Genomic DNA, 71,543 nt, shown 5'->3' with positions numbered 1-71,543 from the left:
GAAAGAACCAACAACTGGGAGAAGGGGTGAGATCAGGGAAAGGGCGCGTAGCCATTTGGGAAACTCTGGAGAGCCAACTTGGGACATGAGTTGGGTTAGGTTTGGACTGAGATGCTGCACCTGCTGACATGAGGACACAATGTACTTGAGCATGGGCAGAGTGATTTTTCTATTGTGAACATAACCGTCTTCTGTTTTGCATTTGACATCACTGTAAAAAATATGTATTTTTATAATCAGACCATTTTATTAGATTTGAATTCAGTTTTAATTAGGATTATTTGGGGCATGATACTTTGTGGCTTCCTATAACCTTCTGAATTTGGAAGATTATGGGTATCCAGTCAAGCAGGGGAGGAGCAACTCCTCCACATTCCTTGCTCTCTAGCATCTCCTCTCTGTTTCCTCCTCCTTCCAAAGGTCCGAGGCACTTGCTTGAATTTGGCAGAAGCCAGCCGTTCCTCCCGCACACCCAAAAGGGTGGCTAAATTAGTCTGGAGCAGCACAATGAACAAAAGAGCTGTAGCTTTTTATTCCATGAGATTTGTGATCAAGAGATTCTCTTTAAAGACACACGTGCCCACAATGAAAGTGGTGGGTAAAGTGTTAGATTGGGGACCTGGGATATCTGGGTTCTAGTGCCCATCCAGCCATGAAGCTGACTGGGTGTCAGTGTCCAGGGCGAGGGCGGCTGACTAACAGGGTAAGGCACCAGGATTCTAGACAGACGGCGTTCCAGACCGGGAAGGGCTTCACCAACAACAGGAGGCCTTTCTTGCCGAGGCAGCTCCTGAGGGAAGAGCTGGCTCTTGTATGGCTCTTCCCCAGGGCTCCCCAGGCGGGACTCCTGAGCGCCCTGGCAGCTGCAGTGGGCTGGGGTCAGAATCCTGCAGCCTCCAGAGCTGCTCCGCCGGCCCTTGGCCAGCAGAGCGAGCCTGGAAGCTGCCTTGGGTCTTGTCACTGGGTGACTTTGGACCAGTCACTCTCAGCCCAACCTACCTCACAGGGTTGTTGTGGGGATAAATGAGAGTAACTAAAACTTGAAAGCTGCCTTGGGTTCCGTCCACCTTTCTCATGATGTGCTCTGCATATAAGTTAAGTAGGCAGGGTGGCAGTATACAGCCTTGCCGAACTCCTTTCTCAATTTTGAACCAATCAGTGGTTCCATGTCCAGTTCTCACTGTTGCTTCTTGATCGGCATATAGGCTTCTCAAGAGACAAATAAGATGGTCTGGTACTCCCATCTCTTTAAGAACTTGCCACAATATGTTGTGATCCACACAGTCAAAGGCTTTAGCATAGTCAATGAAACAGAAGTAGATGTTTTTCTGGAACTCCCTAGCTTTCTCCATGATCTAGCGTATGTTGGCAATTTGATCTCTAGTTCCTCTCCCTCTTCGAAATCCTGCCTGTACTTCTGGTAGTTCTCGGTCCACATACTGCTGCAGCCTAGCTTGTAGGATTTTGAGCATCACTTTGCTAGAATGTGAAATGAGGGCAATGGTGCGGTAGTTTGAACATTCTTTGGCACTGCCCTTCTTTGGGATCGGAATGTAAACTGACCTTTTCCAATCCTAATTTGAATCCTAAATGAACCTAATTTGACTTATCCCCACCCTGCCTGGAAGACATGGATCTGACAACAACTTGATCAAATGTCCAGGGAAACGGTGGGAGGCTGGATCTCCCGGATCGATGGTGTGACTCGGAAAGCATCCAGACACCTGCTGCCCTGGGGAAACGGCTTTCATGGAATGTAGGTGGCTGGACACATGTAACTTCTTTCGGCACTTCCGGATGCCCTGGTCCTGTTAGGTGGTGACCTGAATGCCCACCCAAATGGGCCCACATGATGCCCATGTCAGAAGACATCAGGTATACTGACAGGGAATCCGGAATTCCTTCAACAGGGAAGGATGGCTAAAGATCATTCCAGAAACGGTGCTGGGCCTGCCAGTTCTTAATGGTTTGTGGACGTGGCATCCCAGGTGAACTCGCACTGATGGCCGGAGCTCACGTTAGTTCAAGCAAGTATATTCTGGTCTGCAGAGCCGTTTTCCATGGTTGGGAACCTGCGAGTGCTTCCATGCAAAGGGAGACCACTTTCCTATTCCTATGCTTGCAGCTGGATTCTGGAAATTTTGGCCTGGAATCCAGATACCACGCACCAGTATCAGAAAGATCAGTATTCAGGAAGATGTGGCTGCTGAGCAAGATGGTCACCAAATTTGCCATGAAAATTAAAAGGGATCCTAATCCCAGAAAAATTGCTAGATTCTCAGTAATTGTCGGGATACCTCAGAACTGTTCTAGATCCTCTATTTATGACGACCTTATACAAAAGCTCCACCCCCACCTTGTTCACTTGTGTAAGGCTGAGTTTCAGAAGTCCTTCCATGGCTCCAAACCATGGTTTAATCATGGCTGTGTGCTTGCAAACAAAGCATTACACTGGAAATATCAGCACTATTGGAGAGGACCAGATCAGGCTGAGAGTGAAGCCCTGACAGAACTACTCTTACGGAAAAGAAAAAAAAAAGAGCATACATTACGGATTCAGGGTAGTAAAAAAGACTAGACAAGAGACTTATGGGAGAAACTGATTGAAGCTGCAAAGGCGAAAAATTCAGCCCTGTTCTAGAAATGAATCAAAGGCAGAACCTCAGGATCTACATCTTCCTCCGTCCTGCCAGACATATGGGTCTCCTCCTGCACGGATCCGCGGGAGAAGGCGACTCAACCTCCCCTGGAAAAGCAATAGCAAGCGCTGGCAAACGGCCTCCTAAAACTGATCCGGCTCTTCCCGAAATCCCAAACTTGAGGGCCTTCTCTCGCACACAGAGGCTAAGATCACAGATCAAGCAGCCAGTTTCTGCAGGCCCCGCTCAGCTTAAGGAAATCTCGTGCGATTCAGTGAAAAATCTATACCTCTCACACAATTAAACAGTAGTACCTCTCACACAATTAAACAGTAGTACCTCTCACACAATTAAACAGTAGTGAATTTAAAGAAAGATTTTATTGGTATTACCACTATCCACATCTCTGTGAGGTACACGGTTTTGTGGCCTAGGTTATTTCCATTTTTTTAGTGTCCATTACAAAACATTTTGTTTTAAGGTTCATTTTAAACCGATATTGTAGTTGGAACAGCGTTGTTTAATCTGTAGTGCTGGGCGACCTTTATTCATGCTGGTACATGTATGTCATAAATAAATAGATACGTAAAACTCGGTTACAACACAGGGGAGAGGGTGGGCTTCGGGGGGGGCCTGGCTGGGGGACCCCAAGGCGAGCGGGTTCCCGTGGTGTCCCGGTTGCACCACAGCTGCATGGATATGTTTTCGTTCCTTCGTGATGTGCCCCAAAATGTCCTAAGGTTGCTGCTCTTAGCAGCAGCTGCACATTGGTTCGGAGCACTGAGGTTTGTAGACCCTCTCTCTGGAAATTACAGATTCCCCCCCCCCCATTTCCTCCTTCCCATTTGGGAAGGGTGCCTTCGACTCCTGCTGACCCTGCTATGCTACCTGGCAAGGCGGGTGGCCCTGCTGGAGACGGACTGCCCCAAGGAAACGGAGGGCGGCAGGGTGGGGCTGCCTGGGCCTTCACTGACGCTCGCGTGCCTCTTCCCCCGGGGCTGATGCAGACCTTCGTGAACATCCCATCGAGAGGAAGGTGGTCCAGCCCACGCGGGGCTTCCCAGCCCTCGTCCAGAGACCCCGCAGAAGCTCCACGCCTGCCCAAGTGCTCCAGGCCTCCCGTGTGCCCAGCCGTGCCCGAGGTGCCGGCAGTGGGAGCATCCCCATGCGCCCCCCGAGATGCCGAGCGGCCAGGGCGAAGGAGCGGGAGCTGCGCAGCCACCACAGGCCTCGGTGGACGCGGTGGTGCCCCCCACCCTCCCCTTCCTGAGTGCGGACGCCCAGCATCGCCTGGAGTCCCACGTGAGGGGCTGGGCTGCGGCGTACAAGTGGGGATGCAGTGAGATAGAAGGCAGCACAGATGGGGATTCAGCAGAGGCAGTCTGGGTGAAACTTCCGGATTTTGACAGGGAAAGGGATCCGACAGTGGGAGTATGTTATCGCCCTCCAGGCCAACTTGAGACCCTGGATGATGTCCTGACAGACCAGATTCTAAGGCTATCTCAGGGGAGAGATATAGTAATTATGGGGGATTTCAACCTCCCGGATATTAGTTGGGAGACTCACTCGGCAGGGACAGCCAGGTCACATTGCTTCCTATGTGCATGTCCAGCCTATCGTTGAACACCCTCACTGATGGGTCCTCAAGGACCTCCCGTGGAAGTCGATTCCACACCCTCGGGGTCCTGACTGTCAGGAAGTGCTTCCTGGCAGCCAAATGGAACCTTGGCTTCCTGAGCTTTGCTCCGTTGGAGCGTGTCCTGCCTTCCTCTGCAGGGGAGAACAGGTCTCTACCCACCTCCGTGTGACACCCCTTCACATACCTGCATGTCGCCAACAGATCCCCTCTGAGTCTCCGCCTCTCCAGGCTGAAGAAACCCAGTTCCCTCAGTCTCGCCTCATACGGCATCCCCTGCAAACTGGCCACCAACCCTGTGGCCATTCGCTGTACTGACGCCAACCTGACTATAGCCTTCCTGTATTGGGGGTCCAGAACTGAACACAATACAATGGTACCTTGGCTCACAAAAGCCTCAGTTCACGACCAAATCGGGTCGCAAACAAATATTTCATAAAAATTTTGACTCAGGTCATGATCTCCGCGTTGGGGGTGACCGCGATCGTGGCCACCTTCCCCCCTCCCCCGAGTGGGGACACGGCTGCAATCGTGTTTGGGGCGGGGGGGAGATGGCCGAGATCGCGCCCATCTTTCCTGCATGAGCGCAATTGTGAACCCGGCCCTCCCCCCCCCCCCCACGACTGCCCCCATCTCCCCCCCACAAGCGCACCCGCATTCGCGCCTGCCTCCTCCCCCCAGCGTGCCCATGGTCATGACCATGCCCATCTACACCTCCCCCCCCAGCACGCCAGTATGACGGGCGGGTGCAGGGATAACGGATGCAAGCACAGTTGTGCAGGGGCAGGGGGAAGATGGCCGCGGCCTTTGTTGTTCTTTGTCATTTTGCTTCACATTTTTCTGATTAAAAGAATAGTTACAGAATGGATTAACCTTATTTACATTGAACCTTATGGGGAAATTTGACTTGGCTCACGACCAACTTGGGTCACGACCAGAGTCCTGGAACGGATTAAGTTTGTGAGTCAAGGCACCACTGTACTCCAGCTGCGGGCGCACCAGAGTCACATAGAATGGCATTAATATCTCTCTCAATCTCGAAGCCACACTTCTGGCCATGCAACCAAGGGTGGCGTTCGCCCTCTTGGCCACCGCATCACACTGCTGACTCATGTCCAGTCTGCAGTCGACCAACACCCCGAGGTCCCTTTCACAAGTGCTGCTCTCCAGCCACTTGTCCCCTAACCTGTACTTATGGCACCCATTCCTATGCCCCAACTGCAAGACCTTGCACTTATCCACACTGAACGACATCCTGTTGTCCCTTCCCCTATAATCTGTGCAGATCCTTCTGGATCTGGAATACCTGCTCCTCAATTCTATTTCTTTATAAAATTTTTATGCCATCCATTACTTGTGTCTCTGGATGGTTTGCAACATAAAGTAAAATAGGTAAATTGACACTTCCACTCTGTCTGCAATTAATAAACAAACAAACAATAAAATCCAATACCCATTAAAACATATTAAAATACTGCTGGAATAAAAAGGTCTTAACCTGGTGCCGAAAAACAAATAACGACGGCGCCAGGTGGACCTCTCTGGGGAGCGCATTCCATAGTTGGGGCGCCACTGCAGAGAAGGCCCTCCTCCGGGTACTCTGCCTCCTAACATCTTTCACAGAGGGCTTTATAGGTAATAACCAGCACCTTGAATTGAGCCTGGACTTTGATGAGAAGCCAATGGAGCTGATAGATGACTGGGGTTATATGAGAATGATGCCCAGGCCCCGACAGCATCCTGGCAACTCTATTTTGCACCATCTGAAGTATCCGGACTGTCTTCAAGGGCAGCCCCACCTAAACCGCGTTACAGAAACCCAACCGGGAAGTAACCAATGCGTGTGTTACTGTTGCTGGGCAATTCTCCTCCATAGGGACGCAGCTGATAGATTAGCCAGAGCTAGAGGAAAGCGCTCCTCGCCACCGCTGTCACTTGGGCTTCCAAGGACAGTTCTGGGTCGAGGAGTACTCCCAACCTGTGGACCCTGTCCTTTAGAGGGAATGCAACCCCATCCAGGGCAGGGCCCAAGTCACCTACCCAGCAGCTCGATCACCCACCAACAGAACCTCCGTCTTATCTGGATTGAGCTTCAGTTTATTGGCCCTCATCCAGCCCATTACCTCGGCCAGGCACCGGTTCAGCACAGCCACTGCCTCACCTGGGTTAGTTGAAAAAGAGAGGTAGAGCTGGGTATCATCAGCGTACTGATGATTCCGCAGCCCACACCTCCTGATGACCTCTCCCAGCGGTTTCATGTAGATGTTAAATAGCAAGGGGGACAAAATGGATCCCTGCAGTACTCCATGGCATAGCTGCCATGGCGCAGAGCCATAGTCCCCCAGCACCACCTTCTGGAATCGGCCGGCAAGGTAGGAGCGGAACCACTGCCAAGCAGGGCCTCCTACTCCCAATCCTGCCAGCCTATCCAGGAGGATACAAAGGTCGATGGTGTCAAAAGCTGCTGAGAGATCCAGGAGGACCAACAGGGATGGCCATGAAGTCCTGAGCCGCCCCACTCAAAACAGTCTCAGCATGGAGATTGAAGTCCCCCAGGACCAACATCCTGGGGATCTTCAACACCGGGTCCGAGACGATCTCCGTGAGCTCAGGCAGGGGCTCTGATGGGCAGAAGGGTGCACGGTACACCAGCAGAATCCCCAATCTGTCTCACTCGCCCAGCATCAGGTATAAACACTCTAAGCCTGATCTTGAGGGGACAGGAAGCCCCGTGAGGGAAATTGCAGCTCGAAGAATTACAGCGACCCCCTAGTTTACAATGTAAGATTAAAAATAACAGTTTTTAGTGACTGAACAAGAGCTGCAGCTAAACTATAATGAAGATATACATGGCATTAAGGTAAAAAAGATATATGCAGTGTTATCTTCAGTTTAGATGTCAAAGGGGTTTTGCGGCTCCTGGTGTTTTCTTGTGTGTAGGAAATGGGTTAGGCTCTTTGAGTGTTAAAGGTTGCCGACCCCTGCCCTAATCCATCGGACACTGCATTGGTCTGTCCCAAAACTCCTCAGTTTCCACTGCATCCCCTCCATCTAGCCATCTCAAAACTTTGTCGTAGAATTCCACTAGGTTTGCCTGGCAGGAGAGGGAGGGTTTTTCACAGAGGGTCCGAGAAGCAACGAGGGTTGCGGGGGGGGGGGGCATCCTTGACCTGGTCTTGACCAACAGGAAGGAGCTGATGGCTGAAGTCCAGATTTGAGGAGCTCTGGATGCGAGTGATCACTTCATCCTTTGCTTTGAGATCAGGGGACTGGGGACGTGCAGCAGGTTGAGCACTAGAAGCTGGGACTTCAAGAGGGTCAGCTTTGGCCAACTGAAGGCCAGACTGGGGAAGGTCTCCTGGGAGAGGTTACTGGAAGGCAAGCGAGTTAAGGAGGGGTGGATGGCACTCAAAAGGGAGGTTTTGGAGGCACAAGCCTTGACGATACCTCTAATTGGTAAGGTGGGGAGGCGGAGGAAGCGCCGCCATGGATGCGAAAGGTGGTGGTTAGAGGGATTAGATGAAAGAGGAACCTCCATAGGAAATGGGTACTGGGGGAAATAGACAAAAGGGTATACCGGGAGGAGGAGGCCCGTTGCAAAAGGATTCTTCACAAGGCTAAGGCTGATTACGAGCTGAGACTTGCCAAGAATATCAAGAGCAACAAAAAGGGCTTTTATCAGCATGTAAATAGGAAGAGGAAGGGAAGACAAGTAGTGGGACTGCTAAATAAGGAGGTAGGAGATCCAGGGACTGATATGAGGGAACAGGCACAGATGCCAAATGACTATTTTGCCTCTGTGTTCTCCCCAAAGCAGGATGGGGGAGAGCTGCATAGGAGATTGGGGGAGGCCAGGGACTTAGGGGCACAGATTAGAGTCACCCCCCTAGAAGTCGAGGAGCTCCTCGAGGCACTGGACATTACAAAGGCGCCAGGCCCTGACGGGTTACACCTGAGAGTACTTAGAGAGTTGGCAGGGGTTCTCTCATGCACGCTGGCCTCCATTTTTGAGACCTCATGGAGAACGGGTGAAGTTCCAGAGGACTGGAGGGTGGCATCAGTGGTCCCAATTTTCAAAAAGGGTAGTAGAAGGGACATGGGGAATTACAGACCAGGTAGCCTTACGTCCATTGTAGGAAAAACAATGGAAAGGCTCATAATAGTGAGAGATCTAGTGATGCTAGATAGGGAAGAGAGGCTGGCAGCCACACAACACGTCTTCCACAAAAACAGGTCCTGCCAGACAAACCCTGTGGAATTCTACGACAAGTTTTCAAGGTGGCTAGATGGAGGGGATGCAGTGGATGTGATATACCTGGATTTCAGCAAGGCCTTTGACAAAGTGCCCCATGATATCCTGGTTGAGAAACAGGACTTTTCGGCTAGACCGAAGACTGAGGGAACTGGGTCTCTTCAGCCTGGAGAAGAGGAAACTCAGAGGGGATCTGTTGGCGACATGCAGGTATGTGAGGGGGTGTCACAGAGGTGGGTAGAGACCTGTTCTCCCCTGCAGAGGAGGGCAGGAGGCGCTCCAACGGAGCAAAGCTTAGAGGCCAGGAAGCAGTTCCCGACAGTTAGGGCCCCGAGGGTGTGCAATGGGCTTCCAGGGGAGGTGGTTGAGACCCCATCAGTGAGGGTGTTCAAGGATAGGCTGGACATGCACATGGTGGGAATGTCGTGAGCAGACCTGGCTGGAGCTGGGGGTCAGACTAGATGGCCCGGGAGACCCCTTCTAACTCACTCTGTTTCTATAACTCAACTCCATCACCCTGTTACTGAATGGACAGCATAACCTATAGAACAAGATGTACAATAGGCTTTATATAGCATAATATATAATTTAAAGAGCAAGCTGAGTTATAGAAGCATATTATTATAGTAATGACATCATTTATATGATTTTTTCTTTTACTTTTTATCTTGTGTAGCATGAGTGGGGGGGTGTTCACAAGGGGCAAGTATTGTGGAGAAAATGTGCATGGGGAGCGTCAGCCCCCGGCAGCTCCTCCGTCCAGCCAAGGATCACGGCGGCTCTTGGCCAAAGGATCCAGAGGGCCAGAAGCTGTTCACCCCTCCATGATTTCCAGGATGCCTCTGCCAAGACCCCATGGTAGAAATGCCCGTCAGTTCAGCCATTCCCCAGTCCTCTCCACAATGGTATGCCCCACCCAGGCAGTGGCTCAGCCCCCTTCTCTCCCCCCTCGGAAGCAGAGCAGTGGGACTTCCCAAATTGGCCAGAGAGCTGCCTCGTGGGGAGGAAGAGAGCAAAGGGCCCTCCCCTCCCCTGCCTGGGACATCCATGGAAAACCTAAGAGCAGGACCCTCATTCAACCACCTGCTGCTCCCATATTTCCCAGCCGCTGATGTGCAGAGGCACACGGGCCAAGGAGATGCTGACAGCCTTCCCCTCCATGCAGACACCGGGGAAGGACCGCGAGCATCCCCTCCTTCCGGGGAGCCCAGCCAACCACTGGGCTGACCACGAGGTCCATGTCCTGGTGTGTGGATGCCCGGACTACAGACGGGCAAGGTTTCCTTTTACAGAATTTACCCCCGAGGGTAACCGGCTACCAAAGCATCTTCCCAGGTGGCGCTCCTGAGCGGTCCTCAGCCGGCCCTTTTCCACATTGGACCTCGGGGGTTCCGTGTAATGCAAGGCCACCTTCCCGTAGCACAGAGTACGAGGCGCGCCCTGTTCCTCTTGCCCTCCAGAAAAGATGCTCGAGGGAGGCTGGGCTGGGCTGGGCAAACGGCCCTTCGGGGGAGCTGCCGCTACCTGCCCGGTGCCAGCCCCTTTCCCTAGACAGGTGCCTGGGCCGGGCCGGCTGCATTTCAGGGCAGTGGCCGGCTGAGGCTAGTGACCGGGAAAGAAGGCCTTCCACTCCAGCTACAGCCGAGCTCGTTTTGCAGCTGACACTGCCAGAGCTTCATCATCATCACCTGTACATCGTGCATCATCGTCATCTTCATCATCATTCGTACGCCATGGAGTAGCTGAACCCCCTTGGCTGGATCACACCAGCAGATCAATTGCATTGAATCTACAGCATCAGCTGCAGATGAGCAGAAAAGGATAAAACCTGCAGCAGATTCTGGAGGGTGGTCTTAGCCTGGCACTGATGAGGCCTTTGAGCTGCTGCCAGGCAGGCCAGTGGGGAGCCTGCTCCACTCACTGGGGGCCACCACCGGGAAGGCCCGTCTCCTTGCGGCCGCGAGCCAAGGTGGCGACCAGGGGCAGGCCCAGCTCCTGACTGCAGCATCTGGAGAGGAGGCCACCGGGGCCCCTTCATCAGCCCCGAGCCACACAGGGATTTCGAGGGGAAATCAGCCTCTTGTGCCGGGCTTGGAAGCCAGCAGGCAGCCATGCAGGGGGGCACGAGCTGAGACCCCCTGGCACCACCCCTCATCGGGCGGCCACCAGTCACTCCAACCGCCGCTTCTGAGCCGCCTGCAGGGAGGGCCCCGTACAGAATGTCCAGGAACCCCAAAGGCGGTGAGCTGCTCCCTGCAGGGAGTGGGTTGCCCCCAGAAGAGCCCACCGAGGGCACTGCTGTCCCGCCTGGGCTGGGCTCCGGCTGCAGGCACTTCTGCTGGTGAGAAAGGAGAAGCAGCTGAGTCACGACCTCCTCACCCACGTTGGTTGGGAAGCTCAGCTCTCTCCGCTGCATCATCATCATCATCATCCTGAACCTGCAGGGATGATGGAAGTGGCTTCCCAGGATTGCAACGTCCTCATTCAGGAAGGGGGCTTTTTCCTGTGGTTGAGAAAGCTCCATGGCCCGGCATGGCAATGCACACAAATGCTCCACGAGTAGAAGAGCAGGCTTCGCTCCACAGCAGCTTCCAGGTGAGGAGCTTCCATCCTGGCCGGAAGGTTTTGTGGGCATCCACACAGAATAGCATGACCAGCTCCTGCCTTCCTTTCCCGAATGACCTGTGCAAGCAACCATCCTCAGTAAGGATCCCTGGGGACGCTGGAGCTGCTGCATCCACACCCACAAGACAGCAATCTCCAAGCAAGGCCACCCCAGCCACACGCACCTACATGTGCCTTGATTTGCCTCATGCCCCCCTACTCCACCTATCCTGCCCACACCCAGCTTTCAACTGGCCCCCTGCCAGGATAGTTGAGGAACCCTGGCTTACAGAGAGAGCAGCACTTACCCATCCTGTGGCAGACCAATGCCTAAAGCATGTCCTCAGGCACCTGCAAGGAACAGACTGCACCTACTGGAAAAAAAAGAGAAGAAAATCAATGTTTCTGAGGCAGCTGAGGAGAACCAGCAAGTCCTGCAGAAACCGAAGCCGCACAGAAGGCAGCTTTCCAAGTGCTCCTTCGCCTTGGGGAGAAGGTTGTTCCGACATCATTCCAATAGCATGACCAGCTCCTATCTTCCTTTCCTAATCTGCCTGTGCAAGCGCCCATCCTCATTAAGGATCCCATGGGAAGCGTCTCCATATGGGCTTGGAATCACATGGCCCGGGAAATTTGCTGATCCTTCAAATGTCAACAGCTGGATAAGAGTAAGCAGCAGGTAGAGATGAAAGGGCTGTAGGCTCCCAACCACTGGGGCATTTCAGAAATTTGCTGATCCTTCAAATGTCAATAGCAGGATAAGAGTAAGCAGCAGGTAGAGATGAAAGGGCTGTAGGCTCCCAACCACTGGGGCATTTCAGCGCATATTAATTGCTTAAAGGGACAGCAGCACTTGCCTATCCCGTGGCGGACCAATGCCTGGAGGAGGTCCTGAGATGCCTCCAAGCCGGGTCCTCAAACTTTATCTAAGGGGGGCCAGCTGACAGGTGCCTGTGGTGGGCGCAGGCCGCCAAGGCGGTGCAGGCGGGGGGGGGGCAGTGAGGGAGGGCTTGTGCTCACGTGCACACACGAGGTGAGGCAGGGGAGGGGGCAGCATGTATGGCAAGGCACTCGCTTGCTCACGAGGAGATCATTTCCTCTGATCAAGTCCAAAACGACCTCCTAACGAGCAAAACCCCGTGGACCTTAGTTTGAGGACCCGGGATGCACAGCACGGGATATGCAAGCTGCAAAGAAATAGACAGGCAAATAAAGCTAAAAGGGCCAGGAAATTTCTCCAGTCATGCAATTTGAGGCACATGAAGACATGTCACTTGCACCGAGGCCCCAGGATGGGGAAAGGGGGGGAATAGAAAAATGAGTTTATTAATTAATTGAGAAAGAAGGGGAGGGGAGGGGAGGAGCTGGCAGTGGATTTCCTCTCTAACCGCCATTAACTGTCAACCTGCTACTAACTCATTAGGGGTCAGGAAACCCCTCCTGTGCAGAGGCTTTAAACTGAGCCAGGGCTGGGTTCAGCCTCCCCGAAACTCGTCCTGATGGGAGGACAGGAGAGGGGAGGGAACCAGGTTTGCGGGTTCAGGGGGTGGGAGGTGGGAGGTGTCCAGCGACTGGGAGGTGCAGCGACTGGCGGGGCCGGTACCAAGGGAGACGGGAGGAAGGGGGAGGGCGGGGGGCCAAAGAGAGGGGCCTGTGAGAAGGCGCTGCGGTGCATGTGCACCAGTGCGAGGAGCATGGGAAGACGCGGGAGGAGCCCGAGGCTCCCTGGGAAGAGGAGGGTGTGACCCGGCGGGGATCGCGGGAACTCGGTGGGACGGAGGGCGAGACTGGAACAGGGACATGTTCCCGGACTCAGCCAGTCAGCAGCTAGGGCAAACCCGCCTGGGCCCCAGACAGGAGTCAAAAGGAGCCTGAGGCGAGACTTGGAGCCAAAACCAGCTTTATTCTAGTGCACTATAGAATAAAGGGAGACACAGGGGCACATTCAGCCCAAAGCAGTGTCTCAAATGTTGCTCCTCAGTACATGCGTTTTATACCCTACGTAAGCAATGAGGTCACCTAATATCGGGGATGTTTTTGTCATAGGACGCACCAGAACGGCGTTCCGGCACCTTTTTTGACGGATTTTTCCAAGGGATTTTGAATCGCCCTGTCGGACACAGCAGGTCGGCAGCAGAAATCGTTGAAAGAGTGCCTGCGGGCTGCTTGTGTGTCCGCGCTGGTTGTGAGGGCGCTGCTCGGCTTGGGACACCGCTCGGCCTGGGATCGGTCATGTGGTCGTGCGCTGAGTGCTTACTGCCGGCGGCGACCATTGTGTTCATGTGTGTGTAAACAAGTTCTGTATTAAAGGGTAACAAGTTCTTTATTAAAGGTAAAGGTAAACAAGTTCTTTATTTCAAAAAAAGTTGGTGAATTGAATATATTTTTTTTAAATAAAAGATTAACAAGACGTGAGTTCCGGCACTTTTTTTTTTTTTTTACAAAAAAAGCACTGGTACTAACAACAAAAATAACCACATACACTCAGAGGAAACGGCTTGATAGCCTTCCATTTTGGTATCCAGCCAGGAGGATGAAATTCTATGCTGGGGCAGTTGGAAACTTGGCAATCTTGCCAAATTAATTCGGATTCCACTAAATGGCTGCAATTGGCGATCCAGCACAGCATAGTAGTCTTCTCCCAGAAGAAGAGCTGTGACCTTCCTGATGAAGGGGAAGTACAAGCTGAAGGAGAGGGCGGCAGCTCAAGGTGAACAGGCAAATAGTCAGAGATCATCTAATTGGGTTGAATGAGTTCAGATCTTCAGGGCCCAACGAACAGAGTTGGAGGAATTCTCAGAACCACTGTCTATTACCTTTGAGAAATCGTGGAGGGCAGGGGAGGTGCCCGATGACTAGAGCAGGGCTCCTGTTGTCCCCATCTTCAAGAAAGGAAAAAAGAAGAACCTGGGAAGTACAGCCCAGTCAGCCTGACACCTGTCCCTGGGAAAATTCTGGAGCGGATTCTAAGGCAGTGTGTAAACACCTTGAAAGCAATGCAGTGATTACGGGACGCCGACATGGATTTCTCAAGAACAAATCTTGCCAGACTATTCTGATTTCATTTTTTACATTTGCACATTTCTTGAGCAATACAACATAGAGATTCTTGTTATTAATTTCATTTCTGTACCTCCCAACAGCTGAAGCAACGGTTCATTAGTATAGGTTCAACAATATGTAGATGTTATCTATGGTGGTGTTTGTTTGTTTGTTTTAATTCAACCCCATTTGAGGGCATTTACAGGATTCATTTCCAACTCACAATCAATGTACATAAAGTAAAATAAACATAACGTTCAACTTAAAATTAAAGGTGACTTTTTAATGAATATTCTAACCACCTTGCACCTCCCCCTTCCAAAAAGTGTGTGGGGGGGGGGGAAGCACTCCTGGGTTCCTTATGCAATTTTCTTGAGCAGTTCCTCACCCTGTGCTGCCAGGCAGGTGGCAGAGAATTCTTGTGTGCGTGCGTGTCTTTGAAATTTGTGCTAGCAAAAACAATCCTGTTGACACAAGCTTAGGCCAGCAAAGGTGAGCGAATTCCTGTCACTAACAACAGAGCCCTGGGGGACTTCTCTGCAGTCCTGTATTTCAACCGGAGGAGCAGTCTGCCTCCAGATCTTTCTCAAATCCCTGGTTGTACTCAAGTGGGAAGCTGAGAATTGTCTGTTCCACTTTGATCAAAGGTAAATGAATCATCAACTTTCTTTCCTACTTTATCTTGGCAAAGATTTGATGATTGGTTTCTTAAGTCTGTAGCTGGATAGTTTGGGAGAATGATCTTGGCATCTGGGTGATGACAGATAAGTGTTACTCATTTCTGCATTGCCACTCAGAATATTTTTGTTCCCCTCCTCAGTTTGATGGTGAGTGACAATAGTGGCTCTGCCATTCCGTCGGTTATCTATTTATTTATAACCCGTCCCTTGCATAGCCTCAGGATAGCGTACAAAGGTAGCCACCTTTGACAGCACAGCTTATTACCACTAAGGGGCCAAGTATGGTGTAGTAGTGAGAGTGTTCGACGGGCTCAGGAGATCTGAGTTCTTGTCCCCGCTCAGTCAGGAAGCTTGTTGGGTGACACTGGGCCAGTTGCTGATTCTCAGCCTGACCTACCTCACCGGGTTGTTTGGAGGATAAGTGGAGAAGAGGGAGTGCATGCAGACTGCCTTACGTTCCATACAAGAAGCAACAAGATGGGGTATGAATGGTAATCGTCATTACAAAGAAAGGACAACAAATTGTTAGTGAGTTATTACTATTGTCTTTTTAGTGCCATGGTGGGTGGGAGGCACATTTGGTTTGGTTGCCTAATAGGGTGGTCTGGGGGAACGATGCGCCTTGCGGGACAGGATGCTGTTTGCTGCTTTGCAAAGTTTCTTTGGCTCGTCCTGGTCAGATGGGGGGGGGGGGGGGCTGCACTCCAGTGGCTTCCCCATGTAGAGTGCCTTACCTCTTGGGGTCACTCTACCCAGGCTTAGGGACTCAGATTTTGCCCAGCTCAGGAAAGACCTTTCCCTTAAAAGCTTAGGGCTGAGCTGCCTTCAAGATCCCTCAGAGAAGGCCTGCTTTCCTTCACTGTAATAGGGCCTGGTTAACAATGAATATGTCTGGATATCTTCAAGAAAACTGGTGGATCTCACAAACTGGCAAATACTGCTCTCACAACTGGCAATTACTCTGCACATCTTTTGCATGCAGGGGAATCCCTTATCCAACTGGGAGCAAGGACCGCATGCAGGGGAACCAATCTGTGATCAGAGATAACAGCAGGATTCCTTCCCAAGACCTATATTCCCAGTGCATTAGATGATAATAGGAATGATAGCAATGAGGCCTGTGGATTTATTCAGTATCCTTGCTGCTGAAGCTAGTTCAACACTTGTTGTTGTTGTTGTTGTTAGTTGCGAAGTCACATCTGACCCATTGTGACCTCATGGACAACATTCCTCCAGGCCTTCCTGTCCTCCACCATCTCCCGGAGTCCACCTAAGCTCACACCGACTGCTTCAGTGACTCCATCCAGCCACCTCATTCTCTGCCATCCCCTTCTTTTGCCATCAATCATTCCCAGCATTAGGCTCTTCCTTCTCATTAGGTGGCCAAAGTATTTGGGTTTCATCATCAGTATCTGGCCTTCATGGTTATATAATTGCTGTTGATTTTTCTTAAAGGGGAAAAGGATGGATTATACCTTGGAGGACACACAACGCAAGGAGAAACTTCTCAAGACTGTTTATACCCTCCAAGTTAAATCAGATGCCACATTTCAAAAAGCAAGCCCTCTCTTGAGCAACCACCCTGGCATGGGCATGGTGACGGAGCACCAAGTCCACCAGCTGGCCGAGAAGGCCAAGATCATCTGCCACGACTTGGACAATATCAAGAACCACCTGTACTATCGGCAAGATGACCTGGTTCAGCGGTTTCCAAACCCCAACAGCAGCCACTACGGTGGTGTCTGTGGAATTCACTGTACCCTGGACGGGGCTGTTTACATGACAAGTGAAAACACACCCAGGGTACACATCTTCACCCGCTCAGGTCAAACGTTTCAGTCCCTGCCATGTGTGGAATGGAAGAAGAAGGAGACCTTTTTGCCAGAGGACGTGGCCATCACCAGAGCTGGGACGGTCGCTGTTACAGACATGCTGAATGGAACTGTCTGTATCTTCAACAACCACTCCAAGTTCTCTAAGGGTGAATGGTTAAGAATTGGGAATTTTTCTTCCCCCAGGGGAATTGCAGTAGACACGTCTGGCAAGATCCTGGTGGCAGATTACACTGAAGGAAAGGTTCATAGCTTTGCCCTGGACCGTGCTTTCAAGATGCAGAATACCCACTCGATCTCCAACCTATGGGGACCACGCTATGTGAGTCGGGCCAGTGAAGGAGGGTTCGTAGTGAGTGAAGAATGTGGTGATGTCAAGGTGTTCAGTAGCACTCACAAACTGGTCTGTTCCGTTGGCAGCAAATATAACCACTATTTTGGCAATCCCGCTGGCGTTTGTGTGGACAGGGAAGGTAATCTCATCGTAGCAGATGAACAGCAGCGGAAAGTGTACTTGTTTCCCCCGAGTGGCTCTCCTATCTGCTTGGTGTCTAAAGGCTTGCAGAGGCCAATGGGGATAGCTTGCTCTCCCCAGGGACTGCTGTTTGTTGCTGACAACAGAGAGAACTGTGTCAAAGTCTTCCGATACCGGGTGAGACCCTATTACGATTCTGAGATTCTTGGCATGCCCAGTGATCGTTCAGACCTCACTCACTTAGCCACACTGCCTCACCGGACAACACATTCCCTTGTCGAATGATGTATCAAGTTGCTCTACTATCTGAACATCTAAAATCAACAGTTAGATAATACCCCTTTTGGAGCTACCAAAATTGCACAAAAATGTGCAAGTTCTCCAGAATTCTTCATCTCTAGAAAAAAATGAAAGAAATGGTCACTGGCATCAACCATCCTGAAGAAGTTTTGAAGAAGGGTTGACTAGTTGTGTAGAATTTTGGTTGCTACTAATGCAAATATTTCCCAACTGTGATTTTAGATTTTTTTTCCCTTTTGTTTTCCTAGGCAAGAATGTCTATCATGGTTCTTGCTTTTTTTTTGTACCAGAAGATTCATATTTTAACAATACTGAAAATTAGAGTCTATACAAATGTCAGTGCCATTTTTGTAAAAAAAAAAAAAAGGCGCTGGAACTCACATCTTGTTAATCTTTTATTTAAAAAAAATATGTTCAATTCACCAACTTGTTTGAAATAACTTGTTGACTTTTTGCACATAGCCAGTCACTCTACACACACACATAAAGACAATGGTCACCGCTATGCCCTGCTAAGTCCCCCAGGGCTCTGTTGTTAGTGACAGGAATTCGCTCACCTTTGCTGGCCGAAGCTTGTGTCAACAGGATTGTTTTTGCCATAAGGGTGCCATAAGTACTTATGGGTGCCATAAGTACAGGTTAGGGGACAAGTGGCTGGGAAGATGGGAATGATCATGACCATGGGCACGCTGGGGGGAGGAGGCAGGCGCGAACGCGGGTGCGCTTGTGGGGGGAAGATGGGCGGAGTCGTGCAGGGGGGAGATGGCTGAGATCACAATGGCGCTAGTGCAGGAAAGACGGGCGCGATCTCGGCCATCTCCCCCCCGCCCCAACACGATTGCGGCCATGTCCCCACTCGGGGGAGGGGGGAAGGTGGCCACGATCGCGGTCGCCCCCAATGTGGAGATCGTGACCTGAGTCAAAATTTTTATGAAATATGTGTTTGCGACCCGATTTGGTCGTGAACTGAGGCTTTTGTGAGCCAAGATACCATTGTATTGTGTTCAGTTCTGGGCCCCCAATACAGGAAGGCTATAGTCAGGTTGGTGTCAGTGCAGCGAAGGGCCACAGGGTTGGTGGCCGGTTTGCAGGGGATGCTGTATGAGGCGAGACTGAGGGAACTGGGTTTCTTCAGCCTGGAGAGGCGGAGACTCAGAGGGGATCTGTTGGCGACATGCAGGTATGTGAAGGGGTGTCACACGGAGGTGGGTAGAGACCTGTTCTCCCCTGCAGAGGAAGGCAGGACACGCTCCAACGGAGCAAAGCTCAGGAAGCCAAGGTTCCATTTGGCTGCCAGGAAGCACTTCCTGACAGTCAGGACCCCGAGGGTGTGGAATCGACTTCCACGGGAGGTCCTTGAGGACCCATCAGTGAGGGTGTTCAACGATAGGCTGGACATGCACATAGGAAGCAATGTGACCTGGCTGTCCCTGCCGAGTGAGTCTCCCAACTAATATCCGGGAGGTTGAAATCCCCCATAATTACTATATCTCTCCCCTGAGATAGCCTTAGAATCTGGTCTGTCAGGACATCATCCAGGGTCTCAAGTTGGCCTGGAGGGCGATAACATACTCCCACTGTCGGATCCCTTTCCCTGTCAAAATCCGGAAGTTTCACCCAGACTGCCTCTGCTGAATCCCCATCTGTGCTGCCTTCTATCTCACTGCATCCCCACTTGTACGCCGCAGCCCAGCCCCTCACGTGGGACTCCAGGCGATGCTGGGCGTCCGCACTCAGGAAGGGGAGGGTGGGGGGCACCACCGCGTCCACCGAGGCCTGTGGTGGCTGCGCAGCTCCCGCTCCTTCGCCCTGGCCGCTCGGCGTCTCGGGGGGCGCATGGGGATGCTCCCACTGCCGGCACCTCGGGCACGGCTGGGCACACGGGAGGCCTGGAGCACTTGGGCAGGCGTGGAGCTTCTGCAGGGTCTCTGGACGAGGGCTGGGAAGCCCCGCGTGGGCTGGACCACCTTCCTCTCGATGGGATGTTCACGAAGGTCTGCATCAGCCCCGGGGGAAGAGGCACGCGAGCGTCAGTGAAGGCCCAGGCAGCCCCACCCTGCCGCCCTCCGTTTCCTTGGGGCAGTCCGTCTCCAGCAGGGCCACCCGCCTTGCCAGGTAGCATAGCAGGGTCAGCAGGAGTCGAAGGCACCCTTCCCAAATGGGAAGGAGGAAATGGGGGGGGGGGAATCTGTAATTTCCAGAGAGAGGGTCTACAAACCTCAGTGCTCCGAACCAATGTGCAGCTGCTGCTAAGAGCAGCAACCTTAGGACATTTTGGGGCACATCACGAAGGAACGAAAACATATCCATGCAGCTGTGGTGCAACCGGGACATTACAGGAACCCGCTCGCCTTGGGGTCCCCCAGCCAGGCCCCCCCCGAAGCCCACCCTCTCCCCTGTGTTGTAACCGAGTTTTACGTATGTATTTATTTATGACATTCACGGACCAGCATGAACAAAGGTCGCCCAGCACTACAGATTAAACAACGCTGTTCCAACTACAATATCAGTTTAAAATGAACCTTAAAACAAAATGTTTTGTAATGGACACTAAAAAAATGGAAATAACCTAGGCCACAAAACCGTGTACCTCACAGAGATGTGGATAGTGGTAATACCAATAAAATCTTTCTTTAAATTCACTACTGTTTAATTGTGTGAGAGGTATAGATTTATCACTGAATTGCACGAGATTTCCTTAAGCTGAGCGGGGCCTGTAGAAACTGGCTGCTTGATCTGTGATCTTAGCCTCTGTGTGCGAGAGAAGGCCCTCAAGTTTGGGTTTTCGGGAAGAGCCGGATCAGTTTTAGGAGGCCGTTTGCCAGCGCTTGCTATTGCTTTTCTAGGGGAGGTTGAGTCGCCTTCTCCCACGGATCCGTGCAGGAGGAGACCCATATGTCTGGCAGGACGCAGGAAGAAGTAGATCCTGAGGTTCTGCCTTGGATTCGTTTCTAGAACAGGGCTGAATTTTTCGCCTTTGCAGCTTCAATCAGTTTCCCCCATAAGTCTCTTGTCTAATCTTTTTTACTACCCTGAATCCGTAATGTATACTCTTTTTTTTTTTCTTTTCCCTAAGAGTAGTTCTGTCAGGGCTTCACTCTCAGCCTGATGTGGTCCTCCCCAATAGTGCTGATATTTCCAGTGTAATGCTTTGTTTGCAAGCACACAGCCATGATTAAACCATGGTTTGGAGCCATGGAAGGACTTCTGAAACTCAGCCTTACACAAGTGAACAAGGTGGGGGTGGAACTTTTGTATAAGGTCGTCATAAATAGAGGATCTAGAACAGTTCTGAGGTATCCTGTCAATTACTGAGAATCTAGCGATTTTTCTGGGATTAGGATCCCTTTTAATTTTCATGGCAAATTTGGTGACCATCTTGCTCAGCAGCCACATCTTCCTGAATACTGATCTTTCTGATACTGGTGCGTGGTATCTGGATCCCAGGCCAAAATTTCCAGAATCCAGCTGCAAGCGTAGGAATAGGAAAGTGGTCTCCCTTTGCATGGAAGCACTCGCAGGTTCCCAACCATGGAAAACGGCTCTGCAGACCAGAATATACTTGCTTGAACTAACTAACTTGCTCTGGCCATCAATGCGAGTTCACCTGGGATGCCACATCCACAAACCATTAAGAACTGGCAGGCCCAGCACCGTTTCTGGAATGATCTTTAGCCATCCTTCCCTGTTGAAGGAATTCTGGATTTCCTGTCAGTATATTTGATGTCCTCTGATATGGTCACCACCTAACAGGACCAGGGCATCCGGAGGTGCCGAAAGAAGGGCTCCTACATAATTTCCCAACAGCATCCAGTTCTGCCCTGATTGTGCTTTTCTGCAGGACGGGGGCAGACACACATTTGCAGTCCCCAAATTCTGCTCCCCCTTCCACTGCTGGCTGATTCACGGGGGCCTTCACCCTGGGCTTTACGTCCAGAGAGGCTGCCGTAAAAATGCCCAGCCCTCCTTCCAGGCTCCCCAGTCCCCACCATCTAAAGCTAATTCTGCGTCAGAGCGGGTTTCTTGTGCAAGGATAATGCCACAGTTCTGACGAAAGGAATCTCCAAGTTACGTGGGACGCGGCGTGTCCAGCCACCTACATTCCCTGAAAGCTGTTTCACCAGGGCAGCAGGTGTCTGGATGCTTTCCAAGTCACACCATCGATCCGGGAGATCCAGACTCCCACCGTTTCCCTGGACATTTGATCCAGTTGGCGTCAGATCCATGTCTTCCAGGCAGGGTGGGGATAAGTCAAATTAGGTTCATTTAGGATTCAAATTAGGATTGGAAAAGGTCAGTTTACATTCCGATCCCAAAGAAGGGCAGTGCCAAAGAATGTTCAAACTACCACACCATTGCCCTCATTTCACATTCTAGCAAAGTGATGCTCAAAATCCTACAAGCTAGGCTGCAACAGCAGCACCCACAGGAACCTGGCTCCCAGTGCTGGTGCTTTCTGAGAAAGGGGTGCGGGCATTTTATAACACAAGGCCAGAGAAGCAACCTTTTCCTGCCAGGATTTATCTGGATTTTCCCAACACTTCACAGGAGAGGCACATAGCTGGGAAGGAGATCCCGCTGGAGTGTTGCGTACCTTCCAGCCCTGACCTCCAGCAGGTGTTCCTGTTGCCCTGAGAGGAACTCTTCCCAGTGTAAATGGATGCTGAAGAACTGGATGTGGAATCCCAGACCGGAGCAGGCAGACCCCCACCTCCACTTTAAAAACGAGAGGTCATTGAAAGGCAGGGTTTCCCACCCTCCGTCCACCCTTAATATTTGCTTACTAGGCGCGCAGAACCAGTGCCCCGAATCCACCTGCCTGGGCGTGATCCAGTTCGCACCAGGGTGTCCGGGTTGTGCCTGAGCAGCGCAGCCTCCTTCTGCAGTGGCGGACCAACCGGGTACGTGCGCCTCCAGGCCAAAATTCCCTCCACATCAGAAACCAGATGCCGAGCATTTGAGATGTATCCGCATCCGCGCAGTGTCTGTCTGAGGACAGCTGAGCTTTGCCTCCTGGGGGTGGGAGTGGGCGGGGTGGAGTACAGGGCCTGAGGTGGTGATTATTCCAGCTTCATTCCAACACAAAAGTGCAGTGTTGTGATTGTAAGCAGTGCGTACGCCCACAGACCTAGTCAGTGCTTTTTTTGTAAAAAAAAAAAAAAGGTGCTGGAACTCATGTCTTGGAGTCACACTTTTACACTAAAAAAGGTTTTCAATTCACCAACTTTTTTGAAATAAAGAACTTATTTACCTTTAAGCCAGTAGCCAGTGACTCTACACACACATAAACATAATGGTCGCCGCCGGCAGTAAGCACTCAGTGGGTGACCACACACACCAATCCCAAGCCGAGCAGTGTCCCAAGCTGAGCAGCGTCCTCACAATCAGCACGGACACACAAGCAGCCCGCAGGCACTATTTTAATTATTTTTGCCGCTGACCTGCTACGCCCGACAGGCAATTCAAAATCACTTCGTAAAATCCATTGGAAAAATCCGTCAAAAAACGGTGCCGGAATGCTGTTCCAGTGCGTTCTATGACAAAAAAAGCCCTGATAAATACAATTGTTGAATCACACTCCAATCATTGGCAACATATTCTGTTCAAATGGCCAAAGTACCAATGGCCTTTCTAGTCCAACCATTTGTTCACACAGTGGTTAACTCTGCTTGTGTGCTTTGGGAAGGCCACAAGCTGAGTTTCAGGCCAGCCTCCAGTCATTGCTCCAGCAACCAGTATACAAAAGCTTATTGCATATAAGACTCCCCAGTAGTTCTTGATGGCCTCAACATGGAGTATGCATGCTCCTCAAAGCCACCCTAATTCCATAGTTTTAATATGTGCTGTTTGAAAAAAGTACTTCCTTATATCTCTCATGAATCTCCCTATTCAACTTCATGGGATGACTCCAGCTCCTAATATTATGGTAGATTTAGTTTTTCTTTGGCATGCACAATTTTGTACACCTCTGTCATGTGTCTGATACTCACCATTTTTCCAAGCTAAACAGTCCCTTACATAACTTTTACTTGTAATGCGTTTGTTCCAAACCCTTACATGATGAACCTGAAATACCTCCTTAACTCTGTATCAGTCTATGTCCCCTGCACCTACTTGTGCTCAATGCCCCCACCCCTGCAAAATGATTTGGCTGAAAAGTGATGGTAACTAATAAACCTGCATTAAGGCGGCTACAAATGGATGTGGGGAAGACATGGTTTGTTTTCTGCAGCCTATAGGTCCAGAAAGCTGAAGGACTCAGCTGCTTGCTTTGGACATTTGCAAATCCGACCTGCAAGAAAGAAGCTGTTCTATAATGCTTAGACGGTTCCAAGAAAGTGTGTGATGGCAGAAACAGCACGTTTGGGAGAGAGATGTTTCTACTTATCTGAAGTTTATCAACAAGAAAGCTCGCACAGACATCATACTGGAGGGAGGGCCGGTGTCCCACCCAGGGGTGTGGTGAGCAACAGTTGAATTCTGCACACATTCCTTAGTTCTAGAAGTGATGCTGATCTTTGGTTACTGCTTTGAGCAGTGGAGGGTGTCTTGCTGTTCAAAGGGCTGTTCTCGCATGTTCTGCCTTCTGGGATACTTAGACTTGCTCAGGTCAGTATGAAACTAAAAACTAAATTAATACCCGAGATAAAAATTTCTCTTTTCTCACTATATTTGTAGACTGCTTATATGAGTGCATTGGATTACATAGAATTGTTTGTATTTTGGCATCAAATGATATAAGTGAGCTCGAGTGTGCGTGCGTATTTAATTTATTGGTATTTTAAAAAAACAAACTAAAAAACAAAAGACAAACCAGGCCAAATAGCAAAACAGCTACTTTTAAGGAAGCATACATTACAGTGAACAGTCTAGGTACATGTGTTTTGTGGGATATCACAAAACATACTCTGAAGCATTTTTCAAAATGTCTTTTGCAAGACTCCCAAAGGGGAAGCATCTGACTGATTCACTGCTATACTGCAAACAACTAGTTCACTTGGCGTGATTCCAGACAAAGTTCCATAGACCCATTACCCTGTTCCATTCACAGTCTTCTGGAGGGTTTAAGATACCACCATCTCCTACTTTAACCCACCCATGTTTTTCCATCTTTTTTCTCACACAAAAAAATACATTAAGAAAGAGCAATAGTTGCAGCACAACCGTCTAGCTGTTAGTTAGCATCAGCACCCCTTCGGTTAAAAACAACCTTGTAGCCAGATCCTAAGCATGGTCAACAAGTCTTATTGTCAAACACGTGTGCACAGGAATGCTGCATGAAAAGTACTCCCGGAAAGCGTGAAGCATTCTGTGAGTCCCATGGAACTCAGCTGCATTATAGCTGAAGGTAAGTCTAACCATTTCTATGACTAAAGCAAATGACATTTTTCTCTCACACAGTTAAGAGGTATGCGTAATTTCATGCCTGCAACCTAGCGCATATTTCTCTTCATATATACTTATATCGATACAGATTCGTGGGTGACAATTCTCAGAGGTGGTTGCCATGTTAGTCTGTAGCAGCAAAACCAACAGTGTCTTTGGCACTTTAGGGAGCAACCTAGGCATTGGGGGGCATAGGATACTTCAGATGCCCAGATCTGAGGTCAAAAACAGAGCTTTCCACTCAGAAGTGGGAAGTCACACTTTGACCCTTTGCAGCTGGCGCAGAACGAACCATGCCAGCCACCTCTCCAAGGCTGGGAAGCCAACCTCAGAGAGGAACACACATAACAGGTGTGTTCTGGTGGGCAGAAAGAAGAGGTGACTGCAGAGCCATGATACAACATGTCTTCTTCCCCCCCTTGGATGTACCCCGGCTAGATGGCCCAAAATGGCCACCGTAGAAATGCAGAGGAGAAGACACAGGGAGTCAGTGATCATCAGTGCCACTCTTCTTGCGTTGCACGGGGTGCCTGTGATCTCCCCCCCCCCCACAAACTGGAGGTTTATGGGCATCCTGAGTGCTCTCACAAGTTAATATATTTAAAATATATTAAATATGATACGAGCTTTCATGATCTAGAGTCTGCTTCAGCAGCGGCATTGTTACCCTAACTTGGTAGGTATATTCACACTCAGACAAATATTGCAATGGGAGAGGGAGGTAAATAGTGAGGCCAAAATTCCATAAAATGCAAGAACCACCCTAAATTCACAGGTTCAATTCATTCCATACTACTGAATGTGCATAGACAGATACTAGATTTATCTTCTAGCTGTTTAAAAATCATTTTAATGTTGCATTGACTTTACAATATCTGCATTGTATTTTGTTCTGCTGTTTTTATGCACCGTTGTAAATCACCCAGAGAACTTTGGCTATGGGGCAGTATAGAAATGAAATCAATTTTTTTTTTTAAATTGAGCCTCTTAGTCATTCTCTTGACTGCTACATATATTTGTCATTATTTTTATTTCTAACTCACCAAATAACTAAAATTCTCCCGACAATCTAAAATGCTATGTAACTGTTATAATGTAAAATACCATACAAATGTTTAAGAAATAAAATACAATATAAAGCAAAACTATAAACAGAAATCAATAAAATAGCCATTATAACTTTTAACTAGGTCTCTAAGGGTGCAATCTTATCCAAGATTAGATAGGATGGGGAGGGGGGAAGCCCACAGCTGGAAGTTCTAGGCCTTTTTCCCTCCAGTCTAAACATGCATTAGATTTTGCCCTAAAATTTCCTGTCCAAGATCCTGTTGTCATTTTGCTATTTTATTAGAAGCTGCTCGGAGGCAGCACTCCTGTGAGCACTAATTTAGGTGATGTACAAATCAATAGGTATAACTGATTAAATCATGCAATCATTGATACATAGCTAGGCCAGAGAAAAACCCTCTTTTCTAGGAATTAGCATGTGTGCATCCTTGAAATGCAGCTGACACTGACTAGGCATCAGTCCAGGGAAAGCTCATTGGCACTTGACAGATAACAGCAGCTCAAAAAAGGGTCAATTCACACCCTTTTTTTTTAATTCAATTCAATTGGGTCAATTCACACCCAATGTTTTACCCTGCAACTCCCATCAGCCACAACACCATGGGCAAGGGTTAGGACTGCGAGTTGTAGGCTAAAACATGTAAGTAGGCACGACTCCACTCTCTTGCACACACAACCTGGCGGAACCTCAACTCAGGGGATCGGGGGCCTATCCGGAATGCAATTAGGGAAGGACGGCACGGACCGTTCTGAGGCATGGACCGCGTCTCTTAGCAACCGACCTGTAGCTCCCGGAAGTGGTTTGAATGTCAAGAGAAGCGGGCTCGTCTGTTCGATCTCTCTGGGAGGCGCCTGTTGGAAGCGGTAGTGAGAGGGGGTAAGTGCTGAGGGGAAAACGGTAGTGAATATTTGAGTTTGGAAAGGAAAGGCGTATTTAAAAAAAAACTTAACGCGGATGGGCTTTGTAGATTTGAGCGTGGGGAAAGGATCGGGACTAGGGTTGCCAACTTTATTTATTTATTTTTATTATTTATTAAAACATTTTTATGCCGCCCCATTCGCCGAAGCCTCGGGGCGGCTTACAACACTTTGAAGTTGGCTCCTGTATCTGTGTGGTTTAGAGCTGTTGGATATGCTGCTGTTAACTGATGTTATATGTATCTACATGGTGCTGCTAATTGCTGCAAACCGAACAGCTGTGAAATGAATAGGAGCGGACCGGGCTGCCTTCCCCTGGTCAGTTTGCAACCGTAATTGCACTCCAAAAAAAGGTGTGACAGATGTGAAAACAAGCGGAATACATTGTGAATATAGGTATGAGAAACTTGACATGCAGTTCTGTTCTATCTTTTTTTCCTCCCAAGGAACTTAAGGCAACTTGCATACTTCCCCTCCTTTCAATCTCTTTCACACAACAACAACCCTGTGGGGTAGATAGGGCCAAGAACGTGTAACTGGCCCAAAGTCACCAAGTTAGCTACATGTTCAAGTGGAGACTAGAACCCAGATCACATGATTCCCTGTCTCACACTCTTAACCACTCACTGGCTGTTAGACAAATTAATATTTTTATTTCTTACAAGTGTTGTCTACAAAGCTCAGGAAGTAGTTCATAGAATAGAAGAGTTGGAAGGGGCCACGAAGGCCATCGAGTTCAACCCCCTGCTGTTGCAGGACACCAAGTCAGGTGGCTGTCCAGGCTCTTTTTGAATGTCTAGTGTGGGAGAGCCCATGACCTCTCCAGGCAGCTGGTTGCACTGTTGTATTGCTCTGACAGTGAGGAAGCTTTTCTGATGTCCAGCCTGAATCTGGGTTGCCGCAACTTGAATTGATTATTCCGGGCCGTACACTCTGGCATTAGCAAGAAGAGATCTTGACTCTCCTCTTTGTGACAGCCTGGATAGAGGGATATTATGGCCCCCCTCAGCCTTCTCCTCTCAAGGCTGAAGATGTCCAGTTCCCTCAGTCTTTCCTCAAAGGGCAGTGTTTCCAAACTCTGGGTCATTCCTGTTGCCCTCCTCTGGGCCCTTTCTAATTTACCTGCATCTTTCCTAAATTTTGGTGCCCAGAACTGGATACAGTATTCCAGGTGAGGTCTGACTAGTGAGGAGTATAGAGGAACTATTACTTTTTGTGATTTGGAAGTAATACTTCTGTTAATGCATCCCAAAATAGCATTTGCCCTTTTTGTGGCTGCATCACATTGTTGGCTCATGTTTAGCCCAATTATTCCAAGATCTTTTTCTTGTTCAGTTCTGTTGAGCCATGTATTCTCCATCTTGTATCAATGTCTTTGGTTTCTTTTTCCTAGGTGGAGGACTTGGCATTTGTCATTATTGAATTTCATTCTGTTGGTTTCAGCCCAGTGTTCAAGTTTATCAAGATTGCTCTGGATCTTCATACTGTCTTCTAGGGTGTTTGCTATTCCACCCAGTTTTGTATAATCTGCAGATTTGATTGTCTTTCCTTGTACTTCCTCATCTAAATCATTAATAAAATGTTGAAGTGCACTGGGCCCAGGACTGAACCCTGAGGAAGCCCACTAGTTACCTCCATCCAATTTGAGATGGTGCCATTGATAAGCACTTATTATATATCCTACTTTAAGGAGCATGAGTCAGCATAGCTAGACCCCTTGTGCATTTTATTCTCTCATCATTTGTAAAATATGTTAGGCTGAGAATGTGTTACTGCTTCAAGGTCATTCAATCATTATTATTACTGTTGTCATAAATGTTGCCACCTTTCATCATGATTAATTTGTATTTGGATAACTACTTTCCATAGTGGTGATTTTTTTGCTCACCTGGAATATAGGCTTTATATTCTTTTTAGTGCCAGAACCTTTTTATTTAGCCATTATTTTAAGGATTAAAGAATTTTAACTGGTTTTAGTATTTACAGTTGCATGTTATTTTTGTTGGTATTATGTATGTTGTTTACTTGGTCTGTTTATTTATTGTTTTAATTATTGTAAGCCGTACTGGGACAATTTTCATATAGGATGGGGTAGAAATATTTTAAATAAATAAATATGCCAGTAGTTGGTTGGAGTTCTATGTTTAATAAGTCACTGTCCTTACCCGTTCAGTTTGAAAGGGGCAGCTAAGCTCCGGGTGCCATCTTCCCATGAAGTGAAACCTATTAAGGTAAGATTAGAATTGTCTTGGCTGTTGGAGACTAAATTAGTGACTTTCATCCTCAAAAAAGCCCAACAAAATTTATCCTTGTATTAATTTATGCAGTTGGTAGAAACTTTGACTTTTTAAGTCGGGATTTATAATTATATTTTATGGATTGGTGTATATTCTGGGACTCTTTAAATGTTATTATGGTTCTGGACTTTATCTGTTTTGTAATGTAGACTAAGCATTTCTGGGTTTTTGTTTTGTATTTAGAAAATAATAATGGGTAAAGCATGCAAAACAGGTAATGGCAAAATTAGATACACACAAGCTGGAAGGTTTATTTTCTATTAAGGAAGGGACCCTTTTAGGCTGAAGATAGGTAGTATTTTAAGAGAGCTGAATGCTATATAAGGGTGGTATTTGTTGTGATGTAATTTTTTCCACCCTGTCATCTCTGATCTAACAGCCTTTGTAACTGTTCGAAGCAGTACAAACCTGCAAAATTGGTGAACAGAAATAACAATATTAGACCCCCTTCAATTGAAATGTCTGTCATGTTTCTCTTGCCTTGCCAATAAGGAGACTTTCTGACCATCACCATCACCTACATTCTGTATACTCTCAGAAACATATCCTGATGCTGCTTGCAGTGTGTGCTAGACTCTCTGAATAGACTCTGTTTTCTGACTTTTACCTGAGAAAAGTGTACTATGCCCACTATTTTTTCAATCTTGTTTGCTTTCTTTTTCCAGATTGTCTTGTTATTTTGCCAGTCTTCTATCTTTTGAAGTTGTGAGGAGCAAAATGCACATTACAAGCTAAACATAAGATTTACAACTCCTTATTTCATTATTGGCAAAAGGAGAAGGAGATGGCAGAGGGTGAGGTGGCTAGATGGAGTCACTGGGGCAGTGGGTGTGGGCTTGGATGGACTCCAAGGGATGGTGGAGGACAGGAGAGTCTGGAGGAATGTTGTCCATGAGGTCATGATGGGTCGGGCACAACTTTGCAACTAAACAAAACAATTTTGCTTTTGGTCATAAAAAACCTGTCTTGGGGATTGGTATTCAACCTGTCCTGGAAGAGGTTGCTCTCTTCTTGAAAAGTCATATTCATGGCTTAAGAGTACATCTTAATTCAGTGATGTCCCTAGATTTTCAGATGATAGTAGTGACAATAAGTGTGTTTGCACAGCTATGTTTAAGGTGCAACCTTTGGCAAGTTGAGACAGAAAACATCCTACAATTCCCACTGCTGGCTAAGGAATACCCAGTGTTGTAGGATTTTTCTGTCTAAACCTGCACAAAATGGTGCCAGCTATGACCATTCCTGAATCAGTCCAATCTGACAACAGTTATCCCTGCCCTAGATACATTTATTTAGACTACTACCTGGGGTTTCCATTATGAAGTGTCCAGAAGATTCGTTTTGTGCAAAATGTGCCAGCTAGGCTGCTAATCAGGGCACATTATTGAGATCATACTGTGGGTTTGTTGAAAGATCTGCACTGGATGCCAAAAAAAGTTCAGTTTCAATTCAGGCTGTTGGCCTTAGCTTCTAAGAGTGCAATTGCATGAACATTTAGGCAGTAATGTTTAGGGCATGTCTTTCAGAGGGTATTTCTGCCTTGTTAAGATGCTCAGGAGACATCTGTTTGAGGACACCCCCTCTCAAAGGAGCCTTTTTGTCACTCCTAGAACCTTTTGGAAAGGTTCCTCTTTCCTCTTTAATATGACCATTTAATTTATGAGTGTTATGATTATCATCATTCTATTACATTTATACTCTGCCTTTCTTCCTCTTGCAAGGAATACAAGGTGGCTTACAAGGTTATCCTTATCTCCATTTTATCCTTACAACAACAGCCTTGTGTGATAAGCTCGTGTGAGAGTCTGTGAGTAGCACAATGTCACCCAGTGAACTTTATAGCGAAGTGGAGACTGGAACTGGATCTCCTGATTTCCAGTCCAATACTGTAACCATTATACCACACTGGCTCTCAGTGTAATGTTGTTTTGATAGTTTGATATGGTTTTGTTGCTTTTATGTGTTTATTATTAGGATTGTTATACAGCTCAGAGGCAGAATATAAATATTATTAATAAATACAATTTATAAGAATTCAGTGCTTATAAAATGAAAGGCCTGGAGAAGAATTAGCCCTTGGTACCAGTAACTGCACTCATCCTCCTCATTAAAAGAAGCAGGATGTGTTCCAAACAGACATCACTTTTCTGCCTCAAGGAACTGGGAATTCATCCATGAACAAACATTGCCTCTTGCAGCAGCATATGACAGGCTGGTGTTTTCTCTGAGTAAATCAGCCAGGACATGAAGGCATCCCCAATGCAAATGAACTGTATCTTTTCCCTGGTAACACTTCAGAATGCTGGATAGTATGTATGTACTTTATTTAAGAGAAATGGGTTCAGCAGTGAGATCCCTGTTCTTTGTATTCCTCTTTTTATATGTATGTCATAAACAGGCAGTAAGGTTTCCTTTCCAGTCACTGGGCCCATCACAGAAGATACAGCCTGAGGGGAGTTTGGAGTTTTTCACATGGTATCCCTGGTGCAATGCTGAAGGAAAGAGGAGGACAATGATTGCCTGATGTTAACTCTGGGATTGCCTCCTCCTTACTGGAATGATGTTTCTGTTTGATACTTCTGAGTTAATTAAATGGACAGCGTCAGTTAGTTCCACAATCAACATTTCATTCTGCTTATAAAAACTGAGAGTTTGGTGTCACCTTTGGGTATCAGAGTGATTTTTTTTTAACCCAGCAAATAATGTTGGTGCTTTCCATCCAAGGCTTCTGCAGTGCTTTATAGAAACGTACTGGCCTTGATGTTGTGACTCTAGCACAGAACTTTAAAAAGTGAACTATTTCCTAATATGCGTATAAGCACTACAAAATGGTTCACCTGCTTGCGTTGTCTCAGGCTGGCATTAAAAGCATGAGAGTGGAGCCACTGAACCTATTTATAGGCAGCTTTTTAAACTATACTGATGTGAGCTAAACATACCCAGCAATTTCAGCCATTTCTCATAGAATTTTAGGATTGCTCTTAAGCCTTTGTGCTTTTTGAAAAAACTTGATGACCTACTCATCATTCTTTTGCCATCTTAAAAGGACACTAGCACCATCTCCTATTTAAACTGGCTGTTGTTAGAGCTTATCTCAACATTAGAATGCTAATGACTTGCACTTGAATTTGGATTCATAAGTATCTCAGTGTTATGTTTTTGTATTTTATTTCTAGATTTTACAGTTTTCAAGCTTTCTATCATGGTGCTTAAGGTCTTCTTCCCTGTTTGCTGCTCCTCAGCTGAAAGTGGCCTTCTGGTTGGGCAGTGGATTCCAGAACAAAACTCTGCTGTTGTCCTGGCCGTGGTTCACTTCCCCTTCATTCCTGGTCAGGTGAAGCAGTATCTCTTTGAAATGCAGCATGCAACACAGGTCCAGCTGTCTGTGTTGGGCTCCTGGATTAACAGCAAACAAGCAAAGGAAGAGAGTTTGGAAAGGTTCCTTGAAGACCTTGGCTCAATCTTCTCACATAATCCCTGGATCCAACTCAGCAAGGAGAAAGGCAGCAAGTTTTGGAGCTGTTTTGCCACTTGGGATCAGTCTGATAGTAATGAGAAAAATGAAATCATCTTGGTTTATTACGATCAACGCAAAGTTATGCTTTCACAGCTACACCCTCCACAAGACCAAGCTGAGTCTTCTGATCAGAAGATAACAGATGCTTCCAAACTAGTTGCTGTGTTTGACACAGTTTCAAAGAGCAAGTTACTGTACATGAAGGACAGGTATGATGAGGGACCAATCAAACTCACACATTGGCAGTCAGATGGAGTAGAAGCCAGTATTATTGTGGAATTGCTGAAACAGGCCTCTGTACCTGCATGTATGCTGATAACATTCTTACTTTCACTTATCTCTGGAGTCTGTAAAAGCAGGTATGTCATATGGAATGGGTCGCCTTTATTCAGTCCTTAAAGCAAAATTAAACTTAGAACAATGTAATTATGAGTGCTCAACTGTAAGCCAGGTTTTATTTTTTTCAGTTTAGGAATTTGTCATACTCAGATACGCAAAAAAAAAAAAAAAAAAATCTGAGCCAATCAATCTGGTGTACTGGTTGTCAAGCTTTCTGCCTTTGGAGAAATATTTTCATGTAGACATTTGCCAAAATCCACTGCACATTGCAGAATATTCTGTGACATATTTTAAATACAGGTTGTTTACTTGAGAATCCTGTGTGAGCTAAGGCTGCTTTCTTGAATAGACCCACTGTTCCTTGGTGGTTGAACTACTCTTTGTGGGTTTCTTTCAGGGAAGCTTATCCACCATTATCTGACCACTCATTTAGAGTTCTCTAGTTCAAGCCATTGTGCTAAATTTCTATTCAAGCCCTAACATATAGCCATCATCCATTGGGATATTTTGATTGAAATTAGGAAGGTGCAATTAATCTAGCAGTGAAATTTCTTTACAATGGAGTAATACTAACATTCTAAGAGAATAAGCAGGCTCTTGGCTACAAAGGTTCTGATGTGATAAAAGTGGAAAATCCATGCCTGGGCTACATGATGTGACCATGTTATACCCTCTGATACAGAAATATTTAAAGGGATGTAGAAGAGACAGTCCAGTGAGAACACCAAGGTATAATTTGTCAGTTTCCTTAACCAATGAGTTGGTGCTTCTTTTTTTGAAAAGCCCCTTGATTTATTAGAGTCATAAAATCTTATTTGGCTTTGAGAACAGAACAGCAATTTCGTTCCCCGGTTCCCTAAGTAACGGGGAAATGATAGAAAACTGTATTGTCACAAGGAGGGACTATTTACTAGCAGCAGTGGTTTGCTCTGCCACAAGCAGGTACTTTGATACACACTCATTCACTTGTGTTACCTGAGTGTTCCACACAACAGGCATATCATGTGTGAAAAAGAAATGAGTGTCTTTAACACTGGTGTTCATGCACCAGAATAATTCTGATTGGACTTTCTAACACTTGTATTTGGGTGTCTCAGCGATGTGTCTCTGTCGCACTTGGCATGTTTTCTCCAGTTGTCCCTAGTGTGAAAGTTGTTGTTGTGATATACATTGCTTTGTTTAAAGGAGCCACTCAGAAGGTGTGGGAAACCCAAGCATCTACCCTTGTTGAAATGCCCTTGATCACTTACTTCGCGGGTTTAACCAGAAAGGCCTGGGAGACGAGCAACATGCTGGCTCCCAAGTGTAATTCTGAATGCTTGTGAAGTTGAAAAGCTCTCTCCTGTAAAGCTTAGTGCTAGGGCTGGGGGGACCGTCAAGAGAGATCATGTTGTGCTGCCAAAACAGGGGATTGAAGTTTTGTTTCCAAGCTGGCAAAGGGCAGTTTGATTAATTCCATTTGGATACAAGTTAAAGGCATTCATGAGCAAACAGTAGCAAGTGTAGCCTAGGGCCATGAGGAGTAGAATCCATCAACAGGTTTCCAGCTGAATAATTGTCATGGAATATTGTCATGGAAAATTACAGCTAGCTTTTTCATACTTTCTGTTTGATGGGTGAACCTTTTAGCTTTTGTTCTGCTTTTAAATGCCTGTGAGGGGGCAGAAGTTTTGTGTCAGACTGTGCATATAGAAGCATCCCTGCTAACCTAGCCAGAGTTAAAGTATTTATAGTGGGTCCGATTGTGACTAATTTGTAACAGCTTGAGGTGTGTTAAGGAATAGTTTGTAGCACTGAGAAGCTGTGCATCAACTGGCAGCGATCTCCTTGGGTCTGTGCTTACTCACCTGGGTTCCTGATGGGTTCAGTTTGTGTGATGGGAAAGGCCTCTTTCTGTCTCAGACCCTGGAGGACCCCTGCTAGTTAGGGAAGGCAATATGAGGCCAGAAAGACAAATACTCCAAAACAGGGCAAGGCGGCTTCCCATAGTCCACAATTGATATCGGTGGTTTTTCAGAGGAAGCTATAATATTTTGTGTTCTGCTTGTAAAATTGAATGGCTGCGCCTTGCAAATGTATGCCATTTTCTAGAAATGTGAATATACACCATCTTTTGCTCCAGACAGTATAGAACGAGGCTATACATAGCAATATGGATTTATGGAAGGGTCTTTCATTGTTGAATGTTAAATGTATGGATTACACTTAGAATACAATGTCATGCCATGTGCCCTTTTGAAGTACAGGGTGTTATTTAGCACCATCTAGTGGCCAGTAGTGCTAGGTTTATATTTCTTTTTAAAGACCTTTATTCATTACCTGAAATCTGAAGCACACTGTTCTAGAAAGAAACCCCCGCTTAACCCACTGCGGTGTTTTTCCATGGAAGTGTGCCTAAGAAGAAGTCATTTATCAGAACTTGCATGAACACTGTCTAACATTCCATGCAATACCTGAATTCTCAATTATAATCTGATCCTGACAAACCAAGCAGGAAAAGCACTGCCTGGGGCACAAAGCGATGGCCTGTAAGTGCTCTGTGTGGCTTGCAGAGCCATGGAATGACCTGCGCACTTCACTCACCTCCGTCAGGGTCAGAATCAGGAAACAGAATTTGTATCTAGATTGGTGCCACAACAGGAGAGAGGGGCTTTAACCTCTTCCTTCTCTGATTCAGTTTGCTGTTTCTTCCCTATTAATAGTGCTGAGGAAAGGGTGGTTTGAATCCCACCCCCTGATCCCATAAGAGAAGGGAGGTTTAAACCTCCTCATTCTTGTGTACTAAGATGTGCATGTTTATGTGCAACCGCACAATCTGGCATTGTGCGTTGTCTACCTGTTCTAGGGTCACCCTCTCCATGAGCTACAGTTTACATGTAGCATATGCCAGGGAAGAAAAATGGAATGTGTTGTCATTTATACACACATGCAACTTTTCTACATATAGTGCTCAAAGAGGATCTGAAAATAACATCATAGTTGAAGTAGGAGTATCGTCAATCTGAAATTAAGATGAACAAGGGACAGAGGCTTTCTGAGCTTGAGGCATATAAGGCACCCATATTAAACCCCAACTCCAAATGTATTATTTCCCTACTACTAGCTTTCTAGTGGGTGTGTCCATGGATTCCACATTCTGGATTAAAAAGCTGGAATATGGAATACTTGGAAGGCACTGTTAACATGGGTGATGGTAAATGGCCTTTTTGCTCATTTTAAATCCATCTCTGAACTTTAAAACATGCTTTGAGAATTTTGGGTCAGATTATCTATTTGACAGATGAAAACGAGGAGGAGGAGGAAAAAGTAGCATCTTGTATAGTACAGGTGTTTCTTCAGTATTATTCTGAAAAATATTATGCAATATTATTCTGTTACCCAGGAGCACTAAAGCACAACAATAAATCTGGTGTCACCCATGACATGCTATGCATCCCTCTGTATACTTTCCAGTGGCTTTTTAAAAAGTGAATGTAGTGCTTTATAAATTTTTAGCAGTGCTTTACAGTCTTCCTCAACATTATTCCACAAATAGCATCCCTACTCCACCCCACCCCCCTCCAAGCATTCAGCTTTCAGTATCTTAAACTGGCCTGAAAAAGATAATTTAGCATCACTGTTACATGTCACACTATTGCAGACTTGGTGTTGGACAAGCCAAAAACACATCCACATAATGCCCTCCCCCATTTCATAAAAAGTACAATAAATAGCTAATTCATTGTTGTTATTAAAATACATTTAGAATTTGCTGCCTGAGATATATATAGAAATATAAGTGCTGCCCCATTAATCAGGATGCCATAGTCTGTTACACCCTTCATCAACTTGGTATCCTCCAGAAGTGTTGAATGACAACTTTCATAATCCCCAACTAGCCATAACTGGCTTTGGGATACTAGCTGTAGTAGTCTATATACATCTGGGGGCCAAAAGGCTGGGAAAAGTTGGTCTGCCAAAAGGCGTTTAATGGACTGATTAAATAGATTAATGAATTCAAGGTTTCAATTCTAATTATTTGCTTTAAAAAATGGAAGAATGTTTCCATACTTCGACATCCATTGATTGTACAGAATCCAAGCATGCAGCTTTGTTCTTTGGAGTTCTCTTGTAATAAAATAACGCCCTGTATATTGTAATTATGTAATAAAAGAGAGAATTAAAGGAAATATGTTTCCAAACATGGATCTGTGTGTTTCCCGATTCGTATCCCCAGGAGTTGCCCCAAGGTAATCACCTGCCTCACCTCCAGTTTTGGAGCATCAACAAGCCTCACATCCTTTCCTCTGTCACTTCAGATGTTATTACTAGGCAAGACAATTGAACAGACCTGTACTTATTTTGCTCCGAGGTGGTGGGCTTCAGCAAAGTGTGGAATAACTCAGGGAACCTGAGCTGAAAACGATTCACACTACGCTGCATTTAGCAGTGATGTGTCTTGCTTATTCAGGGTAGGGTAGATAGAGATGGGTTCTGAGAACATGGGTTTTAACCTGACAAATCTTTCGTGAAGTGTAGCTGAAAAGACCCTGAGGGCTACCTACCAATAATTTCTCCTTGATTTTCATCAGCTGCATGGTTATTCCCGATGCCTTTGGGTACTACACTTGTGTGCCCGAGTAGCAGCAGCGAGGATGTGTCACTGGCCGTGCAAGTCCATGCTTAAAAATTGCATCCTGCTTGGTCCATCCATGAGAGATGTACTTGCTTGTAGGTAAAAGACCAGACAAACAAGATAGATAGATATAATTTTAAAATCCTATGGAAATGTCAAAACTCTGAACTTCAGACCTGTTGGCATTCTGGTGAGGGATGTGGGGAGTGGATAGAAAAGATGTTGTTTTAAAGGCCACTATTGCAGTGTTCTGTTAATGGCACTTCCATCTGTTCTGTCAGCGTCCAGAGCAAGGGCAGCTGACTAGCAGGGTAAAGGCACTGGGACCCGGGCAGGCAGAGCGTAGCGAGAGCAAGTCCAGAACACAGTCCAAGGTCAAGCCGATATACTAGCCAAGGTCCCTAGAAACAGGTAGTGTAGTCCAGAGCGAGCCAAGGGTCGGAGAACCGAGGAAGGCAGACTGGTCAGGGAGGGAAGAGGTACAGGTGGGGTCCGGGAGCCATAGAGGCAGGAGCGCAGGCAGGAGCGGCGTTCCGGGTCTGACAGACCAGGAAGGGCTTCACCAACAACAGGAGGCCTTTCTTGCCGAGGCAGCTCCTGGGGGAAGAGCTGGCTCTTGTATGGCTCTTGCCCAGGGCTCCCCAGGTGGAACTCCTGAGTGCCCTGGCAGCTGCAGTGGGCTGGGGTCAGAATCCGGCAGCCTCCAGAGCTGCTCCGCCGGCTCTTGGCCAGCAGAGGGAGCCCTCAAGCTGCCTCAGGTCTTGAAGTGTTCCTGTTGTTGTCACACTGCAGTTATATTCTGCTTTTTTCCCTCTTGAGAGGAACCTAAGACAGCTTGTGCAGGCCTTCTTCACTCCATTTTATCCTCACAGCAACAGCTCTGTGGGGCATGTTAGGCTGAGAGTGAGTGCGTGACCCATGGAGTTTCATGGCTGAGTAGGAAATAGAGCCTGGATCTCCAGGGTCTGGAGTCCAACAATCTAGCCATCACTCCACACTGGCTGTGCTGTCTTAAGTCCTATGAGGAGAGACTGAACAAACTGGGCATATTTAGTCTTGAGAGGATAAGACTGAGGAAAGATACGATAGCTTTCTTCAAGTGCTTTGAAAGGTTGCCGCACAGAGGAGGGTTGGGATCCCTGCATCTGAGAGTGCAGGACACAAAGTAATGGATCAAATTGCAGGAAAGATGCAGCTGGACAGCCATCCATTAGGGATGCTTTAACCTGGAGTCCTGCACTGAGCAAAAATGGGGCCCAACTCTTATTATCTATGATTCCATGTAATAGCATGCTTCTTGATAGGTTCAGAGGAAAAAAGGATTATCCTGCTGTACTGAATGCAGGATCATAGTAAATTAAGCAAAATTATTTATCACTTCGATTACCTGCATAAATCTACAGCCTTTGCTGCATAATACAAGATCATTAATTAGAACTGCTGCAAAGCATTGATTTAGTACCATGAGTTGCTTTTAAATACACTTTGGGTTATAATTTATTAGATTGTGTTAAGAGATAAGTAAAACACCGGCAGTGACTTTCAGAATGCATTATCATGGTGTGTCTAAAGGCTGTACTTCAGCTTCAGTGACATTCAAGTGTCATGTTGAATAGTTCTTCCTAGCTGTACCAGATCACACTGCTACTGAACAACCACATGGCTGACTCCTTCCAAGTCAAAACCGCTGCCTGCAGAAAAACTAGCAGGTGAGGGAGAAAAGTTCTAGCCTAATAAGTAAAGTTTCGAAGAGGCAGAGAAACGAGAGATCAAATTGCCAACATACACCATGAGGTGGCTGGATGGAGTGACTGAAGCAGTCGGTGTGAGCTTAGGTGGACTCCTGGGGATGGTGGAGGACACGAAGGCCTGGAGGAATGTTGTCCATGGGTCGGACGCGACTCTGCAACTAACAACAACAACTATGCATACAGCTGTGCTTAGTGACCACATGCTTTTCTTAAAAACAAAACAAAACAGAACCCATGGGGGACCATTTTTGTGGGGTACGCAGTTCACAGGGAAGGATGAGATGCTATTCTTTTCTCCCTTTGCATGATCCTGACACAAATGGTTAGGCCTTGTGTGGCTGTTTTTATCAGGACAAAGCAAGAGGATTAAAAAGTTAAACTGCCTCTCCCAGTGCCAATAAACATTGAGGACCTCATTTATTCATTTAATAAGTTATCACTTTTGTGTACTCTCTCATAGTCAGGTAGCTCTCCTGATGGTTTATATGATAAAAACTAACAACATAAAACATCCTTATTATGCACAATTTAGACAGTTAAAAACAGAGTATCTGTAATTAATAACATAACATCATAGCAGGCACATGAAATAATAGTTTAACAACAGATTGGTACTATCTCAAATATCATAATTAAGAAACTAAAATTTACATTGAAATACAATTAAAAGTAAATCCCAATTAAAATCATCAATTAAAATACTCCTTAAATAAAAATGTCTTAGGACGGTGCTTGATGAATATCCCTGGGAAATCGATTCCATAGATGGGATGTCACAACTTAGAAGGCCCTGCATCAGCCATCCTCCAACTTCCTTAGGGATGGCTCCTGGAGCAGGACCTTTGATGATGATTTCAAGGTCCAGGTAGGCTTATATGGATGGAGACAATCTTTCAAATATTCAGATCCTAAACCATTTAGGGCTTTATATGTCAAAATGAGCACCTTGAAGCAGACCTGGGCTTCAATGGGCAACCAGTGTAGTTCATGGAGGACTGGTGTAATATATTTGGTATTACCAGTTCTTGTCAGCAGCCTAGCTGCCCTATTTTGCACCAACTGTAATTTCCAGACTGTTTTCAAGGGTAGCCCAACATAGACCCCGTGCCAGCATTTTTTAAAGTATAGGCATGATTGCTAACAAAGCATTTAGTGTCACATTCTGTTTGACCTGAATGTATGATTTGGCTCTTAGATGTATTTGGTGTAGCACCAGGAAGGTAGCATTCTGTTCTAGATATCTTGTACCGAAATGCTTCTTATAAGTGAGTTAAAAGGAACACCATGAACAATTCAAAGCTTCAGGTCACTGGTAGTCCTGTATACTGTCCAGTGTACCACTAACTGGAAAAGACCCTCTGTGTGTTTGGTGAACATTCACAAATGCCAGTATACATAAACTTGAGTATGCATCCATGAGATGGAGTTTCCTTTTGCTATCTCCGACTGCCTCCCACTCACAAGCTACATTACAGACACAATAAGAGCGTGTCTGTAAGCTTCTGTGGATATTAAAATGGGAATAAACTAAAACATCATAAGCTGTTGGGTATGTATGTTGAGAACAGCAGGAACAATGATAATGAAATACATGACCTTTGAAATGATTGCATTTGCATGACACATTACAAAACATTATTGGCAACAAAATGGGTACATTTCAAACATGCCCCTTCAAGCATCTCCTGTTGCTGGGATGCATTTGTGAAAAACATAAATGCCATTTTAAACGCTCTTCTGATAGGTACTTAAATTGATGGGTGGCCCATGTAGGAAATTATAGGTTGCATTCTCACGTAATGCTAAATCTAGTTCTGTGTGCAGTAGCAAAAAAAGAGCCTCTGCTTGCCCCTCTCTTCCTCCTGAACATCTAGGAGAAGAAATAAACTAGAATTCTGTCTTGCTTTAGCAGACTTCTGGGTTGTCACCTCATTCCGCAGAAAATCGTGGTTTAAAATAAAGCCCAGTTTGTTAAACATGGCAGCCAAACCACAGTCAGTTTGTTGTTGGTTTGTTTAGCAATTGACTAGAGTTTATTTTAAGTCCCAACACTGGTTTCCTCTGACTGGGTTTCTCCCTGGAGAGGCACATGGGGTAGTTAAGGAAATCTTTGTGTGTCACACTAGAAGGATGCATGTGAGTTTGTAGTAATTTAAACAATTGTTTTAGCCACTCTTTAATCATAGTTATTGGTGCAGTTCACTGAATAAAACCATATTTTCTAATTGAAATTCACAGCAAGCCATTTTTCAAAAATTCCAGCATAAAAACAAACTGAAAACAAAAGGAATAGATATACAAAAGGCCTTTTGTTTGGCTATGAAAAGCAAAATAAATACAGTAACTGGGTTTACCTGCCACACTAAGCCACATTGTCCACACTAAGCCAGTACTTCAAACCCAGGATGGTTTTGTCAGGGTGGCTTCTGTTAGGTTTCCAAATCACCCTGACAAGCTGTTAAACGGTTGCTGGGCTTGTTTGCCTCCTGGTGGTTTTCTGTGTGATGTAAACCCAGATGACATGAGCCCCTGCAAGGGTCCAGGTGTGGCCAGCAGGATTTTAGGCAGATGCCCCTGGGCCTAGGCAACTGGAACCAATGTAATACAAGTCCAGAGTTCAATAACCAGTCCAGTAACAATCCAGGTCATAATCCAAAACAGGCCAAGGTCAGAACCAGGAGTAGACAGTGGAGCGATGCGAGGTGCAGTACGATACGCAAGAGCATAGCCAGAGCAGGCCAGAGCCAGGAACCAGGAAGGCAACGTGGCAAGGAGTGTGGGAGCAGGAACAACAAGATGTGAGCACAGGAACAGGCTGCAGCACACTGCTGAGGCAGTTTCTGGAGGGAAGAGCCTGCTCTTTAATTAACACAACCTCCGGGGCTCCCAGTTTTCTTCATGAATGCCCTGGCAGCTGCAGCTGAGTTGAAACTGAGCCTGTGCCTGCCAAGGTCATTACTAGGGTGAGGGCAGAAGGAGCCCTGGATCTGCGCAGTTTGCTGGCGAGCAAACGGAACAGCAAGCAAACTGTTTGGTAGGAAGGGCAAAATCCCCCTGCTGCTCTGGTCAAGGAGCTCCAGGTGAGTGCCAAGGACAGCCCTCCACAAATGCCCAAGCGGCACTTCAGGGAGGCAGTCTTTGGCTTCCCTGCTGCTGCAGAGTGGCTCCCCCAAGCCCCATTCGGGCAGGGAAGGGTCCCAGCAAAACACATTCATTTGCTGACGAAGGAGACCTGGCAGGGGAAGAGGCATCTCCCACGGCCCACCCTTGCATCCGACCCTTTCATCTGGGCCTTGTGGTTGGTGGTGCCCATCATTTCAGCATGCTCATGAATGGACCTTCCCTCCTCCTCACACTGCTGACAAATGGCAGTGAGGATGGGGAACACTTTGGTGCCCCATGGTATTCCCTGGAGCACCTGAGAAAAGATCGAGGGGGACGGTCTCTCAGTGACATCAGGGAGAGACTGGCTTATAAGCCACACTGCATAGTTTTCTGTACGGTATGGCTTATGTCAGGCAAACCCTCCCAGTGCCTGGCAACCTCTCTGAAAAGGCTCTATCTCCAATTGCCACCTGCTTTATTTCAGGTAATGAGGGGTACATAGGAGGACAGCCAAAGCGAATTGCAGTAGCCTGCCAGGTTCGTGTGACTTGAAGGCACTTTGGTCCCAGGCCACTAGTCACAGTGAGGTGACAGAGGTCAACACCCACAAGAGGTGAGCACAGGAGTGACTTCTACTATGCTAGCTGGATGGGATGTGGCTATATTTAAAGATAAAAAAGCACCACTTCTGTCAAGGAAGGTCCCCCAATGATAATTAAGATGATTTCAAATGCATAAGGTGATTTTGATAAAAGGGCTGTGGGGAATTATGGGAGTCTTGCCACTGTTTTCATTGGTAGACTTTTTAAAAAATTTTTTCCAGAGTGCTGACCTTTTGGCCTCTGTCTTTCATCTGGAGCAAACTTTCAACATGTGGGCAAATGGGACATCGGCTTCAGCACCTCCAAATAATCAGCAGTGAGAGGAAGGCTGCAACTCAGACCCAGCTGATGAAGTAAGTCGTGCAGGTGGGAATTACCTTGCTAGATGCAGTTAGATCTGTGCCCAGAAGCCTTTGTTCCATTATTTTTTTTAACTTTCATTTATATGCCACCTACTACTGTAGTCTCAAGGTAGCTTACAATAAAATATGACAAAAGATTTCATAAAAGATCTTGGCGAATGTAATTAATTTATCCTAGTTGCTATTTGTAGTATTGGCCAATGTTGAAAGAGTACCCTAAAGAACCCCATAGTCTTGGGCACAGCTCAGTGGGAGTTTTGTGCTCTTTCTCTTATGCCATATCTGCTTTGTATCGATTGATCTGTGCAAGGCTTGATAGGTAGAATTTCTTGGGAGCAAACTGAGCTTTTGAAAAAGCGGGACTTTCTGGCTATCATGGCATTCAGGTCAGGCATGACCATTTGTGAGCTGTCGCTGGTGAGCTCCCAGAGGTCAGAGACATGGCCAAATCGGGTTTCCCTTGACGGAGGGCTCTAAACCTCCCTGTTCCTCCTAACCCCTCTCTATAAGAAGCAGAAGCAGAATGAATTGTGCAAAGCAGGCAAGGACACAAATACAGGCAAACTGACTTGCAGTATCTCACTTGTACAGGTTGCAGATTTCAGCCTACCTTGGCACAAAAAGCTGGGCTGGGTCGGGTTGACAGCTTTTCGAGGACGGAATGTACTGTCTCGTCCTTGAAGGCTGTCATGTGTTTTTGTGCTGCAGCCCTGTGTCAATTTATACATGGCCGGTTCAGTCCCTAAGCAATATAGTTTCCTTTTCTCTTCATTGCTGACAAATCCTTTCTTGTTGCTTTTTTGACTGTGTGGCCTCTTGCATGAAATTGTATATATCAAACTGTCCCAGGCAGTTTCTGCGAAGCTAATTAGAACTATTTTTTAAAAAGATCAATAATAGCAAACCAGTTTTCCTGCTAGGGTTCTTAACCACCACAATGGTCATCTACAGTGGCGAGTAGTTGCAAGAATTTGTTGAGTGTTGGCTAAGGTGTACTGTTGGTTTGCACACAGGGATAATGAAGCCAAACACCCCCTATGGATGGCATATGTTCCTTGAAACCCTTTCCAGACTTCCCCAGTCTGGACGTCTTCCAGACACATTTGGACTGCAGTACCCAGAATTCCTAGTCAATGGCCCTGCTGAATGGGAATTCTGGGACTTGTGGTCCAAATGCCTCTGAAGGCCATAAGGTTGGGGAAGATTGCTCTACAGCAAGCAGGGCCTACTTTGCAGCTAAGTCATGGAAGCTCTGTGAACTGAGCCTATACCTGCACAAGCCTCAAGCTGTGCCTTTCCCATCACATTCCTCTCTTGTGAAGAGGAGAACAAAAACTTTCATGTCCACTTTTAAACATGGTTTCCTTGTTACATCCACATTTGGTGAATTGTGGTTTTTTCCAGCACATCAGAATCCAAACTTGCAGTTTGATCCTGGTTACTCTACCAGGTTACACTTAAAACAAAGCTTAGTTCCCTGACTTTGGATTTAACAAGTAACTGTGGCTTATTTAAAAGTAGAAGTGATTTTTTTTTCAATCCTGTTGTTAGGGTCACACAGGAGGAAGTGAAGAAAGGGAGGAGTGTTTGAATCCAAAACTTGTGTCAGCTTATTCACTCAGTTAATATGGTGGTTTCCCATTGAAGTATGTGGATGAGATCCCCAAAGATAAAGCCAAGTTTGAAAAATGCTGGTATATTTTGTTGAACTACAGTAGGGGGATGCTGTAGTTTTGATTTTGTGTTTTTCACAGGTGTGTGAAACACTAATCTTGTTGATCAAATTAAATATAGTTGTGCTCTTTCTCTCTCATTGGAAACATGCTTATGTTCCATGGTGTTCCATGCGGCTATACCTGAGCTTTCATGCCAAACTGAAGAGCATCTTTTATTTTTGTCCCCATAAGTGCTACCCACACAACTTCCATTTCTGTCTCACAGAAAAGAGGGTTGCCCAGGAAACAGGTCTGCCAAACAAGCATTGGCAAACACTGTTGAGAATATCTGCACAGCACCTGCTCTGTTCTCCCAGTAACTGCAGTGACCTCAGATGTCCCCTTGGCATAATCCTGTGATTTAGGATGCTGCTACTCCGCTATATTCAATATGTTTCTTCTTTTTAGGGTCTTTTGAAACTTCAGATCAGGAACTGCCAGAAACTAAGTTGCTTTTTTAAAACAGATACTGTGGACCTCTCTGCTGGGCCCATACAGGATCTGCTGTTGGCGTAAGACCCCTGTTCAGGGCCGTGTGTTATAGCTTGACCAGAACTGGCTTCTGTCCCAGCTTCAACATGGTAAAACTGATTTTAAGAGTTGAATGGGGCACAGTAATTGGCTTTCCAGACCTCACCTGTAATAAATAAGATTATAGTATCCCATACAGTGGGGCACACCATGGGCTGAGCCACCCTTGTCATGCTATTTTCCTTTGGCATCTTTCAGAAGATATTTTTCCTCTCTGTTTTAACCTGCTTCTTATCGTAACTGATTTTGTTTTACTTTTACCCTGGTTTCAGAAAAGCCAACATCTTTGTTTCTGTCCTCATTGATGTGGCCTTGGGGATACTGCTGATGTCTTGGCTGTACCAGAAGAATCGAATTGGTCATCTTGCCAATGCCCTTGTTCCCATAGCTGATGTAAGTTTTAGGCTGAAGCTCATACTCCTCCAGAACTTTTGGAGTACAATACCTGTCATCCCCAGACAGCACAAGCACTGGAAAACACCAGATTGGGAGAAGTCTACTGTAACTGATAGGGTATATTATTAACATGGTAATGGGTTGTATGCCAGAGATGAAGAGGGTCATTGTCTGTATAGTGACCCAGCCAATTTGCTTCAGGGGAGAAAGATACTTCTCTGAAGCCTGGCCTGCCAATTCCAAAGGCTCAGTTAGAAAATTGAGGAGGACGGTAGCAGGATCATAAATAGTTTGCTGTCCCATTCCGTTTTTGGTCAGTGAGCACATTTGGAATTGGAAAGAGTGTTAATGTGGTGGTCGCTTTCACAAAACAACTGCCTTGGTGAAGAAGCTTGCCCATTCATGAAAGGATTTCCAAAACTTTGCAGATTATTGTGCTCCATGTTAGCTGGTGAGCAGGAAGCTGCAACTTACCTTTTCCACCTGAGATGCCAAACTATTTTGGACCAACCCTCTATCTTCTCTTGATCTTGGACATACATAGTATTAACAACTGCAGGTCTCTTTTAGGCTATGACTTTTCTTCCTTTCTTCCATCCCATGACAGGTAAGTAACTAAAACTGTCTGCATCCTGGGCTATATTGCAGTCCACAGTTTTATGGATCTGCAGTCCATAGACTGATATGCAAAGCTCCAGCCACCAAGAATTTCAAACATTTGCTGCACTGCAGAATAACTGCTCCAGGACTACTTATGGATGTTTAAATCCTTTATTGCAGTGAAAGAATCCATCACTGCTGTACTGCTCCTATGTGCTAAATATTAAATGAGGTGTGTTTCTGAGGCATCCTGCTTTTCTCTCTGTATGGTGAGAAAGGAAGTCAGCAGAGATCAGCCCTGGACCACAGCCAGCCTTTTGATGGGAATGAAACAGAGGATGATGCGCAGGCAATCCAGTTATTAAGGAAAATTACCCGTTAGCTGAAACCTAACTGCTAACACCAGTTGGGCAAATATGTACATATCCTCAGTTCATGAATCATAGGGCTAGAAGTCTGCAGCCAAATATTTGGCTGGCTTCTTTGGAGTCAGAATGTGAAATTCAGCCCACTTGGGTTCCCCATGTTCGTCCACGCCTGCCTCTCTGACTTCTCTTCCCCCAACATGATGCCGTCCTTCTTGTCACTGCACCCTATATAGGGCTCTGCATTTATCCCTGCATTTCTTCCTCATTTCAGTGTTCCAAACCAATCTGATGTTCGCTGCATATCCATGAGTGGATGCATAAGATACTTGCATTTTTAAAGTTTACAGCTGAGGGCTCCCACTCCCGTGTGCCCATGAGCACCTCACTTAGTTCCAACGGATTCCTTGCTGCTTCTGGCTTTAATTTTATTTCTTCATTTAAAAAAAATCAAAAGAAGTTGCTTACTACAAAAGTAGCATGTCACAATGTGAAGTTCAGCCCTTCTGTGCCATCTTTATTCCAGTTTAAAGAAGTGCTTTTGGAGCTCAGCCCCCCACCCCCATCCTGCCTCATACTTGGGTTTTTGGTGCTTGATTACTTTTCTTTTAGTCCCAAAAGTTTGCCTGTGGGAAGTGGGTATTTGTGACCAGACTTGTCCACCATCACCATGGCACCCATTCTATGAAAGTACCAATCCAGCACCATGGCATCTATTTTACGAAAGCATCTTCACAACAGCAACCCTGTGAAATAGGTTGGGCTGAGGGTCTATGCCTGGCCCAAAATCACCCAGACGGCTCCATGGCCAAGCAGGGACTAGAGCCCAGATCGCTTGAGTCCCAGTCTCACATTCTTAACCACTACGCCACACTTGCTACACCAAGACCCTGGCACTTGCTGAGATGAACGGAAAAAGTGAGCTGGCACGAAAATTCCTGATTGCACTCCCTTTCTTGCAACTGTCAATGCATACATGGGGCAGTAGGGTTAGGGTTTGGAACGCGTACCCTTTATATCAGCCTTGCAAATAAGTGCATAGTAGTCATTATTCTAGCTTATGCCTGTCATCATGACAAAGAATATAAAGGAACCAGTTGTTGAAAGAACAAACCTTCTTTCCTGCTTAGCTGGAGTCCAAGTGTACTCTCCAGAAGCAACCAGGCAAATGTTTGTTTGTAAGGCTGGAGATAAAAGAGGTAACCTCAAAGGTCAGAGAACATGCAAAAAATAAAAAAATAAAAATTAACTGTTCCTTCAGAGATCCTGTTGCCCCCGAATACATCTTACAACTTGATGCATGTTCAGGCTTCATAAATTGTTTTGCATGTATCCTTCAGATCTCCTCTTTGCTTAACCCAAAGCTTGCTAGCTTTCCTTCCCTCCTTTATTTTTAACCTTGGATCATAGTCCAACACAGAATTAGGCATGTCAGTTGGCCTCATCTGTACGTCCAGCACATTTAGTCTGATTCATACAGCTCTTTATTATCATTTGATCCTTATTTAATATATATTCCACCTACCATATCTAAAGTGGTTTACAGAATCAGAGATTTAAAAACGTTCTTAAGGCCAGATGCTGTCCAGTACTGATGAAGTGTTGCTGGGTCACCAAGCTGTGATTCAGTTCCTGGAAATGCCTTTATATTATCAAGCAATCATCTCTCAATACCAGCCCCTCTCCCCACACACACATGGAAGAATAAAATTCAGCCCTAGCAACGAAGCTCACTGTGGGATCCAAACATGTTTGATGTTTCCAGTGCAACCATGAGAACATTTTTCCTTCCACAAGGGAAAAAGTAATAAGACCTTCCAGATGACCTCATCATTTTGTGGGAGGTGCTTTGCATGTGCAATAGATGGTTTTCCACTGACCTGGGCTGTTTGTTTCCTTCTTTTCGGCAGCATGTTGCCCAGGAGCTCCAGAACCTCCTGCAGTGGCTGATGGGTGTACCGGCTGGTTTAAAAATGAATAGGGCTTTGGACCAAGTGTTGGGCCGATTCTTCCTCTACCATATTCACCTCTGGATTAGTAAGTGCACCTGCTTTCAGCTATGACATCTGAAAAATCCTTTGTGTCGAGAAAACCCCCACCCTGGTTCCCTCCAGGTGTTTCAGTGTGCAGTTTCCGCCACCCTTGACTATTCGTCGTAGTGGCAGGGAGTTGCAGCCCAAAGCATCTGAAGGGCACCAAGGTGAAGAAGGTTAGTGCTAAGGAGCTTTTGCAGCCACTCTTGTCTTTGTCCTCAGAGTTCGGACGGAGGCTGCCCCTCCCAGTATCCATGAGAGCTCATGAAATGGCTCAGCTGGCAAGAGGAAGAACAGCCACACTTCCCTCCCCTTCCCTCCCACTGTCTGCATCTCTGTGCTTGTCTTGGATCTCAGACTAAAAAGAACAGCAGGGCTTCTTCCTGAAAGGATTCTTCCAGGTCCAAGCCCTGCCCCCTGGAGAAACCCAAGGAGGAAGTGTGGGTCAGATGGCAAACCTCCACGGGCTGTCTTAAGTCTGCGGACCACAGGTTCTGCATCTCTGCTGTAACCCTTGTCATACGGTTTAGGAATTAGCCTCTCCAGTATAACAGAGATTACTGTGCTTCACAATAGTCAGAGATCCACCTTGTAGTGAGTCACAGGAAGTGCAGCAAGATAAGGTGCTGTTCTGACTATATTTTTTGCTGACCCTGCTGTCCTAGCCCTTCCTGCCTTCTCATCAAGGCCCTCATCTGGAGAGTGTGTGCATCCTTCTTCCTCTCATGAGCAGGACTCTGAAATGGCCAACCTCTTTCTGCTGGATGGGCATTGTACCTCCTGTTCTGGACTTCTGTTTGGATACAGCACTGCCTCCGTGCTGTCCTGAGAGTGCTCTTGCTGAGTCTGGAGCAGGAATGGGGGGCAGGCAGAGTAAGACTGGTTAAGTATGGGCTGCTCTGAGTCTGCTGCCTCGTCAACATTTTCCAGTGTAGCAGTCTCAAAAGGATTATTGGTACTGTAGACACCTTCTTGAACCCTATACATATTAGGATCATGGTAGAAATCTTCTTTCCCTCCAAATGCCTAGCCAGTTCTTGGCCAGTCCTGCAATATAGGTGGTGGGGCTCAGAAATTCTGGATGCACAGAGCCCTTTTAGCCCTCTTCCGGCACAGAATAATCTGATGGTTTTGTGTAGACCTTCTCCATTTGTTACAGCATTCATGGAAAGCACCAAGTCCACCAAAGCGTTCCTTCTTCCATTATGGGTCTTTGCCTCTTGAGTATAATCCCACTTTACCATACCTAAAAGGAAGGAACTAAGACAAGGTTCCCATGTTTAATTTCTGTACAGTACCCTTGGAGGCTTGGAGTGGTTGTCATTTTCCTTGACTTGGAAAGGCCACCAAGGAAAAGGACCGCCATTACACAGGCTCCTGCAACCTGGAGCAGCCTTGCCTGGGAGGGCTACAGCAGTCACCTCCATGTGGGGTGAGCTCAGTGCATTAGGTTGGGGATGGGCAGAAAATGGATGTCCAGATGTTTTGGATTTCAACTCCCAGAACACAAAGAAGTCTAAAATATCTGGAGATCTATTTTCTGCTCCTCACCTCTGCACCAAAAATGGACCTCTTCACAGCAACACACACATAGATCACATCACATCACATCAGAACAGAACAGAACATGTTTAATGTTTGCTTTAAAAAATTCCTCTGGCATGTAATAGTAATAATGGCATGCATTCATTTATAAATGTTTTCCAGCTGCATCAAATCAACATGTGGAGCCAATATGCAACAGTTCCATTATTTGTACTAACAATGTCATTTGGTAGCTTTGGGGTTAGAGCCAGCTCCCAAGAGATCCCTGACTAAATTTTGATGGAGGAATGGTAAAAGGTTTGCAAGTTTCACTCTTAACAGAAAGAAAATAGTAGCTCTTGCCTACTTTGTTGGGGCCTCTCTCTCCTGGTGTTAGTCCATGATGTGAAATATGTCTCCTACAACTTTCTTGATCCCTCACCATTTCCTATGCTGGCTAGAGCCAGTGGAAATTGTAGACCCAAGCAACCAGAAGGCCACCAGTATCCCATCCTTGTGATACCTGGGTGTGCTCACTCTATAACTTTGAAGCCCTAAATGGCAGACAGCACTAGCTTTGTTACAGAGAAAGCGGCAATCCTAACAGAATGCAGTCACAGCCCCTGGACTGTTGTCTGGAGGAAAGGTTCATCTACAGGGTGGCAAAGTTCAGCTGAGGTCATAGTGGCAGGCCATTTCCTTGCTTCCACGGGCTGCATGCCACTGGTGAGGGTGGCTGAATGTGGCAGTGGCAAGGTCCCGGGCTGCCAACCAAATGTGCATGAGCATCCATGCGTAAGGACCTACAGGAACATGGGAAACTGGCTTGGACCCTTGATCCAGCTTGCCCAGTAATGTTGCCACTGACTGGGGCAGCTGCTAGGGGTTCCTTGTTCTGCTCACTGTGGCACAAGGTCTTGTTCCGCAGTAGGATTGTCCATGTTTCCTCTGCCTCTTGTGGTGACAGGCTGGAATGCACCACCTGCTGTGGGCAGTAAATGAACAGTTTATGAGACCTGCGCACTGTTGTCATGTGAATGCATGCGTACGACCTGTCATATGAACATGCTAGGACCCAAGTCATGGGAGTGTTGCTGCATCTGGGGAGTGTATGAGTCATTTGGGCTTTGTCCTTATCGCTTATGGGAGGTAGAGAACTTGCTTTCAGGGGCTACCTTGGTTTCCTCCTGTGTTTTACAGAGGCCTTGATGAGCAGGGGAAAGACTCTTTCTCGTTTCTCTTTCCCTCCCCCGCCCCCATTGTTCAGGCTATATCCACCTGATGTCTCCATTCATCGAGATGATCCTGTGGTATGTTGGCTTGTCAGCCTGTCTAGGCCTGACTGTGGCCCTGTCCATCCTCTCTGACATCATTGCACTCCTGACCTTCCACATTTACTGCTTTTATGTCTACGGAGCCAGGTGAGTGTTGCTTTAGCAGGTTATGCCCACGTGCCGAGAGCCACTGTGCATTCATTACAAACTGATATGGCTTAATGAAAGGTGTGCTGGAGCATAATTTATCTCATACCATTCTTAAGCTCAGTGTGATGTGACTTTGGGCAAATAAACTCCTTTCACCTTATGTTCTTCATCTGTAAAATTGTGAGCAATATTTCTTATCTTGGTTAAGAACAAGAGCAAGATATTGGCCCATTTGGACATAACCATCTTAATCCAGCACATGGTTTGTTAGACCAGGAATAAGCCATCTTTCTATGCACTCGCCCCTCTCTTCCCTTCCCTCAATTACAGGCCTTAATTCAATAGTTCCTGGCTTGTTAAACAATAGCTTCTAAGATACGCCAACCAGGAAACTAAATTCAGCAATCTCTTAGAAACAAGGATTAAGCTGTACTATAATATCCTTTGATAGAGATTGTTGAAGTCACCGTTTCCTGGTACAGTTGTCACAGAAAATGGGAGTTTATCAGACCAGGATCTAAGTGTGTGGGCATGTTGCTCTTTCTTAGTCCATGGGGGTCTTAGTCTTAGACCATGGGGCCAGGATCCCAACTGAACTGTGCCGAAGATTGTAAAACATTTTGTACTGCTACAACATGGTCTTTAAGAATGTGAGCTGCAGACGGGGAAATCGTTGGCTCAGATTTTGCCTCTGTCTTACTGGGCTGTTGTAAAGGATAACCTAGGTAAGGAATATAGAGCATATTTATTTCTAAATTTATGAGTCATACTTTGGCCCAAATAGGGCCTTAAAGGTGACTTCCAATTAAACTTTAAAACAATACAAAAACAAACTTATGAAAATATTTTTTAAAGTAGCACCTTGGTGCTGCTAGAGAAATACTAAATATTAGCATTGTCTTTTATTACACTGGAAATCCTAAATAAATGGCATTAATTAAATATTCAACATCAGCCACAATTTGGACAGAAATTAACAGGATCAATGTTACCGAGATAAGGTAGTTATTGTTAACATACAGGTCTATTTACCTGTGTGAATTTGTGGGATATCCACCTCACTGTCACAGTGAGGGGAAAGAGAGAAAAGAAAGCACTTATAAAGTGGCAATGTATCAAGTCAGCCCCTTGGCCACCCCCCAAAACTGTCTTCTACTCCGACTTGCAGCAAGAGCTCTTCAGGGTCTCAGGAAAACCGGCTGAGCAAAATGCTGATACATGGCCCTTCTCGGACCCACTAGAGGGCACAATGCCATTTGCTGTCACAACCAGAGCAAAGGGGAGACTGCATAAGCAAAACGATCCTTTTCCATCCTGAACTGGTGAGAGCTAGCTTCGCAATAGCTAGGTCAAACAAAATATTCTTGCGTGTTTTGTATCCAAACAAAGGGGGATAATTGGAAAAAAGAAACCCAAGGAAACAAGGCAGCATAAAGGGGCAGCATTCTCTTCTCATTGAAGCCATGAGTCCCAGAAGATCAGAGCACTTGATGCTGAAGAAGGCACCTCAGAAGTGAAAGAGTCCTCCAAGGACAAGGTCTCTGATTGCTCATTTACAGAGCAGAATTAACAAGCAGTCAGGAGAACCTGATAGCTGGAGAGCCACCCCTTCGACTTGAAAGGAGCAGAAAGTGCCTGCTTGAAAATCAGTCCTATGCACAAGAGGCCTTAGACCTTCATCTTGCCACAAGATGGGCAAGCTCTGACTTAAATTAAGTTGCATCAGTAACATCCTCGCCATTTTTGCTTGCTTGTGAGTAATAGTTAATAACAAATGAGGGGCAGCAGAAAGTGGGAGAGCGGAAAGTAGAGTGTTTAGGGAAGAAAAGTGAAAAAGGGAAAGAAGATCATGGGTGAACTTTGGGTCTGAAAGGGAAGGGCCAGGGTTGAGTGGTAAAGCTCATGCTTTGCATTCAAAGGTCCCAAGTTCACTTCCTCGGCATCATTAGGCAGGGCTGGTAAAATCTCTCCGAAGCCTTGGAAAGTTTCTGCCGGTCATTGTACCCAAAAGCATGCAAGGTAAAGCTGAGGTTGGAGCCCCAACACACTGAACAACGGACACACACAGGAAGCAAGCACATTCCCCTCCCCATTCCTTTTTTCAGCAAACCCATCCCCCCCCCCACATGCCTGTGCTGCTCCCTTCTCCTCATTGCAAGTGGAGAAGTGGGAGGGAAGGGCACCAGGAAGGGGCACACCGGTGCCTCTGGTGCATGCAGCTTTGAGCCAGGTAGCCCAGTGGTCTGACTCAGCGGGAGGACGTTCTCCATCCTCCTTTCTGGAAGGCTGCCCATGCAAGGGATGGCATGAGGTGGTGGCTTAAGAAAGAAGGAATCCTGAGATGCCCAGATGTGCTCTGTGGTGTACCCCTGCTTAACACGCAGAATGCTTTCAGGGTGTTCTTTCAAATGTTTTGAACTGCAACTCCCATCATTCCCAGCCAGCTGCCCTTATGCCCCAGAATATGCTCCTGCAAAGTACTGCTATGCACTACAGAAAATATTTGTTGGGGGGGGCGGAATATTTCAGGGAAGGTTATCTGCCATAGCTGAGCTCTCTTACTGGGGTATTCCTGGTCATCTAAACATTTCCGAATCACTGGTCTTAAGGCATCTGAACCACAGAAGGCACCCAGGTTTCTTTGAACCCATACAGCTGAAGCACTTTGCTAATGCTTTATTAAGTAGCTTTATAACAGCCTTCTTCAACCTGGTGCCCTTCAGATATTTTGGACTACAACTCCTAGCCAGTATGGCCAATTGTCAGTAATGCTTGGAGCTGTAGTGCAAAACAGCTTTGGACTAGCTCTCTTTTATACAGCCAGAGCCCATCTGGACTGATCCTGCCTACTGTGTACATGTGCAGGTGCAAAATGGACCCTGCCACAGCACATGAATTTCCGAGAATGTCCTCTGTTCGTTTGGTAGGGTTTGAGTGGGGTGGCAGGAGGAGGTTAAAAGTACGTTTCTAGCTTTCATGGTTGAAGTGAAACATTTGAAAACATGGAGGCAGCATCTGTGAAAACTTCATCAGGCAGAGACCAAAAAAGACTTCCCATAAACACAGGGGCTTGCGCTTCTGCCTGGCCCTCACTGTAGCCTTTTCTGCCAAAATACTTGGCATGCTTTGGGGGAAAAAATCCCCATCAATATTACTGCTGGAAAAATGAAACTATATCAGCCAACAAACACAAATCTGCATCACGAACCCATTCTTTGTATGGATTTCCTCATGAAAGAGATGGCGGTGTTGCTTTTAAACAGCGGCAAACAGCACAAAAAACCAAAAAGAAAATAAAACATACTCTGGGGAAGAGGAGGAAGTCATGGGAATCAGATCTTTGGGCCATTTTGCACATTATACAAAATTCCATGTGGGAATACTCTAATATGTGAATTAGTTATTAGTTCCCTTCCCTCCCTCTCACCCGTCCAGATGGCCCTGACATCAGGCTGCCGTATTGCAGCTTGACTCGTTCTGCACCCACAGTCGAGATTCTGCTGCACTAATCCCTTCCAGTCTGCCAGGAGCTGCTGCTGTGGCACAGAGAGCGGGCAGCCCAGGCTGAGTGTGAGGGAGCCCCGTGGATACGGATTCCTGACTTCCTCCAAGAAGCATCCTGCGTTCTGTAACAACAGAGCTAGGGAAGGCGGAAGCCACCCTTTGAGCAGCTCTTGTTGTGCATCAAAAAGCTGAGAAACATCCTGCCAGAGCAAGGCACACCTCGATTAGTCTTTCCTTCCTAGTACCCTCCAGGTGCGCAGGACTGCAATGCTCCCAATTCTCAGCTGGCAAGACCATTGGGAATAATGGGGGTTGCAGGCGCTCACATATGGGGAGTACCAGGTTGGAATAGGCTGACTTAAACCATTGTTAGGGCTGGCTCTAGGAGTGTCCCATCTGGTCCTGATTCTGCGCTTCCCTCTTGTCCACATGCAGGCTCTACTGCCTCAAGATCTACGGTTTGTCCTCCCTATGGCGCCTGTTCCGTGGGAAGAAGTGGAACGTCTTGAGACAACGGGTGGATTCGTGCTCCTATGACTTGGACCAGGTGGAGGCTTTCTGGGGAGGGGGGTGGAAAGCCTGTGTCATGATGTGGCTTCCCATGTGTGCGCCCCATGCCACACGCTTGATCTGCAGAGGGCTTAATTTGTCATCCTTCCTATAACATGATGTTTTTCCCCAGGAGCGCATCTGTAGGTGTACTGGCAGAAAGCACTGCAGTTAATTCCTTTGTGTGTTTAATGTGTGCACAGTGGAAAGTACCACACATTCTGAACCCTGTGAATGCTTGTGCGTACCAGGAACATGAAGGCCTGGTCATACTTTTTTCCAAATTAAACCAGCAGGAGCAGACTCCCTGTTTATTACTGAACCCTGAATAGCACAGTTGTTCCCCGCCAGCCAATTTTCTGCCCAGCTCTCTAACAATTATAGCCAAGGGGGGCTAATCCTGAGAGACCCCTCTGGCAGGTGCCTGATGCCACATAAGTCAGAGCACAGGAGTGATAATGGGGTCAGAGGGGAAGGAAAGCAATTTGACTAAAAGACACCAAATAATTACAGCCATACCCAACAGTGTTGCCATAGTTACCTTCTGCTTTGTATTTCTATTAAAAGGCCCTGTTTCATTTACATCAAATGGAGCCCACACGTTCCCATTAGGATGTGGATGCAAAATTGTTCTATCTGCTTCTTAGCTTTTTCTAAATGTCAAGTCTGCGGCATGACCAGCTGACCTGCTCACCCCTCTGCCCCACCCCCCACCCCAATTTCTGGGAAAACAAAATGTGGAAGAGAACCTGGGCTTTGAGAAGCCCCCTTGCAACTCAGGTCTGTTCCTTTGCCTTCCTGGGGATAGAGGTCGCTGGAGGGATGAATGGGGGGCTGCCTAGTTCCCTCCGGCTTCCGCCACTGCCTCCCCAGTCTTTGCAGAACTGCTCTTTGTATATTCTTTCACTCGTCTTCACTGCCGAATTTGTCTCAGGGTCGTTGCACATGCTTCTAAGCCTGGAACTAGCCAAAATGCTTTCAGGTCCCTCCTGGGGTTTCCCCAATTTTCCTGTGGCTGCCCTGGCTGCAGGACGGCTGTCAGAGGCTCCCTGCGCTGTCACAACTGCCTGCCAACAGGGCTAGCCACTGCAGTGGCACGGGACCAGCAGTGTTCGGCCCCCTCCGGTGCGACCCGGGAGTATGCGGCAAGCTCCCCTGCACACACATCCCGGTGGCTGGTCCGCCCCACATCTTTCCGCCATAGTTATGTTGATGAACCAGGCATCTGTGTGTGGGACTGGACAGGGGCCATGAAAAATATGGTTGCTTCCCCGTACTGGCATTCTTCAAGTAGCCATCTGGGCTGTCACACAGCCTACTTGCCTCCTCTGCTGCTAGTGATTATTGTTATTTATTATTATTAAAAGCTTCTGTATGCCTTCCTATTGTACAAAATCTCAGGATGGCTTTCAATATTTAAAAGAACAATTAAAAAAACAATTTTTAATAAATAATAGAACAGAACAAAACATTAAATCACAAAGCAAGCAGAGCGACTGAAGGTTAAAAGTTGTTAAATTTTGAAATACTGTTTCAATAAAAAGGTTTTGGCCTGGCGCTGAAAAGAGCATAAACTTGGTACCAGGCGTACCTCTCTGGGAAGTACATTCCAGAGTCTGGGCGCCACAGCAGAGAAGGCCCTACTCTGAGTTGATGGCCTTTTTACCTCTCTTTGAGAGGGTTCCCGGATGCTTCTTACCCTTCTCCTTCATGAGTGCAGACTGCAGAAGTCGCAAAGGAATAGAGTAGAAAATTAGCCTTGCCCCTTCTCAAGGCATGCGCACAGGTGGAAAGTGTCTCTTTATGGGGTGTGGGCTTGAGCACAAGCTCACAAGGCAGAGCTCCGTAACCCTGCCTAAGCTGGATCTATGCAGAGCCTACAGGGTTCAACCTGTTTTCGCAAGATCCTGTTCTGCGTGTGTGGTGCGCACTGATCCCAGTAACTCCGACTGGCACCAGGGGCGGAAAATATTGATGGGTTCCCTTCTCTACCTTTGATTTCCCCATTTATTGAAAGCACCACAGGAAACCATCCTGATAGGCAGCTGCAACCCACCAGACCGTCCGTCTCCCATCTTGCTGTCCCAAGGGGTGCCCATGTTGAAGTCCCTCACAGCAGGGCATCTTCTGAAGTGTTCTGTAGAAGCAGCCTTGCTGGGGGTGAGGGGAAATAATTTGCCGAGAACCTAAGAGAAGGTGGCTCTTCCATGCTCACAAGGTCTTTTAGCTTTGTACTCCTAATGCATCTCAAATTTCCTTTCAGAGTTAATTGTACTAATATTGGATCCTTTGTGGCTGTTTTTAATTCCAGCTCTTCATCGGCACCTTGCTATTTACAATCTTACTGTTTCTTCTACCCACAACTGCACTGTACTATTTAGTCTTTACTCTGGTAAGTCTACCTTTCTTGGGATTGTAGTATTGCTTTTTATATATTTGTTAGTTGGTTTTTCTGTTGACCTTCACTCCAAGCAATGTACTAAAGTCTGAAGAGAAGGGGGTTGGAGTCGGGTTTGGACTGAGGTTGAGTCACCTCTTTTAAAGATGAGAGAAATACCAGAAAGACTACAATCATGGAATATTCGAAGTCACCACATATTCAAAGTTTCATAAACAGGCGACTCATTTAACAACACAGACGTCATGCCAAACCATAATTTGCACAAACTAAAGCTGAGAAGCCAAGAATTGTTTGAGCTCCCAGATGCACAGTGGGCAAACCATGAGTTGAGATGCTTTGCCTGCTTGCCTTTGCCATTTTCTCGGCATACTACTTCTTAATTTCCTAGTTCTGTCATATTTACCAACTCTGCGGTGCGGCAGTCTCTGAAGATTGAAAAATGGCTGTACCTCAGATCTGCCAAGTCAAACGTCACGCCAGTCAGCAGCCAGCAGAAACCATCGTTTGCCAACCCATTTCAAGCTAAGCTTCTGCTTTTGTTTTGCCAGCTGATTACAAACCATAGTTTGTCAAGTCAGATATCACACCAAACCATCCCTGGCAATGGCTTGGTATGACATTTGAACCTGAGTCGGTAAGATGGATATAAACCATCTTAAGAACCCTTATTACTATTTTATGTAAACTTCATGTAAAGACCATATCTCTTCTAATGAATAGGTCCTGTTTAATTATTATTTTTATTCATCTTAATTAAATACCACCCCATTCCCATAGGCTCCAGACAGTTTACAAGAAGTTAAAGCCAACAGTGAGTTATATTGACTAAGGCAACATATTAAATAAAATTGACATGAGAACCAATCTGAGAAGGCTTGTCGAAAGAGATGAGTTTTTAACTCCCTCAAAAGTGGGAATTTGTGGAATCTGACACATCTCTCCCAGAAGACCATTCCACAGTCTAGGGGCAACCACTGAAAAGGTCTTCTGGGTAGCTGGCATTAATTAACAGGAGTAGACTCCAGAAGATTATCCCCAGAGGACCCTAGCTGGCAAGGCGGAAGGTGCTCCTGAAGGTATTTTGGACCCAAGCCATGAAGGGCTTCCAAGGTAATTACCAACACCTTGTACTGTATCCGGGAATGTATTGGCAACCAGTGCAAAGACTTCAAAGTATGTGATATGGGGGTCTCTCCATGATGTCCCAGAGACCAGCCTGGCTGCCCTACTTCATACTAGTTGCAGTTTCCGGAATAGGCACAAGGATAGTCCCATGTGGGACACATGGCAGAAATCAAGCCTCACTCTTCACAAACAAATTACAAAAATTGAGTCAAATGTCCACTTGATGTACGCCTGAAGTTTTGGTCATGCTCTGGTATATCCAGCAGGGCAGAACTATGCAGAAGATGCAAACAGGTTCTTGAGGCCTTCCTTGTCCCTTTGCTCACGGAGTGCTGATAGCACTTGGCTGGAGGATAGGATGCGGGGCTGGGAGGTAGGAAGAAGGCTTTCCTTCTTGCACTCCCAGGTGCAAGAGAAGACCCCAGGGTGATGCACTATTGGGTATCCTGATCTTTCCCAAAACCTATCAACATGGAATTGAGACAAACTGCATTGTTGCAGCTTTCTTGATTTAAACAGAAATGCTATACTGGACAGTCCTGAGTGTGACATAATAGGCTGCGATTGATAGAATTCTAACTGGAGAAAATGTTTTGCCCTAGCTCCGTCTATTGGTGGTGATTGTGCAAGGCTTGATCCATCTGCTCGTGGACTTCATCAACTCACTCCCCTTTTATTCAGTTGGTCTTCGGCTCTTCCAGTCTTACAGGCTTGCTTGTAAGTTCTACACATCTACATTATAACTACAGCAAAAGTCCAGAGTGGTAGTATTAGTAGAGATTCAGAAATGTTTCCCAAGGGCAAATGCGAATCATCTTAAGAACGGCCATATATGCTTTAAGATGGGGTTCAGTCACCAGTGCTAAAAGAAAATTAGTTTGCCTGTAGCTGTAATGACAATGTTACATGTGTTCTTTTGGCTGTTGGTAACCTGGCGAATCCAGGCAAATTTCCCTTGCCAATACTCTGTGCAAGGAAGAAACGATTCCTGCCAATCTCTCAGCAAAAAGCATATATCCTCCAGATGGCATAAAGCAGGATCCTCCTTTTCCTGGCTCTCCTTTTTCCATCAATAGCCCAATAATCAAACAAAAATAGATACATAAAGCAAGGTAATGCATATAACTATCTAACAAAAGTGCTACTTTAACATATATTACTCAGTGCTTCTCTGGTTACTGAACCCTTTGATCTCACAAGTGATGTGTTTTTTCCTTGTCATAAATAGAATCAGTTTACATGGAATCGGGGAGGTTTCTTTACTGAAAGAGGAAGGAAATACTTCTTCAGTAGTAAAGCTGTTAGGCAGTCATTTTTTGAGAAAACTCATTCTCAGCAAATTTCTGCTTTTCCACAAGAAACAGATTGGTGAAAATATAAGAGATCGGGACACGTGATGACAGAAGTCAATAGAATGTAATATAATTTTTCACAGGGTTGACATAAATTATGGTAGGTTAATGTGTCTTGTAAAGTCATCATGTTTTGTCAAGGCGGCTTAAGTTTGGCTTACAAGTGCCCCTTGGAGAAGGCTTTCTTTGTCCCACAATGGATTGTCATGTCATCTGAACCCAAAGCACACAGCCCATCATGAGTGAATCCAGACCACTAGAGAGATGCTCGGTAAGAGTGGCAAAAACCAGGTGGTTACTGATTGAGCACCAATGCTAGTTTTCTCAAAGCATCCAAGTGGCATTTGGGCTCTGCTGGCAGATATCTTCCCACCACCACTGTTGCCTTTGTGGGCTTGCCACAACTTTTTTCCCCTTTCCCATTTTCCCCAAGATTGTGAAAGTTCATTGCTAAGCCATATTTCCCAACGAGCAGCCCCTCCAATGTGTCCCAGAGGCACCTTGGAAGGGGTACCCAGCATTTTAAAACAGGTAATCGTGCACAGATTTGACTAAATCCCATTTGTGCAAATGCACTCATTCACAGAAGTGCAACTGGGAGGATTTCAAGCCTTGGCTGGCACAGGGTGCCCACTGCCAAAGGATGGGCAATATCTCATCTTTTTTGATCTCTCCCTTTAGTCTCCATGGAGAAGCAGCTTTTGGCCTTTGTGACAAGCCTCTTAAGTGTTCAGGGAAAGCGAAAACTGCTTCCCCCCACTTTTTAAAAGGAGAACTGAGTTTCACAGGTGGCTGTCAAAACTTGGGTTCTCTTTAGAAAGGGGTTTGAATGGGAAGTGGGTGGTTTTGGACTAGAACAAAAAATCAAACAAACATTTGAGCATATCTTGGTGTGAGAGTAAAACAAACCCCCTGATCACTATCTTGGAGGTATAGGATCATGAAAGAGCTTGTGATCTGTCCCCCTCTCCCCAAAAAAGAATGGGTTTTTTTGAGCGGGGAAACCACAGCAAACCTGAAATGGTGACCAGGAGGGAAGAGCATTCATTTCTCTCAAGTGTCCCCTGGAATACTTACAAGAGGAGTGACTAGGAGGAGGGGTCTAGCAACCCATGATGTACCTGACGAGGTACAGGGTGGCTCTTTGGGCAGTTCGCTCACCCTGCAAGGCTTGGGCTGTATTACGGATTGTCATGCCGTCCAAGCCAGGCCTGTATTTGCATCACAGCATTATGCCCATCCAAGCTTCTGCTTAATCAAGCGCTTTGTTCTGCTGTAGAGCTTTTAAATCCACTTTGTTTCCTGGTTCTTATTGCTCTATCATCCCTTGTCACTTGGGAGAGATCCAGAAATTTAATGAAGCCTCAGCTCTCTCTGTTTAATATTAAAACAACAGAAGATTATTTGCTTGTCCTGTTCTTTTCCATTTTCACCCACCCGTGTGTCACTGGAAAAGCAGAAATATCTAGAGAGTAAGCCCCCTGTGAGGGCCTCCTTTTCAACTGAGGTTGACTTGAATACATGTTTTGAAGTTACCGCAGAATGTTAATCCTCATCCCTGAAGATCCCATCTGGAGATTATCAACTTGGTAAACTGTGTCCAGAATATTTTTGAGATTTGCCTTTTTGCTGCCTTTTCTTTTTTCTTTGTGGCTTCATTATAGAGATCCACTCCCAGAAATTTCTAACACAGTGCATGGTTTTCTCAACATAGAGGCAAATTTCAACAGCACTTGCTCAGCACCGAACGAACAGCTGCTACATGTAAAGCAAGTCTGGGCATGATGTTCGGTTAGGCGGCTGATGGCAAATATCAGGGCAACAAAACCATTAGTAGGGTTTGTATGAGCAGAAGCCTTGGCTTGCTGCACAGGTGGAACCATCTGTTAGAGCGCTTAGACAGTTAGAGAGCCCACTGTACTCCGATCACCAGAAACGCAGATATGTTATGAGGCAGGTTTGAAGCAAAGGCACTACCAGAAGCCAGTCATGTTTTGAGTCAGGGAATACAGGAAGAGAACCAGTGCTAAAATTCCACAAAAGAACCCAAAGCAGAAGGCAGTACAATCATGGAGTTCTGTTCTTCAGGTATTATATTTTAGCAGGGATAAAAGTTAGAAGATCCAAGAGTTACACCATCAGCTTGGTGCAGAGGTACTTATGGGACGCAGCCCTATGACTAATGACTCAGCTTCCTGTTGTCTGCCTTATGCCTACATAGGGGAACACTAATATGTCGGAAGAGAGAGGATCAGAATCCAATGGACAAAGCAGCTCAGGCTCTTTGTCCATCTAGCCCGCTAGTGTCTACCCCAACTGGCAGCAACTTTCCAACGTTCCAGCTAAAAAGAAGCCGTTCCCTCTCAATTTCAACCTGATCCTTTTAACTCGAGATGCGGGGAATGGAACCTAGAGCATGTGTTCTACCCCTCAGCAATGGTCCCTCCCCACCTCTTCCATAATGCTGCACTTGTCCAACACTCAGCAGATGCAGACACTTGGTTTCCCTTTCATCTTTTAACGAAACCCTGTTGGCTCCCTGTAGCCTTTATCCAATGGAGCCTGCACCGTTGCTCTACCTGCTTTTGCTTTTGCATTTTCAGCTGGTGTGAAGTTCAGAGTCCTTGAGCAAGAGACTGGAAAACCCCTTCGACTTCTAATGCAGGTAAACCATTTTAATGATCAGTTGCTGTTGTTCAGGGGACTCTTTCTTCTTTGAGAAGAACTTTCTGCTCTCCCCGTTTCCATGTGACGCCATGTGGTAGCATCATTCGCCTTCCGGTATCTCATCACATAATCAAGAGGGGCTGCAAGCAAGACGCCTCTGCTCTGACCCCCATTGCACAACCTGTCAGGTCTTCATGTGCTGATCTCCGTGATGATCTTAGGTTAGGTTATGCAAACTCATACTGAACAAACTACCCCACTGACCCATGGGTTGTTGCACCCATGATGGCTTCTTGTGTCATCTGTGTAACCAGCCCCATTGCGGGTACCAGAAGGCAGAGAGCAAGCCTCTTGCCAAGAATGGGAGAAGCTCTGTGCTGCTCTTGTCAAGCTTGTCCAGGTGTGTCGCCGCCCTGTGAGTGCCCAAGGGGTACCTGGGGGTGGCTGGCACAGGCTTAAAAGTTCGCTGTCATATTTTGCCCCTTTATCCTTTTTATTTCTTTTTTGCAGAGATCACAAAGTTTGGGTTGGCGCTGATGTTTAAAAATCCCTGTTTTGACAGCTACTGACAGCCCCTTCTGAGTGCCCGAGCAGCACCATGGAGGGGAGGCCACTGTGTCACAAACACTGTAAAAAATATTTTTGCACACACCGTATGTGCAAACATTTTCCTTCTATTTTTTTTTTTTAATTACAGCTGCACGTCCAAGGAAATGGGGATCTTTTTTGGGCAATGCGGGTAGTGGTGGGGTAACTTCCCTTCATCGTGACTATACCAGACCTCGCCTTATCCTTCATGAATGTGTCTAATCTCTTTTAAAGCCTTGCAAGTGGATAGCCTTCATCACATCCTTCGGTAGCAAAGTCTGTAGTTTCTGCAGTGTGTGAAGAAGCACTTCCTCTTATCTGTCCTGAATCTTGCAGCAATCGGTTTCATGGGATGACCCTGGCTCCTGGTATCGTGGGAGATCACTGGCATCATTCTGTAGACCTTTGCCATGTTTCCCCTTACTTGCCTTTTTTTCCAAAGCTGAGCAGCCCCCGATGCTGCAACCTTTCCTCAAACGGGTGCTGGTTGAACGCCTTGGTTATTTTGGTGGCCCTTTCCTGTCCCTTTCCCAACCTCATAATATCTGTCACCTTCATTTGTCCAGCTCTGCTGTCATTTGAAGGGCATCTCCCCCTTCTGATGACTCCTCTCTTCCTGCCTCGCCGCCTTTGAAGTCGGCCTCCCAGAACACCTCTCCTATTTCTGCCTCTGCTGCATGATAGCAGCATTCTCTTACTTCTCTCAAACCTTTCTGCAGGATCCACTTTCCCTTTAAACTTTTGGAGCAGCTTCCTAAACCCGACTATATTAATAGTTGTCTGAACAGCAGCCTTGTCCCACTTGTGCCCTTCCAAGATGTGTGGACTGCGACTCCCATCGTTTCTAGCTAGGTTGTGGTCCAGCACATCTAGAGGCAACCAAATCTGGGAAGACAGCTGTACACTACAGCTGGGGCCATCAAGTATAACAATTTGCTACACATCATTTTTGTCCTTAAAAATATGTTGCCAAAATGAGAGAAGATGGTATTTCATGCAAGAACATTGCCATATCCTGGGTTTCTCCATATCATTTAAGAATAGTTGTCGGGGGACACATGATATGAATTTGTCCTTCATCACTTGAGCATGAAGAGCAGGTGATACTCTGAAAGCTGTGAAATTTTTATAAACCTTTGTGAACATTTGTTTAAAATCTTGTCATAGATCTTGGCTAATTAGAAATTGTATTGAAGGTAAATGTGAAAACAGATGGTGGGAATCTGTTTTTGGGTCTTATGTCTACTGTAGAGGAATATTACGCATGCGTACATCTGCCTTTTAACTCGCAGTACAAGGTTACTTGCCAGCTTAGTGCTTTTTATTGGTCCAACAGTACTCTGGGAGGAAACTTTTTTATTTTATTTATTTTATTAAAGCATTTCTATGCCGCCCCATTCGCCGAAGCCTCAGGGCGGCTCACAACATTAGGTTAAAATACAAAAAATAACAATATAAAATAAGTCGTCCTGGCCAGATAAAATAATCAATAATATTAACAATTAAAATGATGCTTAAATAAAAAGTTGGCTTTCAAACTGGACAGAACCCTTCCTCGTTTTTCCGTGGAACAGCACAGCTCATTTCCTCGACACACATAGGCCCATGCACTGCTTTGGATCACATCCAGCTTGGATAGGGTTCGGGTCTCTCAGATGCTGAGCTAAGCTTTGTGTAAGTGAGTTGCTGAATCAGAGCCAGGGCACTTACTGTATTGCACAGTGTCAGAACCACAGGGAACCCCACTTAGCAATATACTCTGTAGAAATGTAAAAATACGCAGTGTGTGTCTTCAGAGGATGACTCCTTTGGCCATTTCCATGGGCTTAGGCCCTTAAGAATCCCATCCTCTTGGCTCACCGGTCTACTTACAGCCATGCCAGAAGCCCCGCTTTCCAGAATTGCTGCTTGGTTCTGTTGCACCCTTTGAGTTTGAACATTGGGCCAGAACCTCTGTTCTCCTTTTTCCAGCAGTATAAAATGAATAATCAAACTGACAGGACACCCTTTAAATGTAAGTGCATATTGTCAGGGAGGTCCCAAGAGCAGAACATTAAATTATTTTTAATTTAAATCTTCATTAATATGTAAATATGCAGGTGGCATAAAGGCAAAACAGCAAAGAGGCTCTAGGTCCGCTATGGATGAAATCAGACTTGAGTTAGAATACAGACTGCTGCCACGGATAAGGCAGAAGCCAAAACTTTTGGCACTAAATCTGTTTTGAAACTACTTCGTTGTTAGTCTGTCTTTCATATATGTGTTTGTGTTTTAGCAGCTCCTCAGTCTTTCTCACTCGTGCTCATATTCCATTAGGCGTGACAGGGCTCTGTCCAGGTTTAGTCATTGCGACTCTACTTCACGCTCTTTCTTTGTTCCCAGATAAACCCTCTGACCTACAGCCGTGTGGTGCAGATGTACAGGCTCCCAACATACAGCTGCTACCCTAAGGATTCCTGGGGTACTCTATGCAAGAAGCTGTTTGTTGGGGAGTTAATCTACCCTTGGAAACATAAAGGAGAGAAGCAGGACTGATGGTCAGCAACTGAGATGGACTCCCAAAACTGACCAAATGAACATTTGAGAACCAGGCCATTTTCCAGGCCAGAGTCACCGGCACTTGTACCTGTGTCAAGAAGTTGCTCCTATGCACAGGTGGGGACAGCATGTTGGGCCTTCTCCTGAGGAGCCAGTGAATTCCCCTTCCACTACACAGACTGCTCTTTCCATTCATGAACTATGATTTACTTCTGAATTAGAATTGTCTGTCTGGAAGCACCAGGGGCCAAAAATAACACGAAACTCACAGTACCTCCTGCCACAACCTTCTTGGTCCATGCATAGTGGACTTCTGTTTGCCAGCACAGCAAGGGGGTGAACCAGCTCAGGGCCATGTTGGGCTTGGGGCAAGGTTCATTTTAACCCGTTGCCTCCAATAGGCTCCCAGTTGGGATCGACCCCCTCTTTCCCTGTGCTGGCTCTTTGTTAGAGAGAAATCAGCTATGCAAGCAATGCTTGTATTCTGGCCTCTGGTGTCTGCTGTACCAGCTTACCCCATGGGCTAGGATTAAAGCCAAATTATGAAAAATAGTAAAAATTGGCGGAAATACATTTTGTAGAACCTGAGGAATCATGCCAGTGGGCTCCCTGCTCACAAAGTCCAGTGTTTGCCTTCCTGGGTTATTTTTTCTTTCATAGATTACACCGTGTGGGTTGCCATGTTCAAATCCTACCCAGTTTTCATTATGAAAATGGTGTTTCTTCTGGGACACCCTACCCCAGGATTTTGTGATAGGGAGATATTTAGCACAGAGTGTACATTTGTCCTAATTGCGTGTGTGTGTGTTGTATAGACTAAAAGGGAAATTCCCAACTCATCCTTAACATTTAGCCTTTTATTCCCCTGAAACTTGGAGGCCTCTGTGAGGACTAGATACAGTTTTATGAGAAGTTTATTTGGGTTCATTTTTACCTCGACTTTGCCCTGACCACTGGACAGTAAAACAAATGAGAGCACAAATTTCCGGAACAGCTCACAAATGCTAGACCGGTGCTCACATTTGAAAAGTGCTCATTTTCTAAAAATGTACACTTTCATATTCTGCCCTGTGGGTGAAAAGTACACATTTTAGGTGCACTCTTTAAAAATGCACATCAGAATGTGCACTTTGGGGGTTGACAAAGAAGAAGCTCAGATTCTGAACTGTGAATAAGAGAAGCCACGCTCAGAGGTTAAAACAGGAGAATTTTGCTGATTCTCCTGTCCCGAGGTTTAGAACAACTACTATAGAGCCAATATACCCAGGTGCCATCAAAACAATTATGATCCACCTCCCGGATAGCTGCATTCTACCTGAGAGACAAATCTTTTCAGTACCCCAGATGAACTTGTTTGTGCAGAAAGGGTGGGATTGTATCATGCTTGTTGCTGAACACGGGGCAAGAATGGGCTCTGTTGCAACACGGCCGTAAAAAGTAGCTTCAAGATGGGACAATTCCAAGATAAGGAAGCCAGAGCACACATGTTTGTTGCCCTTGCCTTGTAAGCACACCAGAGAAAGGCCACTTCGACTACTGCCTGCTCAGGCTTGCAGCTGGTCCTTGGGTAGCTTATGAATCCAAGCCACCAAACTAGTGCAAACATGGCCCCAAACAGTGTTTTCCATGCCTTGAGACTAGCTTAATATCAAGTGTATCCCATACTGTGGGGGACACCCTGCAAGTCATGTGTGGCCCTGCCCCGAAATTCTTTGTGGGGGCAGAAGAAATGGCTATGGGACACCAAAGAGCTCCAAACCGGCTTGTAAACTACCTAACAGGGCCCCTTTCATGCTCCATAGCTACTATAGATTTTTTAAAACTTTGTTTAACTTGCACAGTTTGTGTGGCCAGAGGAACAGGAGCTCTTTCTTGCCTCGTGCATTCCCCTTGGAGGCGATCCGGGGATTTGCAGCCTCACGCAGTAGGACAGAGGTGCCTTGAACGTCATGGCGCACACTGCCAAGGACTCGCCGTGTCCACTCTCCATCCATAACATGGGGTGCAGCTCTTGAGCAAGGACTGCTCCCCAGTCATAAACATTGCTTCATAAAAACCTGGTCTTGCACATGCTCAGTGAGTTTTTAATAGTATCTCGCCCTGCCACTCCAACACTGCTTCCCCCTCCCTCCCCTCTCCCCCTCCCCCCCTCCCCCCATACCCATCTTGCCATGCCTGTCCCTGGATGAAGACCACGCTCTATTCCAACCCCTTAATTATGACTGACTGGTGGAGAGTTTGGATGAATATCCTCTTTCTTGTGCTTGCTTCTTCCATGTGTTTCGCTCCTGTGTATGAATTGCAGGCCTGAAGGGGACAGCTTTTCAACCCCCTCTCGGTCACAGGAATGATAACACAAACCAGGGTTTCTCCAGCTCAGAAATCCTCGGCACCTCTGTAGACTCTGCCGCTCGTCCTCTGCAGAAGGAGCATTCCTTGGTGAAGGCATGAGGAACGTCTTTCTCCTGCAGACACAAGCCTGGTGCCCCCCAGTTCTGTGGCTCGCTCTGCATGGAAAGAGAGCCCCTCACATTTTCATTCAGAGCACAGCTGCACTTCATTTGCTTGTGCCAGCACTCCAAAGAGAAGACCAAGTGTTCGATTTTTGTTGCCAGTTCCTGCTTTACCTTCTCTAAGCACTGGAGAAAGCCAGAGGCCCAACCTGGCCCTGCCTTGGCACAGCCACCGCCAGATTTTCTTGTTCCTTCTTGGTTACAACACCCGTTGCTAATAAAAATGATGCGTGAGCTTTTCTTGTGACACTACCTCAGTGATACATTAAAATATTTTCCCAGAAGGTAGCTGTGTTACCCTATTGCAGCAGAAAAAAGAAAAAAAAGAGGTATTTTGTGGCATCTGAAAGACTAATCAATTTATGGGCTTATTCTTAGGCAAGTCTGTTGCAATTCATTAGTAGAGCCCCAAGTCAGGCCTTAAAAAAACCCAGGAGAGTCCAGTTTCATGTGCCCCATGGGTGTTCCTGCTGCTGCACGTAGAAACAGGGGTGGAGGGTGTAATATTATGCAGCAAATGTGCTTGGTGTGATATCATGAGTGCTCTCCAGTGCTTCCAGATCCCTCCTGTTTGCACTCCTCGTTCTGAGAACAAATCATTTTCCATTGGATCCAAGCCAGTTTATTTTTGAATTTATCTTGAAACTCCGATGCACTGTCCAAATGATGTTATCTTCCTTGTAGTTGTGAAAAGGGGGGATTAGATCATCCAGTATGGTCCACTGAATGAGAAAGGAATATGAATCCATGCTGGCCTCTCACTCCTCCCTTCCTGAAGCTGCTTTTGCTGCTTTCTGTCTGGATTGGATTCAAACGGCATGAGCCATCTGGTGAGTCAGGGTTGCAAAGCAGCTGATCTTGCGGGCTTTCTTGGTCGGGTCGCCGTGCGCACAGGCCTGCCGGGTGCCGGTGTGTGGCTGCACAGCATTTCTTACAGTGGCCTCTCAAGAGAGTGCTGCAAATGTTTAACCAAACCGGCGTGCAGCCTTTTCTCAACACAGAGTACTCTGACTGTGCACAGGGGGCCCATCTGAAGGCAGGCTATAAGGCTGTCCCAGAGATCGTAGCTACCTGGAGGTAAAGCGCCTGCTTTGCGGGCAAAATGACTGTATAACCAGTCCTGGGGGGAGGGGGAGTAGGAGAGACTCCCGCCTGAAGCCCTGGGGAGCCGCTGGCAGTCCACGTAGAGCTGCGGCAGGCAAGGTGCATATTGGGAACTGCTGCTGATCCTCTGGTGGGTTGCTGTAGACTGGCAACATTTTCTGACTCCCAGTAGTTTAACAAGGGCAGGTAAACATAAACGAATTCCCTGCCATAGTTGTGCTGCATGGTGTTAACCCTGTGTTTCCTAGCCTTGCTGTTACCTGCCTGTAATGCTTTTGCTAGCCAGTTTTAGAGTTCTGCGAGAATCCTTGGTCCAGAATAGCCCAGGTGTACATTTGCAGGTGTGGGTCATCCCAGTTTATGGCTCGTGAACTGCCGTAGCTAATTGGCACCACTCCCTTAACCAGCATTTTGCATTTAGGTCTTTTCTCATTTCACCTTGCTGCTGCTCATGGGCCTTGAGATTCTTGCAAAAAGCCGAAGAAGAGCCCATGAGCTTGAAGCTTCCCTGCCTCTGCTCCAGCTCACTGTAAAACAGTTCCCTGCGTTGGGTGTCCCCACAGTGATCAATGTAACTTTCAGCATCTGGAAAATTGATGCTGTGCTGTTTCTATGGCCCAGAGAATATGTCCCAGGCCCGAAGATAAGAGAAGGACTCCTGGACTGCGCTGGTGCTTAGATGAGTAACTGCAGCACTTCAGCTTTTCAAGAATCAACCACTGCAGGGCTGGGCAGCATGCGGCCTTCTAGATGTGTTGGCCTGCTCCTCTCATCAACTTTCACCATTGGTGGTGCTGGCTAGCACTGATGGAAATTGCCGACCAAAACATCTGGTGTGGGGGCACAAGTTGCCCACCCTTCCATTAGGGCATTGCTAGTGTTCTTCTCAGCTGCCAGGCAAGTGCTGGCGGGGTAGCAATGCCTGTGAATGTCGGATTCCTCTGCAGAATGCAAACTCTGAGTCATTCAAATGCAGGACTGAGAAAGGATTTGAGTCTGTATTTGTTTAAAAGCTTATGTCATAAATCTGAAGACTTAATGCAACAAAAATTAGTAACACAACTGAAAAGTACAGAGATAAAATGCCAGCCCGCCCAAGCAAAGGGCTTGTCACACAGTGTAGAATGTTAGAGCAGAGAGCCTCTGCATGAATAACCAGCATTCAGCATCAGAGAATCCTTCCTCCCACAGCCA

The 71,543-nt window shown here is 46.5% G+C and overlaps 1 protein-coding gene across 7 annotated transcripts; it reads left to right on the top strand.

Moving 5' to 3' along the window:
• The first annotated feature begins 23,979 nt into the window (after positions 1–23,979).
• Positions 23,980–67,578, top strand: PIGQ (phosphatidylinositol glycan anchor biosynthesis class Q). 7 transcript variants are annotated; one of them, XM_044433297.1, is made up of 12 exons: positions 23,983–24,069; positions 24,729–24,808; positions 32,306–33,005; positions 43,280–43,411; positions 45,939–46,059; positions 48,938–49,064; positions 51,852–52,005; positions 55,948–56,059; positions 58,373–58,453; positions 60,190–60,304; positions 63,543–63,604; positions 66,577–67,578. In XM_044433297.1, the coding sequence occupies exons 2-12, from the start codon at positions 24,781–24,783 to the stop codon at positions 66,727–66,729; spliced, it is 1,785 nt and encodes a 594-aa protein (XP_044289232.1). In that variant the 5' UTR covers positions 23,983–24,069; positions 24,729–24,780; the 3' UTR covers positions 66,730–67,578. The 7 variants fall into 7 exon arrangements, with proteins under 7 accessions (XP_044289233.1, XP_044289239.1, XP_044289232.1 ...); XM_044433300.1 differs by lacking the exon at positions 23,983–24,069 and adding an exon at positions 27,111–27,228 and having other exon boundaries at positions 24,761–24,808; XM_044433298.1 differs by lacking the exon at positions 24,729–24,808 and having other exon boundaries at positions 23,980–24,069.
• Positions 67,579–71,543: the final 3,965 nt, after the last annotated feature.

Source organism: Varanus komodoensis, unplaced genomic scaffold (assembly GCF_004798865.1).
Source record: "Varanus komodoensis strain SLA01 unplaced genomic scaffold, ASM479886v1 scaffold26, whole genome shotgun sequence".
Classification (NCBI taxonomy): Eukaryota; Metazoa; Chordata; class Lepidosauria; order Squamata; family Varanidae; genus Varanus; species Varanus komodoensis.
This window is presented reverse-complemented; position numbering and strand designations above follow the sequence as displayed.

Excerpts from the sequence above, each read along its gene's own strand:
- PIGQ (XM_044433297.1), top strand. The coding sequence starts at position 24,781 with ATGGAACTCAGCTGCATTATAGCTGAAG. Across the intron at positions 43,412-45,938 it reads ACTCAGACCCAGCTGATGAA|AAAAGCCAACATCTTTGTTT; the intron begins GTAAGTCGTGCA and ends CCCTGGTTTCAG. Across the intron at positions 46,060-48,937 it reads CCCTTGTTCCCATAGCTGAT|CATGTTGCCCAGGAGCTCCA; the intron begins GTAAGTTTTAGG and ends TCTTTTCGGCAG.